The following is a 72,089-nucleotide window of genomic DNA, read 5'->3' as shown; positions in this document are numbered from 1 at the left end:
AAGATATCTCTTCCTTCTCAGAGTGATACCCTCTGACCTCAATACTCTCTCTCCCCTCAATAGCAGAAAAGCTGTCACCACTGGAGTGGGAATGCTCAGGTACATTCCTGAAGTTCTCATCCCTAAACTCTCTCTGCCCTAGGTTCTCTCAGATTGGCCTCAAGAGAAAACCGCTCCATGAGTCAAGAACTATGTTCATCAAGCAAACACCCATTATTTCCACTTAGTGGGTAGATAATCATACATGTGGCACTCCCTACAGAACACTGGATAGCCCCCACTCCTGTTGGCTTTCTACCTTCAGTAATTTGTTCATAGGTAGTTTAGAACAAAATAGCATGCTTACCTGAACTTGCGTGATTTTCCCAAGCGCAAAGAATACAGCAACACATCTCTGTGTGCTAATGTGGAATTGTATGGTCTTTCTCAGGCAGTTTAGAGACTGTTTCCTGATTCCACTCACCCTTCCCTGCTGAACTCCCAAGCTCAACTCTTGTTAGAACCCTGTTCAATGTACTGGTCACAAACTCAAGGAGCAAGCTCCACAGACATCCTGAGTCCCTCTTACATGGTAAGCCCTCTAATGACTTCTGCTTTATAGCTTCCAGCTGTTGTTCCATGCCTAGGAAATCAGACAAAAGAAAGTAGTTTTCTCACCTTACTCAAACAGAAGCTCTTACTACCAGAACCAAGTACATCTAGTACACTGACCAAAAGCTAGGAGACACACCCCAAACAAGCCAGAAATCACATCATCTCAAGCAAACAGGCACACACTTCTTTGCTTCTTGCACTAATCCCCAACTCAACTAGTCTGTTAGAAGCACTGGCTGCAAGCCCAAGGAGTAAGCTCTACAGCAATCTTACCAACAACTGTTGTACAGGATTGGTTGTCTGCTAAAACACATATAGAACATACAAATCTTAGAAATATAAACAAAAGATTTTAAAAATATATTCTATTTTAGTGATACTTTAATATGGGTGAATAATATTAAAGTAAAATGTCTTTCATAAATAAAATGTAAAATATTTGTATATAATGAGTAGATAACAAATTATTTGCACTATGAATTCCAGTTTGGGGTCTGCTTATTGTGATAAACAGATATACTACCTCACTTTGTCTGCACTGGTTGTCCCCAGGGGGCTCACATCCTTGAATCCTCATTAAATGGACAAACACAACTGCTGCTTTGTAGGCTTTTAAGGTTCAAACAAGTATTAACACATTGGGCTGGAGACATTATTGTTCTTTTATAGTCCCTCTACTACTTCAGTTTACAATACTGCAATTTTTTAAAATTCCAAGCTTGTCTGTTCTTCTAAATATGATCTTTGGCATGACCTGTTGTATTTCTGGTCATCTTTGAAACTCTAGAACCTGCATACTGCATCAATCTCCCGGTTTCCTATAATCTTAGTTTTTGCCATGATAATTCAGTGAGTTCTGTTATCCTTTATGACACAAAGTCAACCATGTGAAGGAATGGAGCTGTGGCCATTGCTCGGCTTTTTCAGCTAAGAAGGAATCAAGAAGTATAGTTAAGTACTTTCACCTCTGCTCTCCAATACCCAATTTTCTATGTAGAAACCATTCTTTTGCATGGAAGAAAATTAGATCACATGATTTCCCAATTAGTGTGAAAAAATACGGCTAAATCATTGGTTTACCACTTCAGAACTATTAGGCCTGAACTGACTGCAATACATAGCTGAAGCTAGAAAGTCAACAACATACTTGGTTCATGAAAGCCCAATAGGGTCATTCAAATTCTGTACCTATATTTAATACTACCATACTATTTTAAAGGTTGGATATCGCTGAAAAACACTGAAATGAAGTTTATCACAAACTAGTCAGTTGTCTTGTAGAGAAAGGACTACCTTGTTTGCACTTGAGGCACAGCTTGTTTCTTCTGTTTTGCTGTGATAATTTTAGAAACACTTTATATTAAGTGGATGCCAGCTAACAGTTGAAGGTGCTAATATCTCAGTTCTAAAAATAACTTTTAATATCCAGAATGGCATGCCCAGTTAAGAGAAACAATCCAAACTATAAGAACAAATATCTATGGATGATTTGGTTATCACAGTCAGAAGCCATCGGCATCTACTCAGGTGAATATGCACATTTTCTTGGCACACATTCAAGAGAACTCTCTCAGATGCTAACAGCAAAAAAAAACCCCTTTGATAACTGTTAAGAGCATAATATTTTAATGCAAAACAGTCTCTCTCAAGATGTTGGCTTTGAAAATAGCACAAAACATGCTCAGCATCATGCATGCTGGCTTTTGTTAGTATTTTTAGTTCACCTTGGCATTTTCAATATAATATTAACATGCTGCTCAAGTATTAACAAGCACCATCAAGAACATTTCTGCATACCCCAAAGGCTTACCTTCTGTGTTACCTGTTTTCAGGTAAAAGTATGCTTTACAAATATAAAGATAGTCCTCAGCTTCTCAATACACCCTTCTTAATACACCCAACAATTAAGGTACACTTTTAAAACATGTATAGATTGCTTAATGTTCTTCATAAATAATTTTTTAACTGACTGTTATATGTCTGCCTAGTTACTAAACGTTTATAGAAAAATTTCATGGAGGGGCCACACTAAAAAAAGCATTAAAGCAGGATATGAATTTTACATATTGTCTGGAATTTTAAAAATCACAAAAAGTAATACAATACTCCCTATGAAGTTTTTGGTTTGTTTCCAAATCACCTTTCCTAGTTACAAGGCAAACAACTGTGATATTTTAGGGACTTTCAAAAAAAATTGTGACATTTGGTGAACCTAAAGTGTCTCTTTAGATCACATCAGTTGATTTGAATTAGCCATGACACAAAAACTGAATACACATCTTAATATATTACTTTATTAATTAACTAGCAAGAAAGCCCATTGCAACAAGGAATTCAATGGGCGCTAGGACCCAGCGGACACCGGCAGGCGCGGATCTCTCTCTCTCTCTCTCCATTTCTCTCTCTCTCTCTCTCTGTCCCTCTCCCTCGCAGCAGGAGCCATAGGAGGTAATCAGGGCTGGTTTGTAGCAGGGAATGAGGGCTCGTTTGTAGTCTGGGGCAGCTCTCTCTGTCTCTCTCTCCCTCGCGCAGGAGCCATAGCAGGTAATGAGGGCTCATTAGCTGTTTGGCAGGACTCTCTATTGTCTCTGTGTCTGTCTCTCATGTGCTGGCTTCTGCAGCCTCTGAGAGCAAAGTGTCTAGCATACAGGGAGGGAGGGGAGGGCGGGAGTCCTATTCCAACTTGGACACCCCGGACTGTTCAAACCCCCAGGCTGTTTCACAAATATTAAGAGGAGGAACAATGGATAAGGATGGAGTTTTCCTGCTACTGTTCATTTATATTTTACCTTGCTAAAAAGCATCAGTAATATGTAAAAAAAGAAAGTTGCAAGTCAGCGAATACCAGGGAGAAAGGTTTTTATCCCAAGTCAGGTCCTGGGTTCATGACCTAGATTTTCTTGTTCTATCTCAAGTCATATGGTGGGTTCATTCCACATTGCATAGTAGTAATTTTAAAACAAACTGAGAAAAGAAACAAAAGTGAATCTCATAAACAACAGCTTTGAACTACATTAAATTTACATTAACAATAGTGAGAATTTAACAGAAGAAGCAGATGGGAAAAGATTTTGGTTAGCTCCCAGTGAAAATAATTTTAAAACAAAGAGCAAAACTTTATATCACAACAGAAAGACACAGTAAGAACTTAAATTTATTTAAATATATCAAAGCCATTTCTTCTACAGCTAAAGTTTCTGGGAAGTTTAAGAATTATTCAATAATGTGTTTTGTTTTGCTTTGTTTTTAAAGTGTTACTTCTATGTGTCATATTGCAAAATATCTACCTAAAAACCCAGGTACAATTTATAACAACTTTAAGTCATAAAATGAAACAATGGTCTGTATTAACAATACTACTATTCAGATTTACTTCCAGGCATAAAAACTGTATTGTTATATCTATAAATAGATATAGATATGTTGTTATGACCAACTCATTTACCCTTTTTACATCCAGGCTACAGAAGCCTACATTAAATTTAAGAAGCTGATTCTCCTCCCACAAAGCTTGCCTGATCAAATGCAGAAGCCAGATGGAGTTCATTAAAATCTAAACATACAGGGATTAAAAATAAATCTTCCAGCACATCCAGAAAGTGGTTATTTCAATACTTGGAAAGATGGACTCTGATCATATTAATCTGATGTCTTTAAAGTGAATCCACATCTTTCAGATAGTATAATTAACACTGATTTTATGATTATAAGAAGAACAGACCTTGCCATTGAACTACAGTATAATGTGTTTTTTTAAACACTGCTCAATAACGAATAACAGGCATCAGGATAATTAAGCTCCATCTATATAGTATAATATACTTGTTTTATTTGTTCCACTGTTTATCTAATGATAAATAGTTTATTTCCCTCCAAGGTGTGTGTGTACGTGTGTGTGTGTGTTCCATTTGATTTATAATATAGTTCCATTTGTATAATGTTAAAACATACTTTGTTATATCATTCAAACTGTATTTTTGGAACAAAAATCAAAACAAACCACAGTACATTTATACAATCAAGAGAATTTCCACAGAAATATGAATGTTTATTTCTGAGTTATTACAATCAGTGAGTTCAGTACAGATAAACAGCACCTGTTTTTAATTTGTTTTGAAAACAAAATGATTCTGTATACCCAAAGATTTAAAAATAAGGATGAACGGAATACACTGGCATTTTGACAGCAAAGCCAAACAAATACTGCTAAGGCAAGCACAAGTACATCAATTTGTAGTTTTGTAGTCAGGAGAAAAAGAGGGTGTGTGTGTGTGTGTGTGTACTTACAGCTTTAAGTCTCCTTTCACTGCCAAAGTATTTTCAAGGACACCCACTTTATACTTTGGAAAGAAGCCCTGACTCTGGAGCACTTGCTTTAATTAGGTTCTGGATTTCTTTAAATTTGGGATGATCTTTGTCAGCTATCAGCTGCAACAATATAGCTTCACTAGTAGTAACAATAATCCCGGTACGAGCAAGACGCTGAAAAAGCAGAAGCAGATAATGTCCGTTAATTGGTCAGTTTACAACAACAAAACCACTGCCTTTATTTATTTTTGCACTAATGTACTACTATTATCTTTTAAAGGTGAAGATGTCCATAGAATTCAAGGAATTCCAGTGACACATTCAGAAATTAAACAAACTTGCACAGACTGTGCACTGACACACCTTGTTTCTGTGTTCACACATGTGCCTCTCTTTTCCCCATCATATTAAAGAACAGTGCAATTATAAATGCCTAGTTTGAACAAATGTCTGGTTTCTTATGAAATTCAAATAATAGTACTTAGGTAAACTAGATTTTGTTCACTATACAGAAACTTTGATTCAATACCTGTATTAAACCATGCTTTAGAATACCATCTTGTGAGGAAAATAACCATTTCCTTTCAAATAAATGCACAATACATCATTTCTCATTACAGACCCGTAACTATCCATTATAACAGTTAAATATGTGATTTAAATTCAAATCAATTCAGGATAGAGAAAGAAAATCTGTGTATGAATATAAACATTTATTTTTCAGCATGATTCAAAAGACAGTATAATTTATGTGTAAGAGCGCAGTATTCTCCCAAGTCCAGTACTGATATTCAAACAAAACTCTAGTTCAAAAGATGAAAAAAATAAAGTGAAATGTTCCAAGATCTACTGTGAAATATTTATAAGATGTTTCCAATAACCAAATTTACAAACCATTACATCTACTTTTTACAAGAGAACAGACTTCGGCAGCAGTTTTTAAAAAGACATCCAATTAAGATGTTTTACATTTGAGGACACTGTCCAGTATTGATCCTGTGGCGTGCTCAGGCTTGCAGGCCCTATTCCATCCTGTCCACTCCATGAGATTCCCAACATCTGGGAAGGCTTCTCTCTGTAGGGCAGCATGTCACCACCACTGGACCTCTATATGGAAGGTCCATTAAGAGGGAAGGGCTACTAGCTTCCCTTCCTAATTCTGAGGCCTTGCTTCTGTGTTTCCTGCTGTCCAGTGCCTAGTCACCACAGGACAGTTTGCTGCTTTGTGCACCCCTGGAAGAATAATCACTTGCTACTGTCAGCCTTTCTCCTCCCCTTTTTACAATAGTATGTCCATGATGATGGTGGTCTATGTGGTGCAGAGAACCACTACCAGCATCCAAAGTTATAAAGTATTTATTAAAAATAAGATGTCCATTATCCTACATTTAGCACAGTACCAGATCAAGTAAAAAAAACAAAACAAAAGAAATAGGTAAAAGGTCATCCCTCTGCCCATCTTGCTATACATGCCTATCAGATGTTAAAATATAGGACAGGCTCCTTAGCTTAAGAAGTTACAAATTTCTACAGCATTTCTAATACCTTAAAGATTTCTTCAACACTCCAGACCAGGGGTAGTCAAACTGCGGCCCTCCAGATGTCCATGGACTACAATTCCCATGAGCCCCTGCCAGAGTTTGCTGGCAGGGGCTCATGGGAATTGTAGTCCATGGACATCTGGAGGGCCGCAGTTTGACTACCCCTGCTCCAGACAACCACATGGCTAATGATCACTCCTCCAGGCCTCAGTTAAGAGTCCTGTCACAGCATCAAGACAGAGGCTTTCTGATTACTAGGGGTTTTTATTGCATCTGTTTCATTGACCAAGTCAAGCTGGGACATCTCCAGGAATTCCTTCTTGGAAATTATACCTAGAGAGTCTGCCTAGTTTAAAGTCCTCCAAACCTCTGTTCCCTGCTTTGAGAAGGGAAGGGGGGGGCTTGACTATCCCCACTGACTATCCCACCCATTTGTATTTGTATGAAGGTAAGCTGAGGTACATCTGGAAAGCCATTGACTGACTTTCTCTTCCTTGCATGGTCTCTGCTGAAAGGGAAAAAAATCTATTCAAACCTCGGGGTATTATACACAACACAACACAACAAAAAGTCTTGAAAAAAAGACATTTAAAAAAAATTCTGCATATGGCACTGTTTTTGTCATGGAAAAGCCGCCATAGTATTTTTGATTATGCATTGCCCAGCCCTCTTGTAGCGGTGAGTGTGCCTTTTCTGCTGATTTCTATGCAGTATATGAAATCAGCTTTAATATGTTTCTTTTATGATGGTGCCAAAGATGCCTGTTTTCGCATGCACAAGCATTAGTATGTTTTTGGTTTCCTCCCCTGTGCGACAGTACACCAATGGGTGAACAGACAGCCCCTAGTCCCTCATCCACCAATGGGAGCTTGAGGCGCCCCTTGTTCAGCACAGACCCTCCCCACCACTGCTATTACAACATTACACTAGCAGAAATAATTTATTCATTCCCTCAGAGACATTTCAATCCTCTCTCTACAAGGAACAGCATATCTCCGAGGAAGAAAGGTTGTAGTGTTGGCATTCAAAGGGCTGTGCGCCCCTATAGAAATTTCTTGTTGAGGTCTCCATGTCCATGGACTACAATTCCCATGAGCAGCATGTGCCAGAATGGCAATCAGGTAACATTACAGCTGACCATGCCCTGTCAATGAGCATCTAGCTCAATGGAGGATTTGCCCACTTAAGGATTTGCCGTCGCAAGTCTTTCAAATGCATAATCATATGCAGGAAAAAAACAGTTTCAGACATAAATGCATTTTAAAAATAATGATTTTAAAGGGTCAGCGTGTTAACTTCAGTGAAAACCTTTATGTGCATAATAGTCCCTCCACAGAAGAAATATATTTCTTCACAGATGTAATAAGGTTGGGACAGCTTATTTTACACTGATAACACAGAAAAAAGTTAGTAATCAACATTACAAAATTGGTGAAGATGCATCATCAGAGGTTTTTCTTTGTTAATGCAAATCATATATACAGGTATACAGTGTAGAAGGATGCCTGTGCAAACTATTTCCCTCCAACAAGCTATCAAATTCAACTCCCCAATGAAAGGATGTTGAATTAAGACTGATGGATTCCAGAGAAACCTACTGACTGATGAAGTTTCCGGAAATTAATTACTGCTGCAATAACTCAAATTATGTGCAGAATCATTCTGCACCAACATGTGAAAATATTGGCCTTGTCTTTACATCAGACCAGATGAACTATTACAAAACATGAACCTTTAGTATAGCAGTTATCAACCACTGTAAAGCTGCGACCCCAACTGCGGCGGTATGTGCAGACACATGTGCAAGCGCACAATGATATGGAGGCGGTGTGGAGGTGGCCAGTGCCATGGCTCTGCCGTCGCCAGCTGCCACCACCATCCGCCACCAGCCACCACTGCCGGTAGCCAGCCACCAGCAATCTTTCCTGGCAACCCCGCGGAAGGCGCCAGGTGACCCCACTTGGGTTGAGAACCACCGCTTTAGTAGGTATTTCCTAGAACAGTTACTCAGCCTAGAGAAAACTTGAACTATTGCATAGTGTACATCTAAATACACATTCTTGAGGCATTTCTGGCTCAAAGCAACATTCAAATAATGAACTGGAACATAATATAGCCTGGTCTGAAAAAGATGAACTGAAGTATCGGATAGTGAATTTTGCAGCAAATTCATTTGTACTGTATTTCCTATTCCAGCAAAAGAATGCTAAGGACCTTAAATTAGGTTTGTGTGAACGTAGAACTCACCATTACAAAAGAAAATGCTTCAAAACTCTACTAACTCATATTTGGTAAGACTGGCAGATGGAAGGAGATAAAGAAGCTAGTTGTGACTGTTCCAGGTTTCCAGGAATGTGTAACTGTGACACTTCTACAATGAAGATCTATATGAATCTGAGACTGACAATGACCAATACTGGCTTGAACTGCTATTTAGCTTTACACTAATTTCTGCATTATATTTGCTGCTCTTTTCAGACAGAACATCTTTAGAACACTAGGAGAGATGAACACAAGCTTAATCTTTTATTTTCCCTAGACTTTTAAAGATCTTTAACATTGAAGGTAAACTTTGGCCCAACAACAAACATGACTTTTATCACTACTCCACTTTGCATCTGCCCTGTGGCTATTATCATTCTTGTATTTCCTTGTGAGTCATTAGTGTTACACAACAGATTACATTAAGCCTTTATTTAATCAATGTTACTGTTTCTACCAAACACTGATGTTATTAGCTGTAAGGATTTTTGTAGCTAATGGAAAAGCTTATCTTTAATTTTTTATCCCAAACAAGTACTACAAAAATATGATGTTATTAGTCACTAAAACTTTACATCTGAAAGGTTCTATACAAATTCTAGAATAAAAGTTGAAGTATAAGATCTCTCTTATCAATTTTCCCAACAATAAGTTGAATAACATTTAATTTATCATTAAACATGCTCTTTTTATTTGCCCTGCTGTTTCCAACTTTTAAGTGCAGGCCATCAATGTATGAACTGTTAAAAATTATTATTAAGCACTTCTGCAGAAAAATAGATGGTTACTACTTCTCTTCCACACCTCCCCCCACCCACCAAAAAAACAAAATTTCAACATTGCCAAATCTGTTAATTCTTAAATCTGGAGACCAAAGCCATGAACAGATAAGAAAGATCTTCCTACAAACCTAAAAAAGGTTTGTAGAAAATCCTCAAAAATTACATTGAGGGCTTAACCCCCCCCAAAAAAAAACCAACAGAAGTCATAAGTGTAGCTTTTGTAAAACCAGTGCTGTCTCAGTGGCATTGTATAGGCTGCTTTGCAACAACGTAAGTATTGCCAACATTCAAGCTTGGTTTCTATCAGTAAAAGGCAGGGCTCTTTCCAGGACTGTTCTGGACTTTGAAGACAGACTCATCAGGCCCACACCTGGCAGCAACTACCAGACAATTTGCTACCACGAAGCTAGCATAAACTACCCCAGGACTAGATGCTTACTAAGCAGCAGTTGCCTCACAAAAGCTAGTGTGGCACAGTGGTTAGAGTATCAGACCAGAATCTGAAAAACCCAGATTCAAATAGTCATTCAGCCATGGAAACTTGCTGGGCTATTTTGGGCCAAGCACACACACTCAGCCCAATATATTTCAGAATTGTTGCTTTGATGGTTAAATGAAGGATTGGAGAATTCTGTGAGTTGCTTTGGGTCCCCCACTTCAGAAAAAGGAAGGGTGTAAATGAAGTAAATAAATAACAAATACAGGGAGCAAATAAAAGGAAGATTGTCTAGGAAATGGGAAAAAGAGAGCAGCAGATAAATGCGAGGGTTCTCAGGAGAGATAAAGGAAGTAGTGTTGCAAGACTGATACAAGGTAATGTGAGGTCCCCTCTCCCCGCACAGGTTGCCCCAGTACACAATTGTGTCTGGTACAGCAGCTAGCACTGCACAACTCCACCTTCTCTGGGACTGGAGTAGGGACTGTGGAAAAACTGGTTGACGGATTGGAAGCTGGTAGGCTGGTTGGAAGTAGGAAAACAGGAGAGACTATTGGGGCTTTCAAGGAAGGGAAAGAGGAAATAGTAGGGAAGGAAAAAATGAAGAACTCCCTGCAAGTTCTTGTGAGCCTCCTACTTGTCTTATATAAACCTTAAACCTATATTTTAATTATATCTCTTTAGTCAGCCTCAATGCAAACCCATCCAAAAGTAGTTACCTCTAGGGCAAACATTCTATCCATCATACTTCTTGAGGAGGTTGCATCTGCCACAATATGAACTTCCAGACCTCTGCCCACCAATTCCAATGCTGTCTGTTGGATGCACACATGAGTCTTAAAAAAAAACACAGGAGAAAATAGCTATAATAATAATCACATAGAGAAGACAAACAAAACTACAATGATGTTCATAGCTTGAATATTTATATTTCACAGTTAGAAACTGAGAAATCTCTAATGTAGAAGACTACATTTAAAACATGCTAGCTTTACAAATAATGTCTATCTAAACAGCAAAATTCTATTACAGCAGAAAATATGTTAAAAATGGTAAAAGTACCTACTTCTACTCCAAATAAAACAATGCTGCGAACTCCAGGAATCTCTGCTAATGCAGTCTCAACTTCAGGCAGCACCATAGAAAATTTTGTTTTGGGTAAGACAAGTTTTGCTCCAGTTAAGTCAATTTCTTGCACTGTGCTCCCAAGACCTTTAGGATACTGTTCTGTTACAATAACAGGTATTCCTAAAATCCGTGCACCTTGAAGCTGCAAAAGGAAAGATCCCAAATTGGAATGAAACAAACATTTAAGAGATAAAAGAGTCAATAATAATAAGAACTACGTAGTAGATGTTATACTGAGAAACTAAGTAAACTTACCAATCGTTGGCCTACACTGATAATATCTCCAAAATACTTGATAGCAGGTCTGAATCTCTCTTGCATATCACAACAGAAAAACACAGTGCTTGAAGGTGTGAGGTTTCCCAGGGTAGTTAGCTGAGAGAATGAAGAATATTAGAGATTTAATATTGCACAGAGGACATTTTATTTTAAATTTTAGCTAAGAGATCCTAAGGAACAATTGCCATCTAATAGGATTTTTTACACAGCGATTGTGTTTTTATCATAAACAGATTCAATCAGATCTGTAAAAGTACCATATATATGTTCTAAATTAATATTGAACTTTCATATACCACAGGGAACTACAGTTTGAGACAGAGAAGTCCTACCACAACCCTTTATTGTACAGTTCTTTAGATTCTAGCCATTATATTTAAGATTTGTTCCATACAGCTTATCTTTGTTTGAATTCAGCATCAATATGTATTCTAGCCTTACTTCAGGGACTTATTAAATTTTAGATATCTTTTAAAATTCTTTTTAATAGTAATATGCAAAAAAACATTGTATTGTCTTCAATACAATATTAAATTTCTCATTGAACCATAAAATAGAATATGTTTCAACAGTTTTTGCTAACCTACTAGGGATAGATGCCATTGGTTAGGTATTTACATAATCTCTTATTAACTTCTAAAGAGACATTAACACATATTTATATAGAGAAACATCAAATATGCATTTTAAAAATAACAAACCAGACAATTTAAAAGCAAATTGAAAATACTATGTTCCAGAAAAACATCTACTTCTGCTTCATTGACTATGCTAAAGCCTTTGATTGTGTGAAACACACCAAATTGTGGCAAGTTCATAAAGAGCTGGGAATACCAGAGCATCTTATTTGTCTATTGAGAAACTTATATGCAGGTCAAGAAGCAACAGTGAGAAACAGGCATGGAATCATTGATTGGTTCAAAATTGAGAAAGCAGTTCGGCAAGGCTGTATACTGTCACCTTGCCTATTTAACTTGTATGCGGAGCACATCATGAGAAAGGCGGGGTTAGATAAGTCACAAATTGGGATCAAGATTGCAGGGAGAAATATCAACAATCTCAGATATGCAGATGATACCACTCTAATGGCAGAAAGCGAAGAGGAACTAAAGAGCCTTTTGATGCAGGTGAAGGAGGAGAGCAAAAATTGGCTTGAAACTCAACATCAAAAAAATGAAGATCATGGCATCCAGCCCTCTCAATTCCTGGCAAATAGATGGGGAAGAAATGGAGGTAGTGACAGATTTTATTTTCCTGGGCTCCAAGATCACTGCAGATGGGGACTGCAGCAAAGAAGTTAAAAGACGCTTGCTCCTGGGGAGGAAAGCTATGGCAAATTTAGACAGCATCCTAAAAAGTAGAGACATCACCCTGCCAACAAAAATGCGTTTAGTCAAGGCTATGGTCTTCCCAGTTGCAACGTATGGCTGCGAAAGTTGGACCATAAGGAAGGCCGAGCGTCAAAGAATTGAGGCTTTTGAACTCTGGTGCTGGAGAAGACTCTTGCAAGTCCCTTGGACTGCAAGGCGAACAAAACGGTCAGTCCTAGAGGAGATCAGCCCTGCCTGCTCCTTAGAAGGCCAGATCCTGAAGATGAAACTCAAATACTTTGGCCACTTCATGAGAAAGAAGGACTCCCTGGAGAAGAGCCTAATACTGGGAGCGATTGAGGGCAAAAGAAGAAGGGGACGACAGAGAATGAGGTGGCTGGATGGAGTCACTGAAGCAGTAGGTGCAAACTTAAATGGACTCCGGGGAATGGTAGAGGACAGAAAGGCCTGGAGGATCATTGTCCATTGGGTCGCGATGGGTCGGACACGACTTCGCACCTAACAACAACAACAACGATTCAAAGTACCATACACGCATAGAAGTTTTCAATCTCCCCGACTCTACCAACAGCAGTCCTTGAACCTTCCCCCAAAAGTCAAAGAGCCTGGAACAGAACCCTATAAGGCACAAGATGCTGCCAACAGGAAAAATGGGCAGCTGGCCCCGCATTCAATGCAAGTCTGTGTGGATTCTGGTCACAAGATTCTGCTTATCTCTTCATAGTTCTTTTATTTCTCAACTATTTAATTATTTCTTCTTAAAATAATATAATAATGTTACTTTCCTTGGTCCCTGTTAATACAAATATCAACAGGATAATTATGATAGTTAATCTTTACTACAGCTAATAGTAATCTTATCCATGTTGATGTGAAAATCCTATTAATTTCAGTTTGTTCCACTTGCCAGTAAATGTGCTTTGGATTGAAGCCTGGAACACACACAGCAACAGTAAGCATACTTCTGAATAGCCAAGTCCTACTGTGTTCAGTATGGCCTCTTGTTACGCAGAGTGGTAAGCGGCAGAAATGCTGTCTGAAGCTGTCTGCCCATGAGGTTGGGAGTTCGATCCCAGCAGCCGGCTCAAGGTTGACTCAGCCTTCCATCCTCCCGAGGTCGGTAAAATGAGTACCCAGCTTGCTGCTGGGGGGTAAAACGGTAATGACTGGGGAAGGCACTGGCAAACCACCCTGTATTGAGTCTGCCATGAAAACGCTGGGGAGCGTCACCCCAAGGGTCAGAAATGACTCGGTGCTTGCACAGGGGATACCTTTACCTTTACCGTGTTCAGTGGATTCACTCTCAGAAAAGTGAGCATAAAATTGCAGCCTCAAAGAGTTATACTCTTCTAAGCCTATTAACCTCAACTGAATCAGAATGCTGCATTCTCTTTTATGGATCACACACCTACCTGCTTGGAGGAGGGGACTTTCACAGAGCTGTGCTGCTAATATTTTACATTGTATAATACAACTAAGTGACTAAGCTATTTTTCTGAAATAGCGGTAACATCTGCACAGTAACATGCAAATTTATCTTATGCTTCATTCAGTATGCTCAAAGTAGCAGCTACATTAAAGTTTTGCAATATGAAAACATTTAAACAACCAAATAATTTTCCATTTATAGTTTGAAAAACAGATAGCAAACATTTTTATTTTATTAATGAACAAATCATCAGAATGATATGCTGGCAGTACTTTACATACTGTGTTCACTCTGGAGATATTCTGTCATTCATTCATGGAACATAACACACAAATCCAGTAGCTTCTGTACTGTTCAGCTTTTCCATGCATAGCACTTGAATAAACCCAATCAAATTAAAGTCATCCTATCCAGATTACTTAATAGCTTTACCGCTATCATCATAGAACACAGATATGACAAGCAGCAAATTATTTAGCATCCTATCCTTAAACAGCTTCGGCCTAGGTAAGCAAAGCTCACTTCAGTATCTTCAAATGGGGGCGATAATCAGCATAGTAATTATTATAAATTACTTGAGTTTTGGGTATTTTATCTGCTCTATGAAAAAGGAAACTTTAATTAAAACTATTAGGCCAAACTACAAATAATACAAATTATTGATATGGCCACATTTATCCAGATGTCACTTATACTTCTCTAACTACCTTATATGCATGTCTAATGCATCATTCCGGAGAAATGCATATTTTAAAACCCCACTGACGTAAATGGTAGGTACAGGTCACAATTTGTGTAAAATACCATAAAATAGAACAAAATGTTTCAACAGCTGAAGTCCATTACAGAGAGATTTTAGAGAAATCAGTTTATACCTATTTAAATATTATTATTCTGCTTACAGTAGAATTAATTTCCAGGTACTCTACATGAATAGCATGGAAACATTTGGTCAGTAGATCAAAGTTTAAGCTTACTCAAGATCACTCAGTGCAGATCACTCTAGATCACTCAAAACTTACTCAAGATTGCCCAATTCCGTGAAGTTAATACCCTTAAATATCCTGGGGTACAATTTCAAGATAGCTAAAGAACCACAAAAAATTTATTTTTTTCACGATTCTCAGGTAAGATCTAATAAAGGTATTGTATGTTGCGGTAGTATATGAATTTTAAATATGCACCCCTTATATGGCATGGAGGTGCTTACACTTCAATTTTGAACACATTTACTGGAAAGTAGGTTACAGAAATTTCTAAGGGAGCTAAATTCTATACTTATGCTTAAACAATGGACTTAAGCAGATCTAACACTGAACAGAATGAGGCTGTTACTGTACCATAAAAACAGGCAACGGTACCCAAAATATATGCTTTGCCTGTATCAATCAACTGTCCTGGCTTGACAGTTCCTTAAAAGTTTCCATCATTGATCTCACAGCTCCCTTCATTGTACTTTCCCATTCACAACTGAACAACATCCCTGTACTTTTCTCAATGAAGCTGGGGACTTTTAAGGTGTTTCCTTACACATCTTTTTAACTTTAGATGTTCTTTATAAGGTATCTTTTGCTGAATTTAATTCCACTTTCATTCTGGAATTAGTCACGACCACCTCAACTGCCATACTCACTGAGGCCATCATGGATCAGAATAGCCATTTCCTATGTGATTATGAAATACACGTGGGGAAAGAATCCATCCCTTCTCAGTTTCCTTCTTCCAAAGGGCTAAGAATCAGGAAAGCACATCACCACTCCATGATTGGATGATTTTCTCCTTCCTCTATTTCGTGGTACCCTGTCTGCAATTTTAAGTTGAAAACAGAAAAGCCAGTGCATGCATAGCTTCAAATTCCATTCGAACCCACTGGACCTTGCCTGACTAAATACACTTAGGTTTGGATGTTATGCAAACTGGTGTACAGGTGACTTAAAGTAAAATCCAGAAAACCCCCAGAGTTCAAACACAACCTCAATTAAGAATTAATTCCTCACCATATACACTTATTCAGGCTCCCTCTGTTCTCCATCTACAATCTTGGGAAAGGCCTAGTTTGGAGGTGTGTTACAAGGATGGGGGGGGGGGGGTTATGTGCGCAGCATTCTGAGACTTTCTCAAGACATCACCTGAAGAGTTCTTATGATTTCGATTTGTGGAAATCAAGCTGCTGCAGGAGGAAGAAAGGGAAGTCGCCACTACTGGCTAGCAGGCAGTAGAGAAGCAGCACCTGGTCAGTGTGTCGAACTAAGTGGAGATGCCCTCATTCTCCTCCTCCTCCCCGGTCTCCCCTGACTGGAGGTGGGTGTGAGAGGGCAGCGGGGCGGGGAAGGAGGACGCACGGGCTGGCTAAGCGGCTCTCGGTCACCCACCTGTATCTGCAACGGCACGAGGCGGACTTTGCAGCGCTCGTTCACCAAGAAGCCCTTGGGCAGGTCTATGTACTGACTCCACTCCTCCGAGAAAAGCTGCACCACGAACTTGCGGTGCATATCGAGCTGGTCGCCGTAGAGGCTCAGGAACTTCTGGATCAGCACCTCATAGCCAGAGCTGTGCGGCACCGACGAAGGCCTGGCGAAAACAGAGAAGCAGAAGAGAACCGGGACCGACCCAGACGGCGGGAGGGTGGCGGCGGCGGCTTCCGTGAAGTGCTGCTCTGCTGCCGCCATGTTCAGGGGCAGCTGCTCCAGCTCCGCGCCGCCGCTGTTGCTGCCGCAGCTCCTCCTCCTCCTCCTCCTCGTGGAGCTGCTGCCACCGCCTCCGCCAGGCCAGACTGGAGGCGCCGCCGGCCCCCAGTCCCGGCTTCTGCTCCTCCTCCTCACCATGGACCCTGCCCTCCCTGCTCTGCCCGGGGAGGACGCTGCCAGGTGGGGAGGGGAGGGGAGGGGAGGGGCCGTCACCTTTTGCGTCCTCCGCTTCAGCCCAGCAGCGACTGGAGGAGTCCTCCTGTCTTTCCAGAGGGGGAGTCGCCAGACAGTCACTTACGTGTCGTGGTGACGGGCGCAGTAGAAGCTGAGCGTCTGGATGAGGCAGGTGGACGGTGACGGCAGCGGCCAGGAGATCTATGCCTGCCTACCGTAGCCCTCGAAATGTAAAACCATTACAGAGTTGTGTCTAGACCCATACACAAATGTTTTTATCATCCTATTACTGCACCTCATTGTGCCCACCCTCGACAGACCATATCGTATCTACAAAAAGAGTTGGCCGATCTTTTATAATCCAGTGTATAATAAGGAAATGTGAAGACGATGAACGCTAAACAGTATGAATATTCTCGTATTAGGGTCGCCAGCCTCCAGGTGGTGGCTGCTTTGTTAGGTGGACTCTATGGCACTACACCCCATTGAAGTCTCTCGAACTTCCCAAACCTTGCCCTCAGGCTCCACCCTCAAAATCGCCATGTACTTCCTCATCCATAGTTGGCATCCCTAAGTGACACTAGGAGCAGTCCTAAACAAGTTTTCTTTGAACTAAGTCCCATGTAATTAGTAGGGCCAGTGTACTTACCATTGCAGCCTAAAAAGATCAAAAATATTTATGTGTGAAATATCACCTGGGTGTAGTCTGCACGGGGCTTTTTACCCACTCCCAGTTCGAATGAATCCCTGCAGTCTACGCTAGTGGTCCCCAACCGCCGGGCTGCGAAGGCCCTGGCACCGGGCTGCGGCTCCCTCTCCCCACCCACCCCCAGTAAAAAACTTCCCAGACGGCAAGCTTGCAGCCCGGGAAGCTTCTTACTGTGGGAGGGGGGGAGAGGGAAGCAGGGAAGCATGCGCATATGCTCCATGCACGGCCGAAATTGCACATGCGCAGCACTTTTGCCATGTGTGCATGCGCGATAGTGCCACGCATGCACGATTTTGGCCTTGCATGCACAATGCACATGCGTGGCTGCACATGCACGGCATGCGCGACCGGGCAATCGCCCTCCCTGCTGCAACCTCAAAAAGGTTGGGGATCACTGGTCTACGCTAAATTCAATTTCCACTTTGAGTCTGGGTGCTTTAAATTTTCCATCAGCAACATTGATTCATGGTGACCCTACCTTTCCCCCGTGATATCCTGGAGTGGATATTAGCCTCAATATTTGAAGACTGCCATGAGTAAATGTGTAGATGGCTGCTTTTTGCGAATTAATTTACTGCTCCATTCCTGGGAGCAAAGGAGTTTTCCCTGATTGGCCAGGGCCAGGGTTCAAGAACTTCCTGGATCCTGGTTGCAAGGCTTACCTTAAAGTGACTGCTCCAGAAGCCCTAACTTATCTCAGCAGAGATTTGCCTCTTGGATTTATTCCCCCTCCTCTGCTGTCTCCAATCCTCCCCCCCACCTCTTCAAGAAACGAAAGAGCTTCCTGTTGCACTTGCCTTCCCCCCCCCCTTCTGAGCTTCCCCAATCACCTGAAGAACACTTTCTGGTTCAAGGGAGGCGGGGAAATAGAGGAAAACCCGAGCCCAAATTGATCTGAATTCAGCAGGATCCACACCAGTATAAACAAAGTAAATGCAGAATGCTTAACACTAGTGATTCTATCTCCTTGTTTGTGAATGATGTACGAAGTATGGGAGTGGGGCAATTAAAAATATATATTTCTTGCCTAACATGCAGATCTAAATAGATTATTCATTCCTCGCTTCAAATTTGGGATGTACATGTCTTCTATATACATAAAACTGTGACCCTGACAAAATGCTGAAGGTTCCCAAGACTCCTATTGGTGGAACCTCCCCAACTCAGGGCCAATTACTGCTCTTGCTCAGGATTCCGTAGCCCTTTCTCCCTTCAGGCCAGCTTTGAAGGGAGCCTCTAACAGTTCCTGAGGTGAAAATGCATTTCCAAAAGCAATGCAGGGGAGTCTATGGGCATGCATGGGCATTCCTTTTGAGGGGAAAAGGTTTCTCCTTCTGCCTAACCATTGGCTGACTGGGAGGCCACAGAAAAGCCCCATCTCACTTAAAATACTGCTGTGGCCAGGGTTGCTGCTGGAGGGAAGACACAGCCAAGCCATGTGTGTCTCTTCTCGACCACTCTCTGAACATTTGAGGCCTACTTCTTTTGCACAACAGCCTTGTCCACCCTCCCAAGCATCCATTACTGCCTGGGAAGCTGATCTTTATAATCTGGAGAGAAGCTGTAATTCCAGGAGATCTCCAGGCCCCACCTGAAGCCTGGCTAACCCAGGTTGAAATATTCCTTGAGGTAGGGCCTCAAAAACCATACAATGTCTCAGGGTACTACCCTCCTGTAGAAGAATACTTTTTTATCTGCAGAGCTGATCATAATAGTCCACAGATGAGCAGCAACAGAAGAGATAATGGTAGAGGCAACAGTTTATATTTTTTTATTTTTTTATTTAGATTTTTATACCACTCTTCCCTACAGCTCTGGGAAGTTTACATAAAACATTTAGAAAATTTATATAAAACAAGATCAATATAACAATAACAACAATTTTGGGGTGTAAACAGACAGAACAACTGGATAGTAGAGACGATGGTAGAGGCTTGCAGGCTAAGGCTGGGGTGGAGTGGCGCAGGTATGTTCTACCTTGGCTGCGGGCTCTGACCAGCCCTTACCAACAGTTTGTATTTTTTGGCAGAAACAGATAGACCAGCTGGATAGTAGAGATGATGGTAGAGGCTAAGGTTGGGGTGGAATGGTGCAGCTGTGGACTCTGGCCATCCCTTAACCAGTAACAATTTTTATTTTGGGGGGCAAACAGCAAGGGAACAGCAAGGGATGAGTCTGGAAAGTGTAGGAAGATCTTAATACGGAATATTTAGACCCTGTAACTAAACGGTGAACAAGCAACAATCTGGAGAGAAATAGGGGCTGAAGTAACTTTGCTCAAGCCTGGCCTAATAAATAAAAATCAGAATTTGCCATGAAGGTAGACAGTGAGACTTTGAGGGGAACTAAGTTTTCCAGTTTTATTAGGCAACTAGAAACTAAGCCCGCTGTAGTCCAAATACAGCGGGCGCTAGCGGGCCTCGTAAGTTCGGGGGGTGGCTCTCCGTCTCTGGCATCGAGTCGTGCCGTGGGGCGACCTGCGAGCCGCCACTGCCTCCTCCTTCCCCCCCCATCCCGGAGCCTACTGGCAAGGAAGTCGAGGGAATCAGTGTTGTGGCGGCTCCAGTGCCGGCTCTGGCGCTCCCGCAGCCGCCCCCGCAGTGTCCACAAGGGCAGCTTGTGGCCGCGGGGGGGGGGGTGGGCAACGCCTCGTCGCGGGTGGCGTGGGGGCGCCACCGGCACTGTGGCGTCTGGCTGCGGCAGCTGCCGGTGCAGCTCCCACAGCTGACCGGGCCGGCTGCTCCTTGCTGTGTGGGTCGGCGGGTGAACGGTACTTGTTGGGGGTGGCGCGGCCTCTGCCGACGTGTGTGTCTGCGCAGGGTGCCGCCACCGGGCCCTCCGTCCTGCGTGGGGCAGCAGCGAGGCGTCCTGGTTTTGCCAACGGCCACAGGCCGCGGCTGCACCACTCCCGGCTCCTGTGGGGCTTGCAGGCGGGTGCCAACCTTCCCTCATGGTGCTGAAGCAGCAAATAGAGGCGATGGCCCGCATGCAGCCGGTATCAGAGGGGGCGGAAGCGCCTCCTGATTTGTCAGTCCGGCGGCAAGGGACCAATTGCGAGCCGCCGACTGACAAGCAGCCATTTCTACCTGGGGAGCCATTTCTACCTGTGGAATTACTGCTCATCTGGAGATGAGCAGTAATTCAAGGAGATCTCCAGGCCCTACCTGGCTACCCCTGAGTTGGAAATATTCTGTGAAAATGGGGCTTTAAAAGGGTATAATGCCTCCACAGCCGCCCAACCAGCCACATAGTGCCCCTGGCCTATTTCAGGTCAAGAAGAAGAAGAAGAAGAAGAGTTGGTTCTTATATGCCACTTTTGTTTACCCGAAGGAGTCACCTTCCCTTACCTCTCCCCACAACAGATACTCTGTGAGGTGGGTGAGGCTGACAAAGCCCTGATATCACTGCTCAGTCAGAACAGTTTTATCAGTGCTGTGGTGAGCCCAAGGTCACCCGGCTGGCTGCATGTGGGGGAGTGCAGAATCGAACCCAGCATGCCAGATTAGAAGTCTGCGCTGTTAACCACTACACCAAACTGGCTGAAACATTGCAGAGAGGAGGTAAGGTTACAGATACATGTCGGTTCATGTTCTGGAATTCTACACTTCCTAGGTGTGCTTGAATCTGATTTGGCTTAGGACTGTTGCGCACAGAGAGACCACCTCTTAGGGTTGCCAGCTTCCAAATGAGGCACAAAACCCTCCCCTTCCCACCCCCTCCAGGCCCATCACCCAATTATGTTATTTAATTTTAAAAATCTAAAAATTAATTAACTCCCACCCAATTGGAGAAACCATGAGCTAGCACACGGTGTAACATTACACAACAGTCTTTACTACTAGTATGTATATATGCATTTAAGTGAGCTCCATCAAGGTTGGTATAGGAAGGTCCTCACTTAAGTTCCTCACAGAGCTATTCCTCAGTAGAACAGTCCTCCTCAGGAAGTGGTGAGTTCTCCTTTGGAAGTTTTAAAGCAGAGGCTAGACAGTTATCTCACATTAATGCTGATTTTATGAATTTAGGCAGATGGTGGGTGGGTGGGTGGGCAGGAATGGATGTGTCAGTGTTTGTCTCTTGTGGCCCTTCCTTGCATACTCAGGAAATTGCTAATCACCACTGTGGGATGGTAGGTGAATTTCCTCCAGGTCAGGCCGGATTCTGGAGAATTTTGGTGGGGGGGGGGGATCATTTGGGCATGAAATTGGGGTCACTGTGTGTGGGCAGGTAGTTGTGAGTCCCTGCATTGTGCATGGGGTTGGACTAGATAACCCTGGAGATTCTTGCCAACTCTATGATTCTATAATTCAAAGCAGAGTACAGCACAAACTGCTTAAGAGAATAAAATAGTTTTATTATGAAGAGAAACAAACTTTGTATAGAAAGAGAGGAGAGAGAGAGAATTCTAACTAACTGTTCTGTGTCTTCATTCAGTCTGTTTGTTGAGGCAAGCAGGGAGGAAATATGCTAAATGAGCCAATCAGGACATAGGAGCAGACTGAAAAATATTAGAACATTTCTAGTTTAACTATGCTATACATCTCCTATGATGATATTCTTCATATCATTTTTAATCACACTACAGATCTTGCATATTCCAACTTACTTCTTCTGGAGGGAATGGATGCTTTGGAGGGTGGACCCTACAACATTCTACCCCACTGAGGTCGCAGTCCTCCCCAGACTCCATCCTCAAATCTCCAAGAGTTTCTCAACTTGGATCTGGCAATCAGACCTCCCTTTCCCTTGCCAGTGGCCAGGGGGAATTTAGCAACACTAGCAGCAATTATCAAGTGATGCTATTTAGGTCCAAAGCCATGAGAAGTTTAATATAACCAGTTCATTTCCGTACATTAATTTTTTTTCTTGGTTACTTGGCTACCCTAACCTCAACATAACACACACCTTATTTCCCTTTATGTATTGTAGTAAGTTACACTAACATTTTAAAAAGTTGGCAGAATACTGAGAAATACAACCAAAAATGCACACACAGTTAGTCTTCATGTATGACCTCATTAAGGTTTTTTTCCCCTGTACTGTTAAGGAAAATATCTCACATGAAGAAATCTTGAGTCAGTGATTGTTGTTACACACTCACATTCAGAGCATTCATTTATTCAGTTTTGAGAGTGTACATGAAAAGTCTAGTGCAGAAAACCACTTCAAATAAGGCATGGCTAAAATAAATATATGTATAGCGCAGAAGTCATTAAGGTTAAAAGTCATGAAAAAAACAACTGAGCATAAAAGGAACCTCTGTTTCAGTGACAGAAATAATTTGTCTTGTGCATCAGAAACAAAAATATCAAATTAGTGTTCTTTGAATCAGAAATACCTTATTGATTTATTTCTCTACCCACTTCTCAACATTTTAAAACAATATTTTTTCATTATATAATATTATAAACTATCACCATCTTTCCAAATTGTTACTCCTTCATCCAGTATAAGAACGTATCTATAAATAAACATTATATAAGATGACTGCACTGTAGCGTTGTTATTCTTTTATTTGAATATCATTTCTGTCTCTCAAAAATATGGGATTTTATGATAGCATTCATACGAAAATCATGAGAGATAATATACTGAGCCAATATTTACAAGAACATTCAGCTATATTGTACATTCTAAGAGGTAGAAAACAATTAGTGTGTATTGCTGGTCAAAGCACATAACAGATAATAGTAAGTAATCATTCAAAATATAGGAACTATAAAATTTAATTAGTGTATGCTCTAACCCTTGGTTTATCTATGAAAGACTGGTTAAAATATTGTTCTCTATTGTGATGTAGTTAGCATGAACTCCTGTTAAAAAATAAACATTAAATTTTCACCTGCCCGGATAAGATCTTATCATGCAGTTCTTTGGTTAATAGAACATAAGATTTTTTAGAATTGTCCAAAAAATAAATCGGGTCACTGATTGCTGATGGATTAAATCCTTCCCCTACCAGCTTAAATTTTTGTTGCTTGAAAGTTCCTGTAACTTCCATAATTTCCTACAAAAAAACAGAAGATTTTTGTTTATAGTAGAAAAATTGAATACATGGAGTAAACAACAGACTATTTGGTTTACCACAAATTCTACACTACCTAAACCTTTCCATGATAATGGATTCTGTTTAAACTTGAAAAGGAACTTTTTGAGAAATAAGGTTTCTCATAGCAGTGACTGAGAGAGAAGCATCACTTCTTTCTCCTTTTTACACTGAAAAAAGCAGGAATTTGGCATGAGGGAGGGGGAAGGGAGCTCCCACTCTTTCTTTGGAGTTTCAAAACAAGCCTGCACAAACAGAACTCATGTGGAACTGCATAAATACCTTGATGATGAACAGAAAGTAACACAAAGAAAGAGGTGAACTCTTCTTCCTCATACCATGACATTTTCCCGTATCACCCCGCTAGTCTGCTTTTTAAAACTAACCATTAATTCCCAATGTCCCATTCAGTATGGTCCTCAGTTTCAACACAAAGTTTACTTCACCTTGTAGTCTTCCTCCCCAAATTCTTGTGTTAAATTACTGGTCTGAACCAGGCCCAAGAATCTCCTGGTTTAAATATGCCAGTGTCAAAATCCAAAGACTGCTGAGTTTTTTTGCAAGTGTCTATGGCTGCCATAAGTCCTTAACAGGGAAACTTTAACTGAAAATCCAAAGATGGAATGTCTCCTCTCAAAGATGCTGGAAACCCAGCTGAGACCTGCAGGAGATGTTGATACATTTGTGCATTATGGCAATATTTCACATCATTGAATCAGCAGCCATCATACAAAAAAACAAAAACAAAAAACCTCAGCCCAGTAGCTGGTTTTTCAAAGCAACTTGATTATCTGCAGTATTTCTATTTTCTGACGTTATTTCTTTACTACCCTGAATCTCATTTTATCATTCTTAATCCATGCTTTAATCTCCCTAATCCCTTTATATTATCTACATTGGTGCTACTCTTCCCAATTTAGTATAATCTGTAGTTTTCATTAGTGTGCCATATAATTCGACCTCATTAATAGATTAATGTAGAATGAAAGTACCATTGATCTCATAAATACCCATTACATAGTTCCCCCTGAATTTATCAATTTGTTTTTTCTAGTATATAACAGATTAATAGATTGCTGAGACAATCAGTAATCTTCTACTAGCCATGAAAATATGTCTCCAACACATACATTTATATATATTATTAAATATTATATATAATATTACCTGGTGTCTTAAAAATAGAGGGCAGGCATAGCTGGGTAGATAAGTTGCCACATGTTGATGTAATTTTTCCAGATCTAAATATTTATTAGGCTTTAAGATGACAGAGGCCATGCCCGCTTTCCCTTCATAACCTGTGAGAAATTATGATAGAATTAAGGCTAAACTGACAGTGACTGATACATTTCCACTGATCAAATGTTATATACCCAGTAAGTTCATGGAGGAGGGGAAGGGTAGCTAAACTAATATTTCCCATCTTTCCACAGAAAGCCTGTGTCTTGAAAGTCCTCTGCTGAGGGTCAAAACATGTAAACAAATAAACTATGGCATAAGGAGTAGTATGGGGAGAGGAGAGAACTTGTCAAAATTGTTTCCACCTACCTGTTCTGCTAATGGATAAAATATAGTATAACTAGCAAGAAAGCCCAGTGCAACCAGGAATGCAATGGGCGCTAGGACCCAGGGACACCGGGAGGTGCAGATCTCTCTCAGTCTCTCTCTCTCTCTCTCCTTCTCCCTGTTGCTGCGTGTCTCTCGGAGTGCCTCGCAGCAAGAGGCATAGCAGATAATCAGGGCTGGTTTGTAGGAGGGAAGCAGGGCTGGTTTGCAATCTGGGGCAGCTCTCTCTCTCTCTCTCTCTCTCTCTATCTCTCACTCGGTCGCAGCAGCGGTGGCTCTCTCTCTGTCTCTCCGTCGCAGCAGGAGCCATAGCAGATAATTAGGGCTCATGTTTAGGAGGGAAGCAGGGCTGGTCAGCAGCTTGGGGCAGCTCTCTCTGTGTCTCTCCCTACCTCCCTCGCAGCAGGAGCGATAGGAGGGAATTGTGTTTGGTCTGGCAGGGCTCTGTGTCTCTCTCTCTGTCTCTGACGTGGCTGAGAGGAACTTGGCTAGGGAGGCAGGGCAGGAGCTGTAGGGGCAGGGCCAACCATTGCTGGCGTTGCTGGCTGCATCCTGATTGACCTTATTCCAACTCGGACACCTGGACACATTCCACCCAGCAGGCTATTTCACAAATATATAGAGGAACCATGGATAAGGATAAGCATTTCAATCTGCCAATTTTCCTTAACTGTGCTGCCCTCTGCTGAATCATGACAAATTGTTGGTACATGCAGGAAGCACCTATGAGTATGTTCTGAAAAGATGCTGTGACAGATTTTCAAAGTGTAACGTCTAGCAGAGTCTGAAAATCTTTAATCAACAGGCAGTTAAAACAGAATTTGATTGCATGTCGTTAAGAAATGATAGCTGGGAACTGACAGCTGAAAAAGACACAGTTTAGCACTGACTGGGGAAGAAGCTAAGGGAGTGAGTGGATCATAGTGGATCCCCATTCAAACCAAAAATGGACAGAGCTTCTAATCAAGAGAAGTAATCCTTGCCCAGTGGAAAGGGAAATAGCTCTAAAAAATAAGGAGTGATCCCTTGGGATTTGGGGGACTTCGGTTCTATGTTCCTGCCCTCTAAACTTTAAGAGTCAGTGAATCTCAATAATTATGTCTGAGTGTTTAAGCATATACTGTAAAGAAAGCCTCTCTTCTCAAAATTTAAAAGAATAGCAAAAACACTAACTTATTAGCAACATAATATCTGGATTTAGTGTGATCACAAAGTTGCCTCAGTTTTTATTGGTTCACCTCATACATCCTATCCTGACACCCCCAAGTTAAATAAAATATTTTATTTTGGACTTTCAAAAGCCTCTCTGTGCCATTATAGGAGTAGAATAAATTAAAGTAATTTTTTCTCTTAAGTCCTTGGGCTGGTCCAAAATATATAATAACTAGAATTAAAGTCCATTGTAGCTGATACAACGGGCACTAGCAGCGGGGGGGGGGGGGGGATAGCAAAGAGAGAGGGAGGTAGAAAGGAAGAGAGTGATTAAGATAGAGAGAGATTGGCATTGGGAAGAGGAAGGGGAGAGGTTGTCCAATCTTTCAGGGCATGAGGCTGAATATGTGTGTTGCGTGGGGGGTTGTGGTGGCGTGGTTACAAATGAGGGCGTGGGTGTGGAGAGATGAGTGTCAAGAACCTGTGGTTTGGAATGTGAGTTCAGTGTGGGAGAGGACTGACCATTGGGAATTGTGGAATAGTGTTTAAAGATGAGCTTTCAAGAGCCATGTCTTCAGATACGTGAAGAGAAAATCAGACTGGAGACTATTTTTAGGGGGAGATTACATGGGAACTAATTAGTCCCAGTTCTGTGGCCCTACTCCTTCTGTCTCCATTTTTTTTACTGTTGATTTAATGTTATATGCCCACATGCTTCTTTCACTGTTGCCCCTTAGAAGATGGATTTTTGTACACTGCTGTTTACTACCAAAAAGAATCACAAAGCAGTTTACAAAGACATTTCCCCTTCATCTCCCTATAATAGACAACCTGTGAGGGATGTGGGGCTGTGAGAGCTCTGAGAGAACTGGGAATGGCCCTGAATCACCCAACAGGCCTCTGATGTCTCTAAATGATTTAAAATCACCTTTTCTTCCTCTCCCCATAACAGACACCCTGTGAGTGAAGTGGAACTGAGAGCTCTGAGAGAACTGGAATAGCCCACAGTCACCCAGCAGGCCTCAGGTGTCTGTAAGCAGTTTAAAATCACTTTCCCTTCCTCGTCCCATAACAGACACCCTGAGAGTGAAGTGGGCTTGAGAGCTCCGAGAGAACTGGAATGCTCACAGTCATCCAGCAGGCCTCAGGTGTCTGTAAGCAGTTTAAAATTGCCTTTTCTTCCTATCCCCATAACATACACCCTATAAGAGAAGTGGGGTTGAGAGCTCTGAGAAAACTGGAATGGCCCACAGTCACCCAGCAGGCCTCAGTTGTCTCTAAGCTAAGGTGACCAGATGTCTCACCTTTGGCGGGGCAGTCCTGCCTTTGGGGGCATTTCCTCCATGTTCCGCCACGTTTTTAAGTTGTCCCGCAGTGTTCTCAATTTTTAAAAATTAATTTAAATCCCCCCCCCCCGCGCAGGCAGCCCAGGAGACAGACCAAGCTCAGGAGGCCCCCACGCAGGCCCCCAGGCTCCAGGGTGGGGCTTGTGTGGCGCCGCCATTCCTGCCGGCTAGCGGCAGCCGCGGGGCTCTGCAGGGCAGCGGCAACGCCTCATGGTCTCCAGTTTAAGCAGTTTAAAATCACCTTTTCTTCCTCTCCCCATAACAGACACCCTAGGAGAGAAGTGGGACTGAGAGCTCTGAAGGGCAGCAAGCAGTCACTTGGCCCCCGACCCAGAGCCATAGTCAGTGCCTCAGCTCCCACTCCCAAGAAGCAGAGGTTTTCTGGAAGCGAGGGCAACAGCAATCAGGCCACTCTGTCACCCACTCTCCAGACCAGTGCCTCTGACCTCTGTCCCTGGCAATGTCCAGTGGCCAAATGGCAGCTACTGGCCTTGCGGTCTTTGTAGAGGCTGGGCTGTATGGTCGCTGGCCAATCAGGAGGGATGCACTGGACAGACAGAGTCAGATGCACTGGATGGACAGGGCCCTGGATAGTCTCCTCCCAGGAGGCCATTTCCAATTTATAAAAGGGATCAAAATGTGTTAAAGATGTGACAGGATGGGACAACCATAGATCAACTAATAAGAAGAAAATAGATATTTGGGCTACTCAGCATGAAAGAGGAAGATATGAAAAATCCCATGAGGGAGGGAACACAGCAAGATCACAATAGATCCATTTTTGCAAGTTTTTTTCCTGACTGTACTTCATAGGCTCCAGCTCAGGGTTTCCAAGGGCAGCAGGTTTATAGTCTAATGGGCAGTGGTCCATTAGAAACACTGATTTGTGCCAACTTTTAAAAGGCATTTGTGATCCACTTGAAGTATGAATTCTTCCTTGTATAATAGTAAAAATCCCATCTAAAAAAAATGAGTGGCAACTAGTTTCCAGCTTTGATGACTCAAAATTCAGGAAATGTTTGGCTATTAAGACAATAAGGAAAAGTCTCTGTGGGCAGATGGTTTGCTAACTCCCCCCCCTCCCCGGGTTCTCCCCTACAACAGGTGGGCCAGGTTGAACAGGGCAGGAGCTGCCACAAGCTAACAGTCCACCACCATGTGCCAAGCATGCAAGAGAAGCCATTGTGAACTGTTGAAGGTGATGGGTATGAGCTGCTATTTCTTTCTCCCTCTATTGGCGGGCAGAGACAAAAGATTGATGTTTTTCGTCCTTCTTTTCCTCCTTCCATCAGGAGCTGTGTTCTTTACCAGGGCCTTTTTTATTTTCCAATCCACTCCTGGCAAGTTCCTGGCTTAGGGTGGCTTTTTCAAGATCCTTATTACCTTTATAAATGTAGATTAAAAGTTGGCTTTTATACTCTGCTTTTCACTACCTGAGAGAGTCTCAAAGAGGCTTACAGTTGTTTTCCCTTCCTCTCCCCTATGAGGTAGCTTGGGGCTGAGAGAGCTCTGAGAACTGCTTTATGTGAACAGCTCTGTGAGTAGCCCAAGGTCACCAATCTAGTTGCATCTGGAGGAATGGAGAATCAAGCCTGGTTCTCCAGATTAGAATTTGCTGCTCTTAAGCATCGCTTTTAATCACTACACCATGCTGGTTCCTCCGTGAGCATGAAAGGGTGCTTTAGGAATTTATCAGGCAATCAAATATCTTAATATCAAGAGTCATATTTGATAAGAGGATTGATTTCTAAGAAGTATTCTCTTAATGAAAACTTATTTGCAAGGAATACACCATCTGTAATGCCAATATTTACAAAGTGAACATGTCAAGTGAAACAGCATAAGTGAAAGAAAAACAAATAAGCATTCTTACCCAGCACAGGAATCCCATAAACATTAGCTTCCTGTATAAAATCCAACATACCAATGACATCAGAAACTTCTGTAGTGGCAACATTCTCCCCTTTCCATCTAAAACAAAACATGTGCAGATAAATATGCCTAGTGCCTCATGAAAACAACAAATCATGTTGTTGTTTTTTAGTTTTTAACTGTTTGTATAAAGCTAGTAAGCATTTTTATGAAATAAAATATATGTTTTGTTTCAAATAGGATTGGGGCTAAAAGTTCTGGAGAACAACTTCTTAACAGAAATAGGTTTTGCTGTTGTTGGTCACACTATTAATTTGTATAATTTATATTACTGATGTAATAATATTTTAAGGTGTTACTGGTATATCACTAACATATTTTCTACTTTTTACTTTAGAATTAGAATTATCTGTCAAATGTTCTTATTAAAGGTGATAGCAAAAAATGCTGGCAAACAAGTGACCAGGACCTAGGGTAACTAGCCATCACCCTTTAAATAATCCTCCAGTCAAGAGACCAAAGGATAGAGCAGATATCTCTCCCAGATTGTGATCAAGAAATCAACCTTGCAAGCTGAGTTCCACAAAACAATTACTCTGGCAACTGTAGCCAACGAATGGCTTACTGGATTCAGACAGAAGCCTCCAAATCCAAGAACACAACAGAATTACAGGATTTGAGGTATATACAATACTTGGAGGACAACCTGTTTTCAAAACAGGCTGTAGAAAGGAGGATGGAGAGCAGGAAGGTTCCCACGGAGCAGAGCGGGCCAGCCCACGAAGTGGGCTGTCTAGCCTGGCACAGCAGAGCAGGCCTGAATGGCCTCCCCTGGTCTCCTGGAGGCCAGGAGGTCAGGGAGCATGGTGTGCCTGCAGTGGATCACAGCTGGATGGCCTCCCTCATTTTCCCAGGGGCCAAGAGGCTGAGGAGTACAGCATGCCAACTGCAGAGTGCGTCTGGGCAGCCTTTTCTAGCTCTCCCAGGAAGCTGCACGAAGTAGGGAGACGATGGGGGTCGGAAAGAGCTCTGATTGACCCTCAGTGTAGGGAGCACCCTCTCCCCCAGTGAGGGCTAATGAAAGGCTTGGCATATAATCGGGTAGTATGCACACTCAATTATATATATAGTTAAGAGCAGTATACAGCAAGAGGAACATAATAAAAATTAAATGTCTAACCTAAGGCACTTTTACAAGCATTAGTTCTCTAATCCATATGTTACCTGAGTCCAAATAGTTTCAAAATCCAAAGTCTCAGGCAGATGTTCCAACTAGTAATGCCCTCAATTTGGTCCAGAATCAAGAGGTGACCCGAAGGAAGATACAATCCAGACAAGGGGTACAGACTGGGATGAAAGATCTTCCTTTATACCAGGCTATCTGCATTGCCATAATTCTAGTTGCTCAATTAAATAGGGTACTAACCAGGTGATCTTAACCAATCAGGTGTATTGATAGTGGGGGGTTTAAACCAATCACCTGGATAGTCTAGGAAAGCCCAATCCCATCAGATCTCATAAGCAAAGCAGGGTCAGGCTTGACTAGCACTTTGAGGGGAAACCTCCAAGGGATACCAAAGTTGCAACAATGGCAATCCACCTCTGAATGTCTCTGAATGGCAGCCAGATAATCTTATGATCTCTAGGCTATATTATGCACATGTAAATAAATAAATAAACAAACAAACAAATAAATAAATAGTCGTCTTGGTATCATGAGGCCACCTCGAATTCCAAGGGAGAATAAAGCTACTATGATTTTGTAGGCATGAAACCTGAACCAATGTTCCTGAAAAACCTAGGGACTGCTAGGCAAGTCAGTCTCTTGACACTATTCACAGACTTTTTTTAATGTAAAATATTCCTTGAAACAGAAGAAATTACACTTCATTGGCAATTGGTCAGAAAATCAGCTGAACTCAAATAAAAGCCTTTGGCATCAGCACAGTAAACAAAGTACAAAGTAAAATTATGTATTATGTTTATATTTTGATCAGCCCCGTGACTTAAATTCTGTACCTGAATGTATCCCCGGTCCTGTCCCAAAAGTAAAGGAAGTTGTGTTGATCTTGGACCATCAGATCTCCTGTATTGAAATAGCAATCTTCCCTCTTAAACACATCACAGAGTAATTTCTTTGCTGTATCTCTCTTATTGCCAGCATAACCAAAGAATGGATTTTTTGAGTTCACTTTGGATATTAGAAGGCCAGCCTCACCTGCGAGAAAAATTATAGAGAGCAACACAGATCTAGATTAGATTATTACAAGGCAGTTAATGTGGACTGCCCTTGAGAAAATGTTTGGAAAATTCCGTTTCAGAATGCTGGAACCAAGATGTTGACATAGGACCATATGACACTAGTCTCAGCCCATCTATACTGGTTCCCAATCTGGTTCCTGGTTGGAAGTACATCTCAGTAAGATTTTTAGCTTCATTAAGGTACAGTATACAAATAATATTGCTAAAACTTAAAAAAATATTTAAACATAGTTATTGCATTAACACTGACTAAAACAAAAGAAAATTATACCTTCCATCATTGTTACATAGATAATTAAAGAAGAACAATTACATGAATCTCAGAGTGCCAACTTGTCTGGTTATTTGGAACAGTTTTCTATTCATCTTAAGGATGTAGACAGTATCCTTGAAAATCTGGGGCCTACTGTTTGTATGACCTTTCCCCTTCCTGACTACTTAAACCTCCCAGGCAGACTTGCTGACTAGGTTTGAGACATAATTAATACCTCCTTTTGACCGTATACGCACTGGAGGTTTCATGCTGGGCTGCATGCTGGAGTTTTACTTGTGGCAGGTTACCCCACCTCCTCCTGCACCCACATGGGGGAGTATTTGGCCCAGTGCGCTTCATCTGCCTCCCATTTGTGCTCCTGCATGGGAGCTGGGGCAGTGAAGTTCCCAGTGCATAAACGGTCTGAGAGAGGTTATGGTGTGTTCACTTCTAAAGAAGCTTACCCTGAACTGAAGAGATTTTAATAACTATTGCCTAGTCTCTAATATTCCATTCCTCAGCAAGGTGATTGAACAGGTGGTGAGCGGCTGGACAACATCAAGCTTTCCTAGAGGATACAAATTGTTTAGAACTCTTCCAATCTGGTTATAGATCTGATTATTGGACCAAATTAGCCTTTATCACCATGGTGGATGACCTATGCTGAAAATGTGATTGTGTTGTTTTTCCCAGTCCAGGTGTCCCATAAACAATCCCATGTTGTTGTTGTTATGTGCGAAGTCGTGTCCAACCCATCGCGACCCCATGGACAATGATCCTCCAGGCCTTCCTGTCCTCTACCATTCCCCGGAGTTCATTTAAGTTTGCACCTACTGCTTCAGTGACTCCATCCAGCCATCTCATTCTATGTTGTCCCCTTCTTCTTTTGCCCTCAATTGCTCCCAGCATTAGGCTGTTCTCCTTCCTTCCCATGAGGTGGCCAAAGTATTTGAGTTTCAAACCAATCCCATAACAAGGGCTAAACCCAGATTAGAAGGCATCTGAACAAACTGTATATTTATGCAACCTAGAGAGACAAGAGTCATACAAGCAGATGATAGGTCTCCAGTTTCTAAAAAAAAAAAAATCCTAGCCACATCTGCATCCTGAATGAAGTGATGCAGTTAGTGAGTACCACTCAGCAAGACAAGCTGGTACTGCCTAAAATGACCATTGCCAGATTATGAAATATTTTATCCATGAAGTATTGGGCAAATTGGTTATAATGAGCCACTGGGTGGTCAACCTCATCCTTTGGGCCATATCTCAATAGATCTCTGACCACTCAGAAGGTCTACACTGTGTTGATGCAATGGTGGCAGAGATATATGTTTTCTTCACCACTATGATTGCCATAGAACAGGCTTTAAAATGAGATGCTAAGCTCTAAGATCAGAAAAAGTGACAGTGTTGTTAGGGATGCCAGTACCCAGGTAGGACCTGGGGATGCTCTGGAATTATAGCTTTTCTCCAGACTAAAGAGACTGGTTCCCTGGGAGAAAAGGGCTGTTTTGGAAGATGGACTCCATAGCATTATACTCCACTGAGGTCCCGCCCCACCCCAAATTATTATTATTATTATTGTTGTTGTTGTTGTTGTTGTTATTATTATTTAATTTTTAGACCGCCCTTCTCCCAATAGGTCTCAGGGCGGTTTACAACATAAATAGTTAAAACACAATAAAATCCCCATAAAAACCCCAATTAAAAGTTACATACAACATATAGTGGCGGTGGTCACAATTCTGATCTTAGTTCAGCCTGGTGGAGAGAATAATGTTCAGAAGAGGGTGGCACCAATACAATAGATCTAACCATGATCTCGATGTTAGAGATTTCAATATTGGAGGAGATCCTCTGATAGATTAGTGGGAGAGCTGCCCTGGCCTCAACCATATGCCTGACGGAAGAGCTCCGTCTTACAGGCCCTGCGGAAAGCTGGTAGATCCCGCAGGGCCCTTAGCTCTTCTGGGAGCTCATTCCACCAGGTTGGGGCCAGGACTGAAAAGGCCCTGGCCCGGGTCGAGGCCAGGCGAACATCCCGTAGGCCCGGGACAACCAGTAAATTCATACCCGCAGAGCAGAGTGCCCTGCGGGGGGCATAAGCAACCAAGCGGTCCCGCAGGTAGACGGGACCCAGGCCGCGTATAGCCTTAAAGGTCAATACCAATACCTTGAATCTGATTCGGAAACAGACTGGTAACCAGTGCAGATGACGAAGCACCAGCTGAATGTGGACCCTCAAAGGTGTTCTAGTGAGGACCCTGGCAGCCACATTTTGGACCAGCTGTAACTTCCGAGTCAAAAACAAGGGAAGGCCCGCGTAGAGCGAGTTACAGAAGTCTAATCTGGAAGTGACCGTTGCATGGATCACTGTGGCCAGGTGTTCCGAGGACAGGTAGGGCACTAGTAGCCGGGCTTGACAAAGATGGAAAAATGCCGTCCGAGCTACATTGGTGACCTGAGCCTCCATCGAGAGGGAGGCATCAAATGTCACTCCCAAATTCCTGGCAACTGGTGCAGGTGTTAATTGCACCCCGTTCAGGCATGGGAGGCGCGCTTCCTGGTCCTGCCCTCTTCTGCCCAGCCACAGGACCTCCGTCTTGGAGGGGTTGAGTTTCAGGCGACTCTGCCTGAGCCATCCAGCTACCGCTTCCAAACAGTTGGCAAATGTATCCGGGGTGGAGTCCGGCCAGCCGTCCATTAGGAAGTAGAGCTGGGTGTCATCTGCATATTGGTGGCAACCCAGCCCATAGACCCGGACCAGCTGGGCTAGAGGGCGCATATAGATGTTAAAAAGTGTGGGAGAGAGTATCGCCCCCTGCGGAACCCCACAAGGGAGCTCACAAGGGCTCGACATACTCTCCCCCATCGCAAACCTCTGCGTCCGGTTCTGGAGGAAGGAGACCAGCCATTGAAGCGCAGTCTCCCTTATTCCAGCTCCGGCGAGGCGGTGTACCAATAACTCGTGGTCGACCACGTCAAATGCGGCCGATAGGTCTAGAAGCACGAGAATGGTAGAGCCGCCCCAATCCAGTTGGCGCCGTATATCATCCATGAGGGCGACCAGCACGGTCTCCACCCCGTGGCCAGGGCAGAAGCCAGACTGGTATGGGTCGAGGGCCAATGCTGTCCACTCCTGGCTCCACCCCAAAATCTCCAAGTCTTTCTCAACCCATCACTAGCAACCCTTAGTGTTGTATTCAATTGATTTTCTGTGAATGCTCCTTATCTCATATAAATTATCAAAAGGAAATAATAGCTGGCTTCAAAAGCTAAAGTTAAAAAGAAACAAAGTGGTTCACATATGGCCACCAGATGGCAGCAGCCATTAGACTTAAAAATTTTCAAACCCTGCAAATTAAAAAAAAATCCTTGAAACCACATCAGCAAATAATAATTTATAAAATATATGTATGAGTATAGTAAACACTGGGACATATTACAAACAACAGTAAATTAAACAAAAACTCAAATAAGGCATTTGAAATCTTCTAAATGATATATAAAAAGGTAAAGGTATCCCCTGTGCAAGCACCGAGTCATGTCTGACCCTTGGGGTGACGCCCTCTAGCGTTTTCATGGCAGACTCAATACGGGGTGGTTTGCCAGTGCCTTCCCCAGTCATGACCGTTTACCCCCCAGCAAGCTGGGTACTCATTTTACCGACCTCGGAAGGATGGAAGGCTGAGTCAACCTTGAGCCGGCTGCTGGGATTGAACTCCCAGCCTTATGGGCAAAGCTTTCAGACGGCTGCCTTACCACTCTGCGCCACAAGAGGCTCTTAAAATGATATATAAATTACAGATAATATAACGTTAAGAATTAGGTTAATGGCCACAAATCTGCACAAGAATTAGAATTTGGTGTCCACCCAATGAAGCTATAGGACATCAGAATATATATATTTGATCTTTATTAAGCACTAAGCAGGTGCCCAAAATGTTGTGTCCAATCATGAAGCCGTCTTGTGTACTTCATATGTGTACTAAAACAGTTCCGCAGGGCCTGCAAAAAGGAGCTCTTCCACCAGGCATTTGGTTGAGACCAGGCACAAACAACATCTGCAGGCCCCTGTCCCCTCCCTCTCCCCACCCCCAGAAATCCATCAAGGCATTCCGCCCCTGGACCTGTTTGAATTATTACTGTTTAATGTTGCTCAATTACCCTGTTATAATCAGTTAGTATTATTAATGTTACAGTTATTTATATGTATGGTTCTTTGTATAGTTCTCAGTTCCATGTAAACCACCCGGAGCCTTTGGGGAGGGCAGTATATAAATGTGATGGATGGATGGATGGATGGATGGTAGGTGGTAGGTAGAAGATGGATGGATAGATTTTGGCCTGAGGCAAGGGATTGTTCACATGTCTAAAACTAGCCAAACTTTACTTCAAAAAAAGAGTTCACCCTAAAGTACAGCATTAACAAATTGTATTTTCCATTATCTTGAGTTTTTAAGTTCAGAGTCTGGCCATTTTCAAACTGCCTTTGTAATCAGATTTAGAAAATGATTGATAATGAATTTTTTTTGGTCATTTCATACAGATCCATTTTAGCATTTGGCTGTTCGTACAAAACCACTTGTGTCAGGTTAACAATGAGTGGCTGAAACACTTTTGAGGAAAATCATTCTTCCATTTTCTCCACCTTCGTTAAGCTTCTGAAGCACTGTGCTATGCTTTTTAATACGTCCACACAACTTCCTACAATGGTGCTTTCTTCCCTACATTTTTTTTATTGTACAACTATGGACCAAGCCCATTGTACTTGTAAATACAACGGGCGCTAGGTGTGCTTTTGGGGCCAGGGGGAAAGCTTCCCCCCCCTCCCGGGACCAGAATCGCACCCGTGGCCTCCTCGAAGGCTGGACTCTGAGGCACAGTATGATGTTGAAGTCCCACCTCCAAAACTAGAGGAATATTTCCGACCCAGGGGTAGCCAACCTCCAGGTGGGGCCTGGAGAGCTCCTGGAATTACAACTCACCTTCACAGTATAAAGATCAGGGTTGTTGTGCAGATGAAACAGGATACAAAAGATGCTGCAACAGCATCCAGTTTCATCTGCGGAATAATGCTGTGCAATGGCCTCAATTCTGCAGAGAGTTGCAAAGAAGAAATACACATGGCTTGGCTGTGTCTAACCCCTGGCCAGAGCAGTATTTTAAGTGAGAAGGGGATTTTCTGTAGCCTCCCAGGCACTGCCAAACACTGAACCCAAAGCATCTTTGAGGCCTAATATAAATTTTGCAACAGAGTACTGTTATTTAAAATGCTGAACCTATCCTGATAAAGTCCTTACCATTTTTTACTCTTTCACACCATCCATGCTTATTTCTGATTGGCTCCTCTTTTTGAAAATCATACTTAATCAAGTCAAACGGGAAAAAGAGCTGAAAAAATAGAAAAAAATGGACTCAGTAATATTTGTACAATGACATCAATGGCATAACATATTAATGAACATTGAACATTGAAATGATTGTATACAGCTTTTTAATGCCCTCTACTTACATAAAAATTTCTAAAATATACAATGTAAGATATGCCCTCCTGGATCAGACCAGCAGTCCATACAATCTAGCATCCTGTTTCACACAGTTGCCAAACAGCTTCCTTGAGAACTAACAACTCATGGAGGCCTTACCTTGATGTTGCTACTCAGGACAGCAATTCTGACTTCTACTACTTGTGAATATTTCCTTTAGTCGTTAAGACTATTATCCACTGATAAAATCAGAGTTGGAAGGAGCCATACAAGCCATCTAGTCCAACCCCCTGCTCAATGCAGGATCAACCTAAAGCATCCACAATTGGTATCTGTCCAACTATTGCCAGTGAGGGGGAGCTCACCACCACCTTAGGCAACTGATTCCTCTGTTGAACTAGCCTGACTGAAATTTCCCCCCCCCCCCTGATATCTAGCTGGTACAGTTCTACACATAGTTTATAGCCATTATTGTATCCTCTGCTGCCAACAGGAATCACTTCCTGTCCTCCTCTAAGTGACAACCTTTCAAATACTTAAATACAGTAATCATGTTCCGTCTCAACCTTCTGTTCTCCAGGATGAACATTCCAAAGTCCCTCAGTCTTTCCACATAGGAACTGGTCCCCAGGCCCCGGATCATTCTCGTTGCTCTCCTCTGCACAGTCTCAATTTCGTCCATGTCTTTTTTGAAGCAAGGCCTCCAGAACTGCACACAGTACTCCAGGTACCGTCTGACCAATGTGATACACTGCAGGACTATTGTTATTTTGAATATCTGAAACTTTTCAAAATAACAATATGTCTTATTCACGAGTTGGACTAAAGTGCCTTATCAACCAATGCCTAGTATATTATGAATCTAACAGGCTCACATGGAATTATGGGAAGTGCAAAGTGCTGATTTTTGCAAAATCATGGAAACCTTTTAGCTGGAACATCCAAGGGAACATCATTGAGCAAGTTAAGCATTTTAAATACCTTGGTGTACACTTTCATTATAATGCAAGTTGGACTGTACACCGGAAGTATATAATAAACACTGCAAGGAACAGCGCTTAGGCTGTTGCCTGCTTCTTCTACACCAAGGGCAATCACAGTTGTACCAGCAGCTCTCAAAGTTTTTAATGCTAAAACATGCTTTCACCTCCTTGATGGAATCCCGATATGGATGTGGTTTCAACCATGCAGTTGAAAGCACTCAGTCCTCCTTTTTGTGAAGAAGTTTGGGCATCCCTAATTGTGTACCTTACGGTGCTCTCTGCTAGAAAACAAATCAAAGATTGTTGGAGACCAGGGCTTGGCTGCTCACTATTAAGTTTTGGCTGTGTTTAGTCTTGAATTCTGAATCCTCTAGTTTTACTTTTCTAATGCTCTCAGAACAACAGACTTCCAACTGGTTTAATTATATTGAGCGAAAAATCCAAATGCTTGGCATCTCTCTGGATTCAATGGACTTAGCACCTGTAACATTTTTAAATGTCCCGCGGTGCGGGGCACCGCAGACTAAATAAAGCAGTAAGGGCTCTTGGGGAGGAGTTAGGGCGGGACCTGTCCGGGATAAAAACTCCTGGACAGGGAACTCTTGGGCCCCTCCGAGTGCTACTTGGGGGCCAAGTGGCCAATTGGGAGGCGTGCGTAGCCACTTGGCCCGCCCTGGACCCTGGGCCACTTGGCCCGCCCACATGGCTCGCTGCTGGGAAAGGAGCAGGGCTGCCGCGTCAAAGACGCGGCCACCCTGCTCCTTTCCCGCCAGCGAGCCATGGCCCTTCCCTACTGACAAGTACTCCCCGCGAAGACCGGCCCTGCACCCTCGCCGCCGCCCAGGTCCTCCCGCACCCTTCAGAGGCTGACGACGATCGCCCGTCTCCCGCAGCCGCCGCCCGCAGCCCCAGCACATGAATTACTGCCTTCCCCACCTGTCCGCTGATTTCACCGCGACCTCCGGGGCCAGGCCCTCAGCGCCTCCGAATGCCGCCAATGGACACGCCGGCACCAAGCCGCTCCACTGCCAGCAACACGCCTCCGCCGCACAAGCCCGCCCGGCTTCCTGCCGCCTCCCCTCCTTCAACGAGGCATCGCCTGCACGCCAGGACGACCCCCTGGACTACCCCGGGGACTTACCAACACTTTCCACGCTCGCCACCACTCCGAGACACCCGAAGCTAGGTTAGTCTCGCCGCCTAATCGCCCCACTCCCACGCCGTCACGCCACACCTCCACCGACCACGCCCACACCCCAGGATGCCCCAAACATGGCGTCCCCGCAGCGCCCGCTCGCTCCAGAGCCGCGAGCACGAAACCACCCTCCACACCATTTCTCCCTTCCAACCCCAGCCCCGAAAAACCCATTCAGTGGGGGCCAGGAGGACAAGGCCTTCTGCAGGCCCATCCATGCCGTGGCCTGCCTCACACACCCGACCAATGTTGTCCCCGCCCACGCAGAGGCCTTTTGCTGTGCGGGGGGGGAGGAACAATCTAGCGCCCATTTTATTCCAATATAAAATGGGCTTTAGATCTAGTCGATATATAAAATTATAAAATGAAGAAAATTAGATATTGAGCTCCAGGTTCTGAATGAAGCAGCTAGAAAAACGTGTTCTCCACTTTTCATAGGTGTCCCACCATCATCTGATAAATTAGCGTTTTATTTTTCTCACCTCATCAATCCCCAGCAATGCAGGGCTTTTATGCTTGCCAGATTTAACATTCTTCCATCAGCAGTTATGACTGGGAGATTTCAGAAGATTCCTTACACACAGAGACACTGCCCATATAAACAAGGTTCTATAGAAACCATACAGCACATATTCTTTTATTGCCCCATATACAATGCCATTTGGGCTAAAGCTCTTAGTGTACTTCCATTTAAATGTACTGGCTATTCTGATCAATGTAAGGTACAGTTCCTTCTCTCCAGAACTATGGACTTTGAAATATCAGTATTTTCTTTTTCTTCCCAAAGAGATAGATCAAAGAAGACTTTGCAGGGTCCATGTTCTTTGGAAGGAAAAGGACACTGCTGATATATGCTATATTTCCAAGACACAAGTAGCAAGCACAATCAGTGTGGTTTGTAAAGTAAACTCTGTGAAGATCTCAGGCTTCAGACTAGAGACTGCTTAATGGTAACTGCTGCTTTCTGCTTCTACTCTTACACTGTAGATTTCAGCTTTATAAAGATTGTCGCTAAGGGTAAAGGAAATGAATTTCCACACAAGAAATAATTGACTAGACTAGCTTTAAAAGAGAATTATACAAAGTCATGGAGGAAAGATCCATCAATGGCTATTAGCCATGATGGCCAAAGGAGATATCTGGGTTTGAAAATACTATACCTCTGTATCAATTCTTGTGAGACAGAGGAGAAGACTGTAGCCCATTTGTCCTTTTTGGGGCAGCGACTATAGTAAACAGGATGCTGGACCACTGGTCTAATCCAGCAGAGTTTGGAGGATTTTTAAAGAATATATTAATAGTGAATTCCTTTGAGCCAAACAAGTTTTAAGGTACTCTTTCTCATTATCCTATATTGAATAGTGTCAATAAACAAGAAAGACTTCATAAGCATAACAAATATCATTTACTTGATTTAAATAAAATGTTTATAGTTATGTCTTCCTAATGTCTAGTTAGGACATTATTTTAATTTAGCTTAATTTAGATTACTGTAGGTGGGACTTTGGTTCTATAAGGACAAAAAAAGTTTTCTCCAGTTAAACAAATTATTAAATTTAATTATGTGTAGGAGTAATTGACAATGCCTCAGGGCTTACAATATGCATATTTTCCTTTTTTAATGCATCTTTCCTTGGCCAAAAAGTTGGACAGGAAAGAAACTCAAGTGAAAGATAAATAAGTTTAAGATATTAGACAATCATTTTAAACATTTCTTTTTAAGTGAATAGATATGTAGGTGCCTAATTTTTTGAAAATGCTAGTTTTAAGGCCAAGTTGATTCTGAATTGAGTTAAACAAACAATGTTTTCATGCTGCCCCTCAGTCAATTTCTGAAATTTATCAGGAGTATAACAAAGCTGGCAGCTGCAGCAGGGTTGTCATTCTAGGAGCACTTGTTCTGGGTGCTAGCTGAAATTTCTACTGCAGCATCCCAGATACCAAGGACCATAGGTTATTCCACATGCCTGAGTCCTTAGCATTGACATCAGAATCCCTAAAAATTACACATACAAAGACTTCTCATACCTAGGATAGCTTAAGGAACCCTGGGCTATATTGTTAGTAAGATTCCAGGCACTCACACTGAAGACTCAGGTGTGCTGGGAAAACATCATATTTTTGTGCCTCCATGTGGTAGGAGCTCTATTTTCACTACAGAAAAAGAAATCCAAAAAGCCAAGGAGGCTCCAACACACCTCAGTGCAGAAAAATAAGAGCTCTGGCAGAATCTAAATAAATATGAATCAAATGCTAAGACTACAAAAGTTCAACACATGTGCAAAGTGCAGGGAGCTATAAACTATTCAGTAATTAAGGTATCGATTGCCTCATTCCCATCTTTGCCAACATAGTTTTTACTCTTAACCCCCAGTCATGCAGCCTCTCTTGAGAAAAGAATATAGGTAAATGTAAATCAACAAAGTATGATAAAAAGGTAAAGGTAAAGGTATCCCCTGTGCAAGCACCGAGTCATGTCTGACCCTTGGGGTGACGCCCTCCAGCGTTTTCATGGCAGACTCAATACGGGGTGGTTTGCCAGTGCCTTCCCCAGTCATTACCGTTTACCCCCCAGCAAGCTGGGTACTCATTTTACCGACCTCGGAAGGATGGAAGGCTGAGTCAACCTTGAGCCGGCTCCTGGGATTGAACTCCCAGCCTCATGGGCAAAGCTTTCAGACGGCTGCCTTACCACTCTGCGCCACAAGAGGCTCTTGTGGCGCAGAGTGGTAAGGCAGCTGTCTGAAAGCTTTGCCCATGAGGCTGGGAGTTCAATCCCAGCAGCCGGCTCAAGGTTGACTCAGCCTTCCATCCTTCCGAGGTCGGTAAAATGAGTACCCAGCTTGCTGGGGGGTAAACGGTCATGACTGGGGAAGGCACTGGCAAACCACCCCGTATTGAGTCTGCCATGAAAACGCTAGAGGGCGTCACCCCAAGGGTCAGACATGACTCGGTGCTTGCACAGGGGATACCTTTACCTTTTAAAGTATGATAATAAGCAAATAAATTCCCTCTTGGTAGCTGCTCCTATACCATATTATATATATGCGTACCTCTATGTGTACCTGATTGTCTAACTGCTGCACTTGTAATTAGGCTGCAATCTTCCTCACTCAATAAAAAAGGTCTACTGAATAAAAGATCTACTTTTGAGTAGACCTGCTTAGGCTTGTTCCCCTACAGATGGGAAATAATAATCAGATGCTAACTACTGGCTACAAACTACGTTCTGGTAATTATTAATGTAGAGCAGCATCACTAATATTAACAATATCAATTTCACTTTTAAGTCTAACTTATAATGTAATTTATTTCCATACAGAAGTCCAACAGTGCTAGCCCAACTAATACAAATATCCTAAGCATTAGCAGCTCAGAAGATTTAACAGTGGTTATATGTAATGCATAGAGCTTCTGAAATTTCGTTCTGTCTTACAATAGATCAATGCCTGTTAAGCTTAGGCTATGTCTATAGAACTCTCCTTATTTGTCTGTTTGGTCTTCCACAGCTTGTCACTGATTGCACCAATTAACTGGGAACAACTCCAAAATGAAAGCTAGAAGGGTAACTTTATTCAAAAGACTTCAGGAATTCAAGACTGCCAAAATGCTAAGTTTATTACTAATGTGATAAGCAGCTTCTTTCTAATTCCCCAGTGAGACAGAGAGACAAAAGAATAAAGAGCCTTCTATTGGACCAACACATTATGAGTTTGCAGTCCTCAAGCTGCAAAAAAGTGCCACTTTCTAAAGTTTCACAGAGGCTTCCTTTACAGCTCAGCCTTCTCTTTAATGGGAGCTAGTTCAATATACACAATTGCTTCTTTATCTCCAGGCTGCTAAGAGAAAAAGGGAAAGGCAGTTTAAGCCTTCAACAACTACTTGGTTTTGCTAGAATTCAGTCCAGCAACACCTTAGAAACCAGGGTGTACGCTTTCGAGAATCAACACTCCCTTTGTCAGACACAGTAGAACAGAAGTGGAGATCTCAGTCCATTTATCCCGTTCAGCCCTGACCTGAATAGCCCAGGCAAGCCCGAACTCAGAAGACAAGCAGAGTCTTTGGCTGGGAGACCTCCAAGGAACACTAGGATCATGACACAGATGCAGGCAATGATAAAATACTTCTGAACATCTCTTGCCTGGCTGACAGTCAATCCTAGGATTTCCTGGCTACACTACACATGCCATATGATTGATAAATAAATAAATATCCTGTTCTGAAGGTGGTAGACATGTTATAAAAATACTTGTCAAGGATGCAAGTATAAAATGCTCAATGGTTTTCGTAATCAAATTGGGAGGGGGACGCTGTTATTAGCATCCTGAAGGGGCGGAAATTTGGCTCTTTTAAAACCTGTCATTTCTCCTTTAAAGCAATGATAACAGTGTACGGTGACAGTTGAAAGAAACTGTGAGGGGTTGAAAGGCTAAAATCCTCTCCATTCCCTGTAGGATCATAGTACAAATTATGGTTATATATATTTGCACATTGCTTTTTACTTATGAACAGAGATCTCTGAACTTTGTCATGTCTGGTCTGTCCCTAAAAATACAGATATAGCTGGTATGAAACTATATATTAAAAAACTATTATTTTCCCTGGTATATTCCAGATTGAGGTACACTTGAGAGGTTCTTGGTCAATATTGATATCCCAATTCCAAATATTCCTGGAAATATTTCAGAATATCTAGGAATACCTGGGGCTGACATTTTAAAGTAGCAAACCTGGTGGAGTGAGGTCTGTGTGTGCTTTTTGCAGATTTTGCAGACAATGAGGAGAGTGGAGGGAAGCAGTTCTCATTTGGAAAAGGGATCTCATCTTAAGGAGAATTTGTCATGTTGCTTCTGCTGGAATTCTCCTGTTTGACATTAGTTCTGTTGGGTTTACTCTGTCACATTGTCCTGGGTTCTGCTTGGCTTCTGTAGTCTGACATAGGTTATGCAGGGATGGACTCTTTTTCCCTTGCTTCAGTTGGTTTGGCTTAGATTAGCTGATCTGGCATTAAATGTGCAGGGCTTGCCACACTGGTCTGTGGTTCTTCTGGGATTCTCTATTCTATAGATTCTGTTGAGCTTCTTGCTTCTATTTGCACTGGGATTAGCCATTGGTTGCTTACTCTTGTGTGTTTGGCTGTTTTTTGGCCTGGAAAAATGAAATATCCCAGCTCCCCCAGCCATAGGAACCAAAGAAGGATGGATGGGGGCATCTTGTTCAGGGTTGGATCTCTCGGTACAAGTCACATGAAACTTGAAGGTCAGGCAGAAGTACTTAACCTGAAATCTCAGTGTCACTTGGGGAAAAAAAACCCTGTCTCTCCAGATTCCTGGAAAGATTCCCTATAGAGAATGAACCAAAATCATTTCCAACCTCCCCACACACACACACAGACATACCCCACTAAATTGAAATCTGAACACTGACTTGCTATTGGAGACACAAGTAATCTAGACTACTGACTGGTTTCCATATAGCTATAGTTGTTTCTGTACCTGTCTTAAAATTGCCATGGTCATTTCCAGCCATGTTGGTCTCCAGCCAACTTCTGCTGGTCCCCAACTCACCTCTGGGTAGCTGTCTTCAGTTTGCTGTGTTTAGTATCAGTCATGTCCTTTCCCTCATGGTGGATGCTTGCCATGTTTGCTGGCTCTGGCTCAGCAATGGCTCTGGCCTTTAGTCTCCAATCTTCAACAGACTGATCTTCAAGTGGCCACCAATGTTAACCATTCTGGTTGGTTGCTGCTTTTCAAAATATGGTGATTGCTATTCGCATGTAGCTGATTTATCATCAGCTTACCATTACTGTACCTTATTGATGCCCATTAACATCAGGATAACTTGGGATTTAGACAGTTACCACTACTGGCTTCAGCACTTCCTTTGTTTATTTAGCCTCCTGGATACATACATTTCAATACAACTTCTGACCTGGACACAGCATGGAGAGAGCTCTGGTCACCACACAAACACTCAGATAGCTGGATCTAGACAGATCAGTGCTACTAACCTTACTAGACTTGACATCAGCATTTGACACAGTTGATCACGGGCTGTTAGTCCAATGCCTAGCCAGTAAGGGGATACCAGGTGCAGCCCTCAAATGGCTGCAATCTTTTCTTCAAGGTTGGGGACAGAGGGTGGCATTAGGGGAAAGAACCTCCCAGAGAGGCTTTGATATGCAAAACCACCACCACCCTTTATCTTTCCAAGTTCTGCATGCAATTCTGAATGATTTAGTTCAAAGTTTTGTTTTTGAAAAGCTCACATTTAAAACATGGCTGTAAAATCAGAGCAGACTTATTTTCGTAGTCCATAATTGCAGGGCCCAAACTACTCCCCCTTCCCGGCTTGGTTAGCAGCATATAGTTCTGCACATGTGATTCATTTTTCTACAGTCTGTTTATTTTTAAAATGCAAATCCACTAATAGGGCATGACAACCACTGATCTAGCTACAAATGATAAGATTTAAAGTACAGATACTAAGGTTTAAAGTACAGAGTGGTCTTAGACAAACATTATAAGGAAGACTGAAAATAACAGGCAAGCCACAGTTATCTGACGTAAACATGAAGCTTTTTGGAAGCAAAAGTGCTTTTTAGTAGCAGGGGAAAATGTAGTTGGTGCACACAGCAGGTATCAAATTTAAGACCTATTCATCCGCAGATAACTGCACTACACAATAACCCAGGCCAGGGATGCATCTTTCCTGCTGCTCAGAACCCTCTTTCCTCTATGTAGTCTGTTATTACTTACCGCTGACGGTGAACTGAGCACGTCATCAGATTTTGTAAAGAACTTTTACATATTGCTCTGTAGATCCCTCCCTTTATGATAGGATTAATGCATTTATGCATCAATGCACTGAATGACAGTGGTGTAATTCAGAGGACATGGCTACAGAAGATGGATGGGCCAGTTTCTCAAAGTGACATGAGGTAGCAGAGCAAGGAATGGAGGTGGGAGAGAGGGAGAAGTTGCGTCCATGTAAAAGTGATTTTGGTAATATTCTTCCTTTAAGGATGTATACACGTGTGCACACACATGGACCACAGGCACACACAATGGAATATGGAAACACACACCCTGGTTCCAATCTCCATTTAAAACTTTTAAAAATATATTGTCTTTTCCCCTATGGGCTATGGACCCTTTAATGCTCATTGGGCAGCCTGCACTGCAGCTGTGGGTGGGTGGGGGAAGAGGGCAGGAAGATGAAACAGGGGAAAGGAAGCTGGAGCCTGTTAAGCAAATGAGCTGTCTATCTTCGCTACCTACAAATTTAAAGTGGAGGACCAGCATCCCGAATGTGGCGGAAGGGGGGGGGGGAATCTGGCAACATTTCTGCATAAAAACACCCCAGCTTTGAGGCAAATTATAATATTCTTCCTTTAAGGATGTATACACGTGTGCACACACATGGACCACAGGCACACACAATGGAATATGGAAACACACACCCTGGTTCCAATCTCCATTTAAAACTTTTTTCTTCGCTATCTTTGAGGCAAATTATAGTATATCCACTCTTTAAGAAGAAGAAGAGTTACGAATGACATGTCCCTGAATACCATCGCTCCTATTAAAAAAGACTATCAAGATCTGGGGAGGAAGCTCAAGCAAATGGGGGCACAAGGCGTATTCTCTTCAATCTTGCCTGTCAAGGGAAGAGGAATGCGTCGGGAGAGGAAGATAATGGAGGTGAATCACTGGCTGCGTAGTTGGTGCCGGCAGGAGAGATTTGGTTTCTGGGAACATGGGATAGGCTTTCTTGAGGAAGGCCTACTAGCACCTGATGGACTGCACTTATCGAAACTGGGGAAGAATGTGTTTGGCAGGAACCTGGGGAGATTCATCAGGAGAGCTTTAAACTAAAGCCACTGGGGGAAGGAGACGATCAACATAGGGAGTGTATGGAAGGAAAACTATCGGAGGCAGCCCAACCGGCAAGGCCAGCTCATAGGGAACCAAAAGTAAAAGGATTCAGAGGTCTTTATACTAACGCCCGAAGCATGGGCAATAAAAAGGAAGAGCTGGAACTTCTCATGCTGATGGAAAGGTATGATCTAGTAGGCATCACAGAAACTCGGTGGAATGATTCTCATGACTGGAATGTAATGGTGGATGGATATGAACTGTTCAGAAAAAACAGAATAGATCGAAGAGGTGGAGGAGTGGCACTGTATGTGAAGAAAGGGCTTACCTGTCAGGAAATTCTAGTGAAGGAGAGCATATCTACAGTGGAAAGCATTTGGGTGAAAATAAGTGAGGGGAAAACAAACAGTGTGGTGGTTGGTGTCTGCTACCGACCGCCTGACCAACGAGAGGATGTGGATGCTGCACTTTGTGAGCAGCTTGAGAAAATATCCAAACGGCAGGACCTTGTCATCATGGGTGACTTCAATTTCCCAGATGTGTGCTGGGAAACAAACTCTGCGAAGCGTCCTCAGTCATGCAAGTTTCTGACCTGCCTGGCTGACAATTTCATTTATCAAATGGTAGATGAACCCACAAGAGGTTCAGCCATACTGGACTTAATACTGACCAACAGGCAAGAGTTGATGGATGAGGTGAAGGAGGTGGGGACCCTAGGTTGAAGTGACCATGTCCTCATAGAATTCCTTTTGAGATGGGGAGCCAAGGAAGCTTGTAGCCAGACGCGGATGTTGGATTTTCGTAGGGCAGACTTTAATAAACTCAGAGACATGATGAGTGTCATACCATGGACGAGAATGCTGGAAGGGAAAGGAGCATGTGAAGGGTGGGCGCTACTCAAACAAGAGCTATTGCATGCTCAATCAATGACTATTCCAGAAATACGAAAACACTGCAGGAGCTCTAAGAAGCCTATTTGGATGAACAGAGAACTTCAAGAGGAACTAAGAAAGAAAAGGAAAATGTTCAGGAAATGGAGGGAAGGACAGAGCTCTAAAGAAGAGTACCTACAGGTTACTAGGCACTGTAGATCAATCATCAGAAAGGCCAAAGCTGAGAGTGAGCTAAGATTGGCCAGGGAAGCCCATTGTAACAAGAAAAGATTTTTCAGTTACCTGAGGAGCAAACGTAAAGTAAAGGAGGAAATAGGCCCGCTGTTGGGTGCGGATGGACAAACTCTAACGAAAGATGCAGAGAAAGCAGAAAGGCTTAGTGCCTATTTTACATCTGTTTTTTCCCACAGGTCAAAGTGTTTAGGCACATCTAGAGATGGCTGTAGCCAAAGGATAGTGTCTGGGTGGCAGGTTAACATGGATAGAGAGGTGGTCGAGAGGCATTTAGCTGCACTGAATGAGTTCAAATCCCCTGGTCCAGATGAAATGCACCCGAGAGTACTCAAAGAACTTTCCAGAGAACTTGCACAGCCCTTGTCCATCATCTTCGGAACCTCTTTAAGGACTGGAGATGTCCCGGAGGACTGGAAAAGAGCAAACGTTATTCCAATCTTCAAAAAAGGGAGGAAGGATGACCCGGGAAACTACAGACCAGTGAGTCTGACCTCTGTTGTGGGGAAGATAATGGAGCAGATATTAAAGGGAGCGATCTGCAAACATCTGGAGGACAATTTGGTGATCCAAGGAAGTCAGCATGGATTTGTCTCCAACAGGTCCTGCCAGACCAACCTAGTTTCCTTTTTTGACCAAGTAACAGGTTTGCTGGATCGGGGAAATTTGGTTGATGTCATTTACTTGGATTTTAGTAAAGCTTTTGACAAGGTTCCCCATGATGTTCTGATGGATAAGTTGAAGGACTGCAATCTGGATTTTCAGATTGTTAGGTGGATAGGGAATTGGTTAGAGAACCGCACTCAAAGAGTTGTTGTCAATGGTGTTTCATCAGACTGGAGAGAGGTGAGTAGCGGGGTACCTCAGGGTTCGGTGCTCGGCCCGGTACTTTTTAACATATTTATTAATGATCTAGATGAGGGGGTGGAGGGACTACTCATCAAGTTTGCAGATGACACCAAATTGGGAGGACTGGCAAATACTCCGGAAGATAGAGACAGAGTTCAACGAGATCTGAACACAATGGAAAAATGGGCAAATGAGAACAAGATGCAATTTAATAAAGATAAGTGTAAAGTTCTGCATCTGGGTCAGAAAAATGAAAAGCATGCCTACTGGATGGGGGATACGCTTCTAGGTAGCACTGTGTGTGAACGAGACCTTGGGGTACTTGTGGATTGTAAACTAAACATGAGCAGGCAGTGTGATGCAGCGGTAAAAAAGGCAAATGCCATTTTGGGCTGTATCAACAGAGGCATCACATCAAAATCACAAGATGTCATAGTCCCATTGTATACGGCACTGGTCAGACCACACCTGGAGTACTGTGTGCAGTTCTGGAGGCCTCACTTCAAGAAGGACATCGATAAAATTGAAAGGGTACAGAGGAGAGCGACGAAGATGATCTGGGGCCAAGGGACCAAGCCCTATGAAGATAGGTTGAGGGACTTGGGAATGTTCAGCCTGGAGAAAAGGAGGTTGAGAGGGGACATGATAGCCCTCTTTAAGTATTTGAAAGGTTGTCACTTGGAGGAGGGCAGGATGCTGTTTCTGCTGGCTGCAGAGGAAAGGACACGCAGTAATGGGTTTAAACTTCAAGTACAACGATATAGGCTAGATATCAGGAAAAAGTTTTTCTCAGTCAGAGTCGTTCAGCAGTGGAATAGGCTGCCTAAGGAGGTGGTGAGCTCCCCCTCACTGGCAGTCTTCAAGCAAAGGTTGGATACACACTTTTCTTGGATGCTTTAGGATGCTTAGGGCTAATCCTGCGTTGAGCAGGGGGTTGGACTAGATGGCCTGTATGGCCCCTTCCAACTCTATGATTCTATGATTAAGAGTTGGTTTTTATATGCTGCTTTTCCCTACCCAAAGGAGGCTCAAAGCGGCTTACAGTCACCTTCCCATTCCTCTCCCCACAACAGACACCCTGTGGGGTGGGTGAGGCTGAGAGAGCCCTGATATCAGTGCCCAGTCAGAACAGTTTTATCAGTGCCGTGGCGAGCCCAAGGTCACCCAGCTGGTTGCATGTAGGGGAGTGCAGAACAGAACCTGGCATGCCGGATTAGAAGTCCGCATTCTTAACCACTACACCAAACTGGCTCTCTGGCAGTGCACAGAATGCATGCTGAAACCAGAAGGCTGGAAAATCAGTGCAGAACAAACAAACAAAACCCCCTGAGGAACATCTGCTTAGATAGCAGGGTGGAATACGGAATGGGGAAAATAATCAGGCAGGAATGCATGGAGAACCCCCCTGGGAAACTCTGGTGCAGAAAGGGCCCTAGATATGTGAAGTTGCTGCGGGGCTCCGAGGGGTATACAGTCATGTAATTACAATTCTGCTTCTACCATTCCTGGGATTGATTGTTTTTTTAACTTGCTGCTTGGCATGCATAGGATCAGCTATGCCATGCCATCCATTGTATCATTCTATTAGGCACTACACAGCAGAAACCTCTTGATAACATATTTTGAAAGTTTACCACGATGCACTGTTATAAATTAGGCTTGTTTACTGCTTGCTATGCTAATGAGTTCCCTGCTCAAACTATTCATGTTCCCACACAAAACATTCTTTCTACAGGCTACAGTGCATGTATCCCTTCTCCACTGGAGTCAAAGTGCTGGTTGGGTTGATCCTTTTATATCTAACAAGCTCCTGAGAGACACTTCAGAAACAAGTACGATAAAAATAAAGCAACAGACTTAGGAGTCTGCTTACAGTTTTCAGCAGATTCGGCAGATATAAATAAGGTATACAAAGGACTTAGTGCTCTCAAAACAAATATGTCCTAAGAAATCAACGCTGTGGCACAGGACATTTTTTAAATAATCGGGTAACCAAATATGTAGACTTTCTTCATTGTTAGATTAATCAGGCAACAATCTAATACACACATTAGCACAAACATCTGTTTATGTATCATCTAACAAGACTAACTTGTGTTATCCACTAGCACATGATCTTCAATATCTTCACATGCAGAAACCACCTTTAATGCCCAATGGGCTGCATAGGATCCAATGAAAAGGAGCCTGAAACGCAACCTCACTTGTGGGAAGGGGAGGGGTGTTTCTGTGCTGCAAGCACAAATAGAGGTTTAGAGGAATGACCAGAATAGGCAGTGGCCATATCAGGCCAGAATAAGAGGCAAAGAGTGGTGTCTCTGAACTTACTTCTGTATTGTTGTTAGGTGGAAAGTTGTATCTGACCATTGCAACCCCATGGACAATGATACTCCAGGCCTTCCTGTCCTCTACCATTCCCTGGAGTTCGCACCGACTGCTTCAGTGAATCCATCCAGCCACCTAATTCTCTGTCGTCCCATTCCTCTTTTGCCCTCAACCACTCCCAGCATTAGGCTCTTCTCCAGGGAGTCCTTCCTTCTCATGAGGTGGCCAAAATATTTGAGTTTCACCTTCAGGATCTGGCCTTCTAAGGAGCAGTCAGGGCTGTTCTTCTCTAGGACTGACCGGTTTGTTCGCCTTGCAGTCCTAGGGACTCTCAAGAGTCTTCTCCAGCACCAGAGTTCAAAAGCCTCAATTCTTTGACGCTCCTTATCGTCCAACTTTCACAGCCATACATCGCAACTGAGCATAGCCTTGACTAAAAGCACTTTTGCTGGCAGGGTGATGTCTGCTTTTTAGGATGCTGTCTAGATTTGCCATAGCTTTCCTCTCCGGGAGCCATAGCTTTCCTCTCCTTTGCTGCAGTCCCCATCTGCAGTGATCTTGGAGCCCAGGAAAACAAAATCTGTCACTACCTCCATTTCTTCCCCATCTATTTGCCAGGAATTGAGAGGGCTGGATGCCATGATCTTCGTTTTCTTGATGTTGAGTTTCAAGCCAACTTTTGCACTCTCCTTCCTTCACCATTTAGTTCATTTTCGCTTTCTGCCATTAGAGTGATATCATCTGCATATCTGAGATTGTTGATATTTCTCCCTGCAATCTTGATCCCAATTTGTGACTCATCTAACCCCACCTTTCTCATGATGTGCTCTGCATACAAGTTAAATAGGCAAGGCGACAGTATACAGCCTTGCCAAGCTCCTTTCTCAATTTTGAACCAGTGATTCCATGCCCGGTTCTCACTCTTGCTTCTTGACCTGCATATAGGCTTCTCAAGAGACAGATAAGATGCTCTGGTATTCCCAGCTCTTTATGAACTTGCCACAATTTGATGTGCTCCACACAATCGAAGCCTTTAGCATGAAGCAGAAGTAGATGTTCTTCTGGAACTCCCTAGCTTTCTCCATGATCCAGTGTATGTTGGCAATTTGATCTCCAGTTCCTCTGCCTCTTCAGAATTCTGCCTGTAATTCTGGCGGTTCTCGGTCCACATATTGCTGGAGCCTAGCTTGTAGGATTTTGAGCATAACTTTCCTAGCATGGGAAATGAGTGCAATGGTGTGGTAGTTTGAACATTCTTTGGCATTGCCCTTCGTTGGGATTAGAATGTAAACTGACCTTTTCCAATCCTGTGGCCACTTTTGAGTTTTCCAAATTTGCTGGCATATTGAGTGTAGCACTTTTACTGCATCGTCTTTTAAGATTTTGAATAGTTCAACTGGAATGCTGTCACCTCCACTAGCTTTATTATTGCTCAGACTTCCTAAGGCCCATTTGACTTCACATTACTACCCATTTGACTTTACATTCCTGCTTGTGTATACCTCCCCCCAAAAATATCCTTCTCTACTGCTGAGCGAACTTTTCTTACTCCTCTTCACAATACAATAAATATAACCATAACATCATGTAGTTGGCAACCCACCTGAGGGTCCCAACCTATAGGTTTAAGACCACTGCACTAGCATTTTAGAAGGTTCAGAGCTTAATTTTGTATGGGGTATAGTTTTCCTTTGAGTGAGTCATATATTTGTGAAATATCTGAATTTAGGTAATGTAGCATACCACATATAAATAGTTACCTGATAAAAGAAATTGGTTCGACCCACAGATCCCACTTTGCCTGTGTGATTCATAAAACAGATTGTTCCTTCAGTTGCACCATACAGTTCGCATATTTTAATATCACCAAATCGGATTATGAACTCTTTCCAGACCTCAGACCTTATTCCATTTCCAACTGCTAGGCGAACTTGGTGATGTCTTTCTCCTTCTTTCTGAAAGGAATTTTAAGAGCAAATAGTTAAAATGAACCCATCCCTTCTTTGTTTATTTCCTCTCCGAACCTTCTCTGCATGTCCATCTGTAACCATTAGTGGCTCTTAATATTTTGTAAGAGCCACGTGGGAGGAGCAGTATCCGGGCCCTGTCTGGCCCACTGGCCGATACAGGTATGCTCAGCAAACCTGGGTGTATCTGGATTGGGCCGGCCCCTGGAGTGCTCACCCCTGAGGTGCACATGTGGCCTCGTGGCCAGATGCTCTCCAGGCACTGCAGCTCCCGCAGCACCTGGCCAGCCTGCCACTCAACCCCCTGCCCTGCAGGCTGACAGGGAGTGTGCCAAAGCTTCTGCTGTTCCCACTGACTAAGGAAGCCCTGCCTGCCGCCTCAAGCCCCACACTGCGAAACCCACTGCTAGGGAGGCACTGGCCTCGCCAGCCCTTTTGCCGACCTGGCTGGAAACCACCCGCCCACCAGCCCCAAGTGTCCTTCTCTCTGCCTTCATGTTCAAGGGGCCACCCCTCCCCCCTGGCTGCCCTCTATGCCCCCTCACCTTTCCCGTTGTGCTCTGTCTTGCCCTGTTTGCTGCCCTGGATGTGCCTGGACACTTTCCTGCCTGCTCCAACGCCTCCCGCCCACTTTCTGCTTCCCGGCGGGAGGGGCTGGCATTCTGGCAGCAGTGGCTTTGTGGGCCTAGCCACTGACAGGGAATATGCCTCGGCTTCTGCCACTCCCAGGAACACTGGGAGCCTTGCCCACTACCTCCACCCCACCCTGCCAGCCCTGCCATTGAGAAACTGCTAGCCCTTGCCCGCCCAGCCGAAACCCAGCTGCCTGCCAGCCCCACCAAACCCGCCCTAGCTCTTGTTGCATTCTCTGCTGCAATGGGCTTTCATTCTAGTCTTACTATAATTACAGAACAAGAACCAGAGCCTCATCCTGAACTATGCTGTACTCTTCCAGTCACCTATATTCATAGCTGAAGAGCAGTGCCTCCTAATAGGTGAAGTTGGAGAGAGACAATAGTTTATTTCATACTGTTGGACAGGATATGAGAGGGGCCTTACTGGTTATAGTCACTCAATTTCTGTTTTTGGTTAAAAAAATTGTGGGGTTGTAACATTTTTTTAAAAACAGCAAAACCTTTTTTCCCCCCACCAACAATTCATTGTGTGGGTGGTCCAAGACAAGTCTGGCTGCATGGAAAGACATAAAACTTGGTCCTTAAAGTATTTTAATGGAAACGAATCATACTCAAAGACAGACATCTTCTATGTATGCTATGTCCTAAGTCAAATTCCTGGCAACTTCAATTAAAAGTATCTTTTCTATATGAAACACAAAAGATCAAATTACAAGAAATCAGATCTCCTAAAACCTCCAACTTTTTTTAAAACAATTATGGATAGGGAGGGGTGACTTTAACTGAAGCTGAATACTAGAATATGGCAATGTAACTATTTCCCCATGTAGCTTTAGAGAAACTGGCCTTCACGAGTAGCAAATAGTCCTATTAGAGAAGATGCATTGCCAGACTTTTTTCTCTCACTAGGGACTGATGGATGGATGGATAGACAAAGAGAGAAAACAGGATTCCCTGATGCTGTTTTTAAATGAAAATGGGTTAAGTATCAAGACACTGGAGGTGCAAAGCAAACATGATTGAGGTATAAGGATGTATGACTGTTATTTTAATCATAAGCTACCTCAAGCAAGTCTCTGGAGAGGTAGCATAGAAATAATAGACTGAAGTAATTCACGGCAACTTCATAGATAATACAGTTTTGATTATAACAAATATTCAATAGATTTAAAAATGTCTTCAAAAACGCTTGAGCTCTGATTCAGCTAAATCTTCATGTTGCTAAATTTCACTGAAAATAATGAAGCTTAAATCAGTTGTGACAAACCTGTTTGAAGTAGTATGTAGTTATAACTTCCTTTGTTGTCAAACATTTGACTAGGATCAAAAATGGAAAAATGGGCAAATGAGAACAAGATGCAATTTAATAAAGATAAGTGTAAAGTTCTGCATCTGGGTCAGAAAAATGAAAAGCATGACTACTGGATGGGGGATACGCTTCTAGGTAACACTGTATGTGAACGAGACCTTGGGGTACTTGTGGATTGTAAACTAAACATGAGCAGGCAGTGTGATGCAGCGGTAAAAAAGGCAAATGCCATTTTGGGCTGTATCAACAGAGGCATCACATCAAAATCACAAGATGTCATAGTCCCATTGTATACGGCACTGGTCACACCACACTTGGAGTACTGTGTGCAGTTCTGGAGGCCTCACTTCAAGAAGGACGTAGATAAAATTGAAAGGGTACAGAGGAGAGCGACGAGGATGATCTGGGGCCAAGGGACCAAGCCCTATGAAGATAGGTTGAGGGACTTGCGAATGTTCAGCCTGGAGAAAAGGAGGTTGAGAGGGGACATGATAGCCCTCTTTAAGTATTTGAAAGGTTGTCACTTGGAGGAGGGCAGGATGCTGTTTCTGTTGGCTGCAGAGGAGAGGACACGCACTAATGGGTTTAAACTTCAAGTACAATGATATAGGCTAGATATCAGGAAAAAAATGTTCACAGTCAGAGTAGTTCAGCAGTGGAATAGGCTGCCTAAGGAAGTGGTGAGCTCCCCCTCACTGGCAGTCTTCAAGCAAATACACACACTTTTCTTGGATGCTTTAGGATGCTTAGGGCTGATCCTGCGTTGAGCAGGGGGTTGGACTAGATGGCCTGTATGGCCCCTTCCAACTCTATGATTCTATGATTAAGTATATTAATCATAACAAATTATAACTGAGGTTATTATTGTGAAAACTGATAAGCCCATCATTGTTTTCTTGTTCTAACTATATCATTTTGTTTATTTGCAACTAAAATAGACTTCACTTAATGTTTACTTTGTAAAGGATTGCTTGCTTAATTGAAGCTCAAATTGATGTTAGTTGTCCCTCTTTGGTTCCCCTTACTGAGGTCACTGAGTACTTGGTATTCAAATGTAAATCTTGGTAACACCAGACTAAACACAAAAACAAAGAGACGTCTATTGTAGCCTTTTGTTCAGTAATGAACAAAGGGAGGGGAAATAACCCAACTCAAACTGAATGGTGCATTCATAGCCTACAAAAATTGAAACTCTCTAGTGACCAATTTTGCATGCAGGTAAACTTTGTTTCTATTTTTTATTTTTCATGGACAAAGATTTGTTCATTCTAAATATCTCTCACAAGGAGCCAGATTACTTAAAAATAGCTAACTACTGCAGTGTTCATATTTTACAAAATCACAGTTGCTAAAGTCTAGTGTAAAGTGATCCTAGAGCAATTCAAAGGCATCTTGAGGCAGAAGATATGTTGAAGTTAGAATCAATCAGAAAGCCTTGGGATGAAATAATTAGAGTCAGGAAACAAGAGTGCACTGCCAAGTTACAGATCTGCAAGCATCATGATGTATTCTGGAAATATCCTGATAGCACCTTAACTATACCCTGGAAGTCATATAAAATTATAGTAATTGAGTAATATGACTTCCACACAAATTAAAAAATACAAACAGGGCCAGTCACTGTTATCTTGTGCCAGTAAGATATGTTTCTTCTGTGAATGAGCCCAGTTACCAAACTGGACTTAATCACACAAAATAGTCAAACAAACTGCTCCTTGGCCATCTCTGATTTCTTGTCCATGCAGGAGCTGTTTGTTTAAGATTTAACACTCAAAAACCTGCACCAAAACCAACATACTATTTTAAGGAACTTTTTACAAAGTGAAGGAACTCTTATGTGAACTTTGATTGAAGACAGATACAAGAATTCAGTAGAACAATTAAAGTTTATTGAGAGAAACCAAGATAAAGGCATGCAAGAATAATATTCAGGTATACGACAATACACAAGAATATGAAACAGCCCATATCTGCTTGTTCTATATTGCAGTATTCACAACATTTACTGACACTATATATCTCAGAGAGTAAAGCAGGCTAATGAGGGGGAGAAGAGAAAAGCAAGGAGCATAGAAGGAGATTTTTCCCTTTCTAATTTGGGATGTTCTCTGAGATGGCTCATGGAGTCCAAATATCCAGCTAGACTAACTCAAAGGTCAGAAAAGAGAATCTAGGAAGAGTTTCAGATAATAACCCAAGAAAGGTCCAGAAGTCCTTTTGAAGCAAGCTTAGTCCAATGATGAGCATGAGTCAGAAGAGAGAAGAGAGAAGGTAGTTTTTGTTATGGGATTCAAATAATAGACACAAAATTTTATGTTTGCAGATTAGCTAGATGGAAGAGAAGCCTTGAGCCACAGAGTGAAGGTAGGTATGTATGGTAAGAATCCTTAAAACAGAAGAGTTTGTCTGTGCATTCCATGACACTGCAATCACACCCACCAGTCAGTCCTGATTCTCTGTGAAAGGGGTGTTGCTGTTTCCCTCTTACTTTCACTGACCCACATCCAGCATGTGTGACATCATTAGCACATGTCCCAGTCCTTTTAAGACAACACGGGAAACAGTGCCTTTTCTTGTAAGAAAGTAGAAGCCCTGAGAGAACTATTCTTGTGAAGCTGGACCTTTCCCCCACTATGACTGTGGCATCGTTTTGCCTCTCTCCATAACTGTCACTCTCCTTAATTGCTACTCAGCTACCAAGTTTCTGAGATCTGACAAGATCAGGCTATATCTTGTAAATGCAGTCCACTCCTACTATAAATTGGCTTTTCCAAGTACAACAAACAACTGTGCACATTATGTTCTTGGACTGCCAGGAATTCATAAAACATAGGAATGGCAATTATTAATGTATGTCCAAGAATCCCAAAGAAGATTTTCCTAATCTTTTGGATTAAAATTGTTCTAAATGGCTGTTATAACTACTGAAGCTCCCTGTAGACAAATGTTCTGGTTGATATCAAAGGACCTCATGAAGAAGCTTACTTTGGAGAACTGGAGTATGACAAAATGCTGCTTTTTAATAAACACATATCCATTTTTTGTCTAAAGAAATTACATATATTTATAGTTTTGCAACAACAACAAAAAGCCACCCCAAAATTCTGCATGAAATATTATTTTGTTTGAACTTACCACAGGTTGTTTGCAAAGGTAACGACACAGCTCCCCAATGTATTGAATAACAGTAACATTATATGTTTTGCAATCACTCCAAAACTGACTGGCTGAAAATTTCTTCCTTAGAACACATGTTGCACCTATAAAAATGAAGTAACACTTGGATGATTAATATATTTGAATTTGGATTTACTGTTATGCAATTGTTTTTCAATGCTAAAAAAAGATTTCTAATATTTAAATACAACTTTAAACACCTCTCCATGCTACAGTATAAATCCATAAAATTCCTCTTCTATGAAGACTGTGCTCATAATATTGTAGAAGCCTTTGATTTGATATAGTTCTTTACTGAGGGCAATGGGGAAACAGCCCCAAAGGACTGGGGGCTTTAGATGTTCCTGCTGTGAGTTAGCAACCAGGACTGTTCTGAGAGCTGACAATTCAGCTCACTAGATCCAGGTGCAGTGGCTATTTATCAAGCAACTCAGTTTATTTTAAATAACCTACCATAATAGTTGCTGATACCACAAGAACACTCCATAGTCAGTCATATTCTAGTCCTTGAGATAAAGCATGATCACACATAGTATCCATGCATTCTTTCATCCAGTATTGGCTATCTTCCCTTTTTGTAAAAAGTGCCTGCTGCTTTGGATTTGTCTTACTCACATGGCCCATCTTTTGGCCCAGTATCACTACAAACAATCAGTTGAAACAGAAGAGCTGTAGCCATGAAAAGTGGTCTTCTATCAGGCAAGTATAAACTATACAGAAGGTTGGGCTCAGGTTTAGGTCATTAGCTATCTCCTAGAAATTAATGTTGGTTTTCTCTCTGCTCTCAGATTGGAAGCAGGTGTCAGGGACACCATTTACTTTCCCATTTCTTTTGGGGTATGGAAGCCCTAAGGTTGCCAAATTCTCCCCATGCCACCAGTTGGAGGACAGAGGGTAGGGCTACCAGATTCAGGTTGGGAAACTCCTGAAGATTTGGAGATGGAACTGAAGAGGAATAGAACCTCAGGGGGGTACAATATCAGTACAAGTACTGAGTGGCACTTAAGCTATGAGACACGCTGCTCCTCTAAAACTTTACCAGAAATATTAAGTGGAACAGATATTATTAAAGATTGTTCATCTTACCCAATTCAATACATCCACCAATGCCAAGGAGAGAAGCTGCACTGTGGTAAAGAGGTAGAGTTATATAAATGATGTCATCAGGAGTTGCACCAAATGCCCATAATCCAGCAGCACCTTTTAAGACCTGCATGTGACTGATAACTGCAGCCTTTGGCAAACCTGAAATAGAACACACACAAGTATATATAGACTAAAAGTTAAAATTGGTTAATTATTTTACATCAGTGTCAACTTTTCACATATGCGTATCCATAGGCAATGTCATTTAATGTGCTGTATAGTCCAGAGTTATTACATAATAGCCAATCTTTATAATCTACTATTTACATTTAAGAAAATTGGCTAGGATTCAATGGAGAATTCCTCCTGCAGAGCTGTATCTTCTTGCCTTCCCCTTCCATTGTAATCCAAAATGGCACTTGAAATGCTGTTCCTCAAAGACCTTGCCACTGGATCCAAGCCAGTCCTTTTATTGGATATACATGGCCTACAAGTTCATGTATATACAATGAAAGTTCTATAAGACCAAAACTTGCAAGCCCCTGACCCAAATTTTACCAATTGCATGCCTAGCTTGGGAAAGGGTATGCACAAGCGATAGCAAGAGATTTCATCCCTGATTAATAACTTTGAGATAGCAAGCTCAGTGGGGTAGGAAGGGAACTGGAAAAAATAGCTGAATTTTATTATTAACAATGGCTGCAATAACGTATTTCCTTTGTTCACTCAACCAGTCAGAGTACTAAGGGCTGAGCTACTAATTGTACAATTTTTTGCTAAAATTCTGAGGTGATCTAGGTGCTAGTTGACTGAGTTTTACAACTTTTGAAAGAGTTTAAAGCCAGTTCCATGTGCTTATACCTAGATGAAAAGTCTTTGCTCCCATTTCTAGAAAATTGAGCAAGCTCCATTTTCATACCAACTTGTGGTTCCTCCCCCCAAAGTCCATTTTGAAAAACAATGATGTATCTTGCTGCAGCCCCCTGACCCCTGTAATTTTGTTCCTAGGGAGCAGGTGTTGACTGACCACTTAACTTCCAGGAAAAGTAATGGTGGTACTCTAGAAGCAAACAGAACTAGTTCCCAGCAACCTTATGGACCATTTGGTTCAGATCCTTTAGCAGCAGTGATAATTTGATGGCTGCTCAACCACTGCAACATTTTGTGTTACAATCAGAAAGCAATTAGGTGAGCTCATTTTTGGTGGTGCTTAGTTGACTATCCTTCTAGCATTGGATTTTAGCACTCCAGTAACCATTCCATTTGGCTTAATCCGGGGCTGTTTTAACTTCCCAGTTCACTCCTGCTGGGGGATCAACAGATCCTTGAGAACAGCATAGGGATCACAGTGTGGTTCTGCAGTGGGAGGAGTGAATTATTAACTCCTCTTCCATAAACTTAAGTCTTTCAAATTTGTGGCTGGATATATTCCATTGTAACATAGCACTGCACATGTGTTCTTCTCCATTCCTTTCAGTGAGCATAATGAGCAAGATGTGCTGATGGCAATACAATTCAGCAGTGAAGTTAGTCATACTAATTGAAATTAATGCAAAAATGCTGTTAGAGAACATTTCCTAGACTGCTCATTGCCAACATGTAAAACAAAACAAAGCAACTCATAAAGTTGGCATTAAATTTATCTAAAGTATAAAGACAGATATAAAAGCAGTGAACTAGATTTGGAAGAATTCTTACCAATTAAAATAGGCCTCTTTGGGATAGAGCTCTAAAAAAAATAGTTCTGTGAACTTAACAGTGAACAAACCTTTATGGCTAGATCTCAAAATATCCTCTCCCCCAAAACTCCTAGGTGATTCTGCACTATAAAAATGCCTTTTATTATTTTATATGTCAACTGATGAATGGCTATATGCATGCAGTTAAAATGGGAATGGTGACCTATAATGGCTGACCTATAACTTGATTTATTGGTATGCACTGAATTGTGATGGTAGCAGGAAGTCAGGCTCATAGTGAGCCCCACTGATATGAACACTGAGGGACAATGTATATTGTTGCTGTTAGGTGCGAAGTCGTGTCCGACCCATTGCGACCCCATGGACAATGATCCTCCAGGCCTTCCTGTCCTCTACCATTCCCCGGAGTCCATTTAAGTTTGCACCTACTGCTTCAGTGACTCCATCCAGTCACCTCATTCTCTGTCACCCCCTTCTTCTTTTGCCCTCAGTCGCTCCCAGCATTAGGCTCTTCTCCAGGGAGTCCTTCCTTCTCATGAGGTGGCCAAAGTATTTGAGTTCATCTTCAGGATCTGGCCTTCTAAGGAGCAGTCAGGGCTGATCTCCTCTAGGACTGACCGGTTTGTCCGCCTTGCAGTCCAAGGGACTCGCAAGAGTCTTCTCCAGCACCAGAATTCAAAAGCCTCAATTCTTTGACACTCTGCCTTCCTGACAATGTACATATGAAGCAAGAAATTCATAATTAGGATTTCTCTAGGGTTGCTGACCTCTTGGTGGGAGTTGATCTCCCAGAGGTACAATTGATTTCCAGGTAACAGATCAGTTCACTAGGAGAAAATGCCCCCACTCTGTGGGGCTGCCCTTAAAAAGTGCTTGGAAACTTCAATTGGTACAGAACACTGCAGCCAGGGTGCTGATTGGCATAGATGTTAAGGGACCTCTGGTCTTGGCTTATCTACACTGGCTTCCAATCTGTTTCCAGGTACAATTCAAGGTGCTGGTCTTGACTTTCAGAGCCCTATATGGTTTGGAGCCAACATACCTGAAGGATCACTACTCCCTTAGGAACCCACCCAACCACTTTGGTCATCTTTTGACAGCCTGCTGAGGTAGTCCTGAGGTATGGTGGGAGATTTACATGGATCATGGAAGGTAAAGAGGATGCATTTGTTTTCCCAGTTCTATACATTAGCAAAGCCACTAGTTGTGGTTAAAACCAGTAAAAGAACTTAACTCAGAATCTTTCACATCACATCCACAGTTACAGTGTGTCAGGATTATACATGAGCTCAATATTTACCTCCATATACTGCTTGCTGGGGGGAGGGACAGCAACAGCAAGGGGTGCTGCTGCCTTTATGCTTTCCTTGATCACTTTTGTTCGCAGATTTTTTTATTGAAATAAACTAAAGTGAAGCTTCAGTTTGCAGGGGTACTGGTAGGAAAGAAGCTAAGAAAGCTTCTGAATCAAATATGTCAGTAAATAATGGTATCTGGATTTCACGTCAGTGCTTCTGAAACAAGAGATGTTGAACTTTCAAGATGCATCCAATTGGGCTCCATCTGGAACATAACTTAGTCTTGGGTTAACCGTTTATTCCAAAGAATTATATTTAAGGGAAGAAATCTGAAGCTCAGTTTTTTATTGTATAATATATAGTGCAGAGGACGGAAAGGAGGGCAAGGTTACGGGACAGATGCTGCACTTTAAAATGTTCTACTATAAATGTTACCACTATACTACGTCCTTCAATAGATATTTTTTTAAATAGTATGTCTCTCTTCATCCACCAGCAAATGCAACTCATTTAACTTAAATTGTACTGTGATAAACATGTAATACCTGGATACAAATAAGTTAAGTGAAATTAATGTTTCTTAATCTACAAATAGTTATTCAATAGAATTGTTACAATTTTAAAATACCCAGGGCTTTATGTTAACATTCAGGTTTCTTAAAAATTTAGTGTTGATAATAGTAGTTTTAAATCTGCACTGCTTTAAATTAATTAATATGACCAAAGATAGGATGAAGTTAAATTCCTACTTTTTTACTTTCATCCATTTCTGATCTTTTACTCATTTTTTGCTGATGCTTGTCTAAATGTTATTGATGTGTGCAGAATTTAAAATATAAACACTCACCCTATTTCAATATTATCTACATTTTTCTGTAATTATGATCTATTACACCTTTAAAATTGATCAAGGGATACTGGTAGGAAAGAAGCTAAGAACGCTTCTGAATCAAATATGTCAATAAAGAAGGAAATCTCTATGGCAAGAAATTGTTCCTATGTCACAGAAATACCAAAAGGATTTTGATTTTAATCAAAATATAAGGCCAGAGGTAACAGGATTATTAATTTTACATGATATTTAAAAGTTAACAAATAATAACCTAACAATGCTGTGAAACTAATATAATTTAAAATAAAGTTTTAGAGATGAGCCATTATTAATGTGATTTTCAGGTGAATGTGAAATAACTGCCATAAGAGTCCACCCAACCCTCCTCTCACTCCTCAGCCATGGAACACTTCTGATAACCCTGTGTTCACTGAAGGATGGCCCTCCTACAGGATAAAAATAAGGAGGCCTTAATACAGTGACCTGGAAAATGTTCTCCACCCCTTCTTTTTTGAACATCCAGTCTGACAAAGAGTTTAAAAACTCAAGTGTTAATTCTAATACAAGTTGTGTGACTTTTTGTATATGGATTTTGCACCCATAACCACTATCATAACAAAATTGTGCCTATTTTCTGTACCCTGAAAATAATTATTTTAAGTAACAGTCTTTTTAGCATCTGTGCCAATGACAATACATTTAGCCACTTGTTTCAAATCTAAAATGTTAGTAACTCAATATATCTTCTCTCTCAACAATAGCCTTTTGGAGAAGAAATGTTTCATAATATACGTATGTTTAAAAAGTCAAATGTAAACTTTGTGAAGCTGAGTTTTGGAGCTGAGCTTTGGAAGGATTTTACATTATTAGCACAATTTGTCCAAAGCAAACATAAGCTCTATGCAAGACATTATTTATTTAATAATTAAAACACTGAAGAAGAAAAATCACTGCTATCTCGGTCAAAGGATAAAGGGATCCAGTAGGGAGGAAACAGTGTGTCCTTAGAAACAAATAATTCCTGTCTTGAAACTTCAATGCTTTCCAAGTAACGGCAGTATATGTAGATGTAGAAGGAGAAGAGTTGGTTCTCATATGCCGCTTTTCGGTACTCGGAGTCTCAAAGCAGCTTACATTCGCCTTCCCTTTCCTCTCCCCACAACAGACACCCTGTGGGGTGGGTGAGGCTGAGAGAGCCCTGATATCTCTGCTCGGTCAGAACAGTTTTATCAGTGCTGTGGCGAGCCCAAGGTCACCCAGCTGGTTGCATGTGGGGGAGCACTGAATCAAACCTGGCTTACCAGATTAGAAGTCCATGCTCCTAACCACTACATCAAGCCGGCTCTCTGATGTCTGTAGTCTGGAAATAAACTGTAATTTCAGGAGATTCCCAGGTCCCTCCCATAGCCCAGCATCCCTAAATTATATTGAACATGCATGGAGAGGGCTAATATACATGGCTCTATTCACTTCCCTGTACATTCATTCAGTACACATACACGCACAAATGTACAGGCCTTTTGGTAAACATTAACAAGAGAACATTTAATTAATAGTTTGTACATTTGAAAATGGTGTCACTTTGTCAGATGTTGTACCTGTTGTTCCAGAAGTAAATATGTAGAGGAGACGGTCTTTTAGACTTCTAGCAATACGGAGATTATCTGGTACAGGATCATCAGAGGCATCATCCAGCTTGTCTAAAATGCTCTCAACACGTGGCAAAGTGGGTTCTTTTGTCATCAACCACACTTTAATATCATCTTGAAGGCTCGGAAGAATTTCTTCTAAGGTCCCAAGCATATCTTTAAAATAATTATATTGCAATATAGTAAATACAAGGTTAGACCCAAATGGAATAATACTGGTAGCCCACTATGGAGTAATTGGCTAATTTTGCCCCATTCAACCATGTCCCAGATGGGATTTGTACAACAGAACTCAAAGGGAGCCAAAGAAAATCAAGTCCACTTTCCTTACCAAAGTCCTGTCATGTCATCTGTAAAGACCCGCTCATGTTTTAGTTGTAACAATGTGACCAATATACTCTGTATATAAAACTTTTATATATTTCTAACAGTCATACATTTGGACAATAAAGATATAAGCATTGGTTATTGTTGTTGTTAGGTGCGAAGTCATGTCCGACTCATCGCGACCCCATGGACAATGATCCTCCAGGCTTTTCTGTCCTCTACCATTCCCCGGAGTCCATTTAAGTTCGCACCGACTGCTTCAGTGACTCCATCCAGCCACCTCATTCTCTGTCGTCCCCTTCTTCTTTTGCCCTCGATCTCTCCCAGCATTAGGCTCTTCTCCAGGGAGTCCTTCCTTCTCATGAGGTGGCCAAAGTATTTGAGTTTCATCTTCAGGATCTGATAAGCAGTGGTATTTATATCCAAATACTTAATGCAATATGGCCTCATTTTCATGTCTTCTAAATGTTCTTTATGAACAGTTTCATGCAATTCTAAACAGAGTAACACCTTTGTAAATCCATTGCAGTCAATGGAATTAGAAGGATATAACTCATTTTATGATTATACTGTTAGTTCCTAAAAGAATATCAATCCACAGCTTCTCCAGTTCTCATGGAATGCCTTAAGATATCAATGCAGTTACTACATACCATTTTGAATCTCTTCCTACATAGTTTAAATATTTACCTTTCAGGAAACTTTTCATTTATTAAATCAATTTTGCCTGCTTTACAATACAAATTAGAAAGCATTCAATTTCCATTGTTTCATAATATAATAATATTTCTTCAGTGAAAGTCCTTCCTTCCATCATCTTTTAATTTAAACCAGTCATGGTCATCTGGTAACGTTCTGGCAAAGAGTATTTTCAAAAGGAGAGACTGAGGTTTTTAAAGTTAAAAATTAAACCAGCAATACAACTCCAGATGTCATCAGTTTATATTTTAGTTTCAAAATATTTTTTAGAGTGCTGACGGAGAGGTTGATTCTGTGAAGGTTCAAGGGGGTAGCAGGTTACAGTGGATGAGCGATAAGGTTGTGAGTGCCCTGCATGGTGCAGGGGGTTGGACTAGATGACCCAGGAAGTCCCTTCCAACTCTATGATTCTATGTGCCCAGTACTTGGGCCTACAAAGCTAATTTCAGTAATTTGTGCATAGCTCTGCAGAAAGCTTTTTCACTGGGAAGTATTCAGACATAGAACTCCTCACCTGAAATGGTGCAGCCCTAGCAAAACGTTACCACTTGCTTATCATCATCATGAGAACATACAGTGTGGGACTTATTAGGGAAAGGGGAATAAAATGAGATAAGAGAAGGAATAGTCAGAGATTGGATATATACTGTACCTGCTCCCACCAGCAGCATCTTGGGTGCACAGCTGCTAATGCAGTGCAGGAGGGACCTGGAGCGGATGTTGAAATTGAGGAAAGCCACAACGCAGCCCAGCTTGGTCAGACCAAACCACAGGTGGATGAAATCTGGCTCATTGCTCATCAGCAGGGCTACAGTGTCTCCTCTTTTCAGCGTCCCGTCTTTGAGGAAAAGCTGGGCTATCCTGTTACTCCTCCTGTCCACAGCCCCGTAGGTGTGAACCTTCCCTTCATACACCAAGAATGGTTTACTGGGCTGTTTTTCAGCCAGCTTCACAAACTTGTCCAGCACGGAACAAATCCTGCCTCGCAGCCTGTAAGTTTCCACAGTCAGCCCGTATTTCATCACTTTCAGCAAAAACTTCAGGTCAGTCCAAAAGTAAGGGAAGAAGAGCTTCTGCAGAAAGTGCAGGGAGACGAGTCCAGCTGCCACTCCCGCTACCCAAAAGGGTAACATTGGCTCAGCTGCAGCAAAACGGAGGCGGGCAGGGTGGCAATTCTTCCCCCAGTCAGGCCACCCCCCACGTCGCCTCTCCTGCGATAAGAGAAGGTGCCCTAGGCTGCTTAGAAGCAACTCAAACGAATCCAAACAAACTAAATGAGCGTCGGGGGGGGGGGGGCTTCGCGAGACCGTCTCTGCCCTCAGCCACTCACAGAGAACCTCGTTTCTCACACAAAGCGGGAGAGCGGCGCCTCCCTCTTGTAGCCACCGGGAGGGAGACGCTAAATTCGTAGGCGGAGCGGCTTCTCTTGTCCCTGGGCACGATCGCGCGCCTCGCCCGGCCTCGAAGACACAAAGAAGGTCGCTTCGCTCTACCTTTGCACTCCGCTCTCCGCCGGTGGTGGTCGGTCGCCGAGCGCAACAAGCAACTTGCTCTTGCCCTGCGGATGGCACTTTCTACACCTCCATAGGACTAGACTGCCAGAGATTTAAAGTTTGCCCGGGATGGGCAGCAACGCAGGCGTTAGGGAGGTATTTTCTTCCTTCGTTGTGTAATCCTTTCAGGATGGCCAGATGGCCTTTGTTTGTAGCCGAATGCCAGACACCACACTTACAAAGGGTTTTTTTCCCTCACACATGGCACTTAATTTGGGGTTTTGTTTTTGCAGTTCTTGCTTCAATATATTCAAAGAGAAAACCTTATTGTCTACAAAGTACACCAGGTTTTAAAATACTTTCAACTTTTTACACAGCATTCTCACATAGATAGCATAAATTGCAGAAGATATTTGAAATTCAGTTCTGTGTCATGTATAGAAATATCAAATTTTGACCAAAGCAACCTTTTTGCCAATATATGCACTGTTGCTTTCCATAAATATAAACATGTATGCCTATTTCCCATTTCTTTTGCTTCCCTCTTCATTCTCTTTCAGCTAAAATCCATTTTTGTTGTGGCCTAAACATATAATTAATTAATTGTTGAGACCGGCTGCAGCAGAACAACAAAGAGGCAAGGTTTTTGTCTATGTTTAGATGAAGTTTAGATCAAGTAGAGCCAACAATGCCATCTCTGTCCCATAGATTTGCCTGACCGCAAAAGGGTACAGAGAAGATGAGTTGTCCAAGATTACCTGGTGCCATTCCGCACAGCGTTAATGTTGCTGAAGTGTTACCATTGTGTAACACTATTTATTCTTCGTTATTCACGACGTCGTACACAATCTGCAACACTCCTGCAAAAATTGCTTCGTTGTAGCGATTTTCAGGGGGAATCTACACAAGTGGATTCCCCCTAAAAAAAACTGCCTGACTCTTGAGAACAACCTGCAACACACCTGAAAAATATATGTGTGTTCTCAATACAGTGGTAGCAAGCATGTCCCCCCCTTATCTCTCGCACCCGAGCTTCCGGCATCTCGATTGCCATTCCCCCCCCCCTTAAACCGACCAAAGCAACGAATAAATGATGCTTCTTTAGCTGAAATCCCTCCACAAGCAATTGTCCGTAAAGTTTCCAAGCACAATATAGCCCCCTGTTTGACACTGGCCACTGGGGGGGATTTTTTTTTTTTACTTTCAGAGCGTGTAAATGAGTAAGTGCCAATGAAAAAGGTCTTTCTGATACATCGAATGAACGATATGCGTTGCTATGGGTGTTTTCGTGTTTTAAAAAACAGTTTTTAAAGAGAAACATGAACACGACAGTTCATTGGCTGCTCTGTTTGATTGACAGCCAGGGGAGGGAGGAAGCGCAGAAAAATATTGCCTCCTTTGTTGCGATTTCAGGGAGACCGGAAACTTGTGCGTTACGAGAGCAGCGCTAGTGGGAGAGCCTTTTTTTCAACAGAACCAGCTGTGTGCGTTACCGAGACCTGCCACTTTTGCTTCCAGCGCTTTTCAATTGCGCTCAGACTTAGCAAAATTGCCCATTTTGCGGAATGGCCCCTGGTCTGCTACCTTTCAGTCCCCTTGCTCAGAAAGGGAAGATTAGAGACTGGGTGATAAATTGGTCAGATTATTTTTCTGTAGGGATTTTCTTAAAGTAGTGAGTAGATAACTGCCTCTTTTGAGTGACCAAGTGAAAGTGGACTGAACTAATGATTGATTTATGATGAACAGTAAGGGCCTTTAGCAGCCATAGCACAAGCCTTCATAGATCCTAGGATCTTGCTAACATCGGTCATGGAAATTGGAATTAAATGATCCATAAATGATCAGGTAATATAGTAAGCATTTCTGCTGAATGAGCTATGTTTCAGTTGGGGTCCAGATCAGAGCATATTAGCAATATTTATCAACAGAAAAAACCTCAAACAACTCAACTAGTTGTATGTTCCTGAGGTTCATATTTAGAGTCAGCAGATATTGACTTACCTTGTTGATTCAGGAGTTGTTTGGATAAAAGGATTATTCTGCAGATGCCTTTTTAACTCATCATAAAAAGAAATGAACATACCTGGTATGGTGAATGTGCATTTTTATGAGGTATCAGCATTATGATCCTAGCTGCATTCTTGGTTTTTTTTACCCAAAGGAACTCTTTTGCCAAAAAATTTCACTTGGATTTGGTATAATCACTTCATTTATATTCTTTATGAATTATCATGGACCTCATTGTCTTTTATGCCAAAAAGTACTAGATTTATTACTGTCAAAAAAAATCCTGGTGTACAACGGCCAAGATTTTGAAATATTAACATCACTTGAAGTACTTAAAAGTACATTACTATATCTTAGGAAATTATCTGATATTTTAATGGGGTTTATGTCTAGGAACTCTGTGGCAGTGATATCTGTGTTCTTGGTGCTTGGGGGGAACAATGGAAGAGTTTCTGGACTTCTGCCTTCCTCGTGGACCTCCTGATGGCACCTGGGTTTTGGCCACTGGGTGACACAAAATCTTGAATCAGATGGGCCATTGGCCTGATTCAGTATGGTTTCTTATATGTCCTTATGTGGCCTTCTTTGAAATGTTACATTTAAGAGCCTTTAGAAAAGCAGTGCTTTTACATAACTTACAACAGGGAAGTTCTATACATAACTAATTAAAATGAATGGGAGTGCTGCAAGATCACCAGTATACTGTGGGAAGTACTCAGGTGGTACCTTGATATTCTTAGTATGCAGAGTTTTAATTTTTAAAATTTATTTGAACCTGCTGTTTTTCATATTGGAAAAAATTATTTTTTAAAGATTCTCACTGATTCCTACCTTGGATCTCTCAAGGAGAAAATGCTGAAATTAGGCAATGTAAAACATTCTGATAAAATATATTAATGACACGTGATTCTATATTGTGTTGCTACTGCTTTTGTGAATTAATTGTATATCTTGATTTTAAGCATTCTGGCAGTTTGTCGTTACAGTATCAATAAATGATCCTTATTTGCTGGGAAATAACTTGCAGTTTTGAATAATCTTTCTTTCTTTGAGACAGGAGTCCCTTCAAACATGGAAAAGACAAGTATTCATACTCTGCTTGAATACATTTTTAAAAATGTTTATTCCCCCCAGAATCTAGGAGCCTGCATTACTCTTCCACCTGCTGGACAAAGTGAGAAAACATTTGCTTCACAGTAGAACTGGGAATGTAAGAAACTGCTTCCACAGAATGTTTCTCTACATTAGAGCAGTTAAAAAACGCCCGCAAAATTCTTCATCAATTAACTGTTCATCATCTATTGTATGGCTGTTTTGTAGGATGCTTCATTATACAACATACTTCCTAAGCATTCTGTAAAGAAACACATGTTTTTGGAAGTTTGAACTGAGCAAGACCTTCACTATAAGTTTTGAAAGTTTCTCTCACTCGGCAGAGAACAGGGAGGATGGGGAAGTAAGATCTATTGCTTTCCAGTCTCATCTCAGCCACCTTCTTAGAAATGCTAATAAGTCTAGACCAAGGGTAGTCAAACTACGGCTCTCCAGATGTCCCTGGACTACAATTCCCAGGAACGCTGGCAGGGGCTCCTGGGATTTGTAGTCCAGGGACATCTGGAGGGCCGCAGTTTGACTACCCCTGGTCTAGACAGTGCCCCCTCCCACCAAGCAGGCATAGAAATATGGAAGGTTAGTGAGATGAGTCTGCAGTGCAGTGCTGGTTCAATAAAGGGATCTAGCTGGGCAACAGCTGAGTATATTGGAGGAATGGGAATCTGGGTTGGAATCATAGAATTATAAAGTTGGAAGTGACTTCCTGGGTCATCTAGTCCAACCTGCTGCACAATGCAGGATACTCACAAACATATCACTCACCCACTGTAACCTGACACCCCCTTGAACCTTCACAGA

General features: G+C 42.2%; 2 protein-coding genes across 2 annotated transcripts; both read right to left on the bottom strand.

The window, feature by feature from the left end:
* Window positions 1-3,436: 3,436 nt before the first annotated feature.
* Window positions 3,437-17,019, bottom strand: ISOC1 (isochorismatase domain containing 1). The gene is made up of 5 exons (XM_077344469.1): window positions 16,463-17,019; window positions 11,307-11,426; window positions 10,990-11,193; window positions 10,643-10,759; window positions 3,437-5,076 (listed from the first exon to the last, which is right to left on the bottom strand). Exons 1-5 carry the CDS (start codon window positions 16,913-16,915, stop codon window positions 4,930-4,932), a joined length of 1,041 nt encoding a protein of 346 aa, XP_077200584.1. The 5' UTR covers window positions 16,916-17,019; the 3' UTR covers window positions 3,437-4,929.
* A 5,724-nt stretch (window positions 17,020-22,743) lies between these two features.
* On the bottom strand, window positions 22,744-68,178 carry SLC27A6 (solute carrier family 27 member 6). The gene is made up of 10 exons (XM_077344468.1): window positions 67,331-68,178; window positions 65,602-65,808; window positions 60,174-60,332; window positions 59,046-59,170; window positions 53,760-53,954; window positions 37,461-37,551; window positions 31,662-31,860; window positions 29,644-29,741; window positions 24,874-25,004; window positions 22,744-23,667 (listed from the first exon to the last, which is right to left on the bottom strand). Exons 1-10 carry the CDS (start codon window positions 67,809-67,811, stop codon window positions 23,491-23,493), a joined length of 1,863 nt encoding a protein of 620 aa, XP_077200583.1. The 5' UTR covers window positions 67,812-68,178; the 3' UTR covers window positions 22,744-23,490.
* Between the last annotated feature and the right edge of the window lie 3,911 nt (window positions 68,179-72,089).

Source organism: Paroedura picta, chromosome 7 (assembly GCF_049243985.1).
Source record: "Paroedura picta isolate Pp20150507F chromosome 7, Ppicta_v3.0, whole genome shotgun sequence".
Classification (NCBI taxonomy): Eukaryota; Metazoa; Chordata; class Lepidosauria; order Squamata; family Gekkonidae; genus Paroedura; species Paroedura picta.
This window is presented reverse-complemented; position numbering and strand designations above follow the sequence as displayed.

Excerpts from the sequence above, each read along its gene's own strand:
- SLC27A6 (XM_077344468.1), bottom strand. The coding sequence starts at position 67,811 with ATGTTACCCTTTTGGGTAGCGGGAGTGGCAGCTGGACTCGTCTCCCTG. Across the intron at positions 37,552-53,759 it reads GAACCAATTTCTTTTATCAG|CTCTTTTTCCCGTTTGACTT; the intron begins GTAACTATTTAT and ends CTATTTTTTCAG. Across the intron at positions 25,005-29,643 it reads TTATGGGATTCCTGTGCTGG|GTTATGAAGGGAAAGCGGGC; the intron begins GTAAGAATGCTT and ends AATTTCTCACAG.
- ISOC1 (XM_077344469.1), bottom strand. The coding sequence starts at position 16,915 with ATGGTGAGGAGGAGGAGCAGAAGCCGGGACTGGGGGCCGGCGGCGCCT. Across the intron at positions 11,427-16,462 it reads TCGTGCCGTTGCAGATACAG|CTAACTACCCTGGGAAACCT; the intron begins GTGGGTGACCGA and ends TCATTCTCTCAG. Across the intron at positions 5,077-10,642 it reads ATAGAATGTTTGCCCTAGAG|CGTCTTGCTCGTACCGGGAT; the intron begins GTAACTACTTTT and ends CTGCTTTTTCAG.